This window comes from Impatiens glandulifera, chromosome 8 (assembly GCF_907164915.1).
Source record: "Impatiens glandulifera chromosome 8, dImpGla2.1, whole genome shotgun sequence".
NCBI lineage: Eukaryota > Viridiplantae > Streptophyta > Magnoliopsida > Ericales > Balsaminaceae > Impatiens > Impatiens glandulifera.
In genome coordinates, this window is record NC_061869.1 from 1,924,419 (window position 1) to 1,995,324 (window position 70,906).

Below are 70,906 nucleotides of genomic sequence, written 5' to 3' on the forward strand. Positions count from 1 at the left end.
AGGAGAACACAAACATGTTCGTCTTTGCTTGGATGACGAAAAAGATGACATGATTTCTTCAAGATCAAGAAATCGTGAAGTGGTTGAGGAAACCAACTTAAGATCGTTGTGGATTGGCTAGTATATATTTATATATTGAGGGGAAAAAATCTTATTTAATTGTTGATTCTTCTCATTAAGTAGCCTAGGTTATTGTTATTACATTTGAACCATAGTAGGACTTTGTTGAAGCCTTACATGATAGAATTATATTACCCATAAACTATTTAATTAAATTTCATTTAAAAAAAATATGATAATAGTATTATGTCTCCCCTTCTATGTATATCAGAAAAGACTATAATATTAATAATTATGATGATAATAATAACTATAATATATATTATTTAAATTTTGTGTTATGTCATTGCTGGAATTATTAATTGGGATTTAAAATTATTAAAATGTAACAGTTGATGTTGGTTGCTTGTTTTTAAATTATGTGAGATATTTTTAAAGAATATATTGATTTGCAGGAAAATGTATTGCTGGAAAATGTTTGCCCCACACGTCTTCTTTAATTAGCCAAATGATTTAATTGTTGTGCATAAACTATTTGAGATTAAAGAGTAAAATTAATTATAAATTGGTGTAAATAAGGTGGTTTTATTATTAGTATATAACAAAATCTGATTATTATTTTTTTTTTTAATTTAAAAAGTTTGAATTAGGGTCGACATTGAAATAAGCTCAGCAAACTCCCGAGTTAGAACAACCCATTAAATAAATAAAATATTTAATTAAATTTATTGATTTTAAAATATAAAAAGTTTAACGTAGTTGTTCAAAATAAAAATTGAAAATTATTTCAGACAAAAAAAAAATACATTTTTCTATTTAGTTTGGGGCAGCTCAAAACTTGGTGTTTATGCTTGGGTAGGAATCGAACTCAAATTTTTTTTATCTCTTAGTCATCACTCTTGTTATTTTAAATCTGAATAAGTTATTCCTAAATAAATGAAGTTATAAATATTGAATTGATTAATAGTTACTAATTTAGGTATTGATAAGTAACTCTTTTTGAAGGACCTCATGTAGACTTTATTTGGGCTTTTACTAATATATATCAATTGAACTATTTTTTAAGGACTTACGAATTTCATAATCAAATTGGAATTTATTTGGGCTTAGTCTTGTAGACTTTATTAATTTAAGCCCAACAAATTACAGCTAGTCCGAATCTGCCGAAGAAGAAAGAAAAATGCAAGATTTTTGTAAGTGTTAAGAAAAAAAAGGAAGATTTCATATGAATTATGATGGTATTCAATATTTAAGACTCTTTAAATTAAATTCTCTTTAAATTAAATTGTATTTATGTTATTTTAATTATATTATGCAATTAAGATTATGACATTCAATATTATTAAATTCTTAAATAAGACACCGGGCCCTAAGGTAAGTCGACAAATCCATGGATTATGATAGCCTATTTAATAAACAAAATTAAGTTTTTTTTTATAAATTTATTATATTTTTTAACATAAAAATGTGTAGCTTAATAGTTTAGGATGAAAATTACAATTTTATATGGTTATGTGTTCTAATCTCACTAAAAATATATTTTTTTTACTGAAAATAGGACAAACAAAATTTATTTTATGTTTTTCTACATGGAATTTGGCTGAAATTAGGGTAGACAAAATTTATTTTCATGTTTTTCGACGTGGAGATGGGGCAGCCCAATTCTTGAGGTCGTGGTTGCAAGATTACAAATTTTTAACTATTCGGCTTTGGGACAAAATGTTCTATACTATATCAAGTTTGAAGAGTTCTTATCGTATTTCAAAAATATGTTTTATAAATCTCTCAACTAAAAAGATGATTTTTTTTTTTAAATAATATGTAGTCATCATAGTTAGATATGCTTCAAATACAATTTGAAGTTGAAAACAAGATTGTGAAATATTTATATTATATTTTTTAAACCCGGTAAACTTGCAAATGTTGAAATTCACCGAACAAAATGATAAAAGTGTATTGACTATCTACTCGAGTGAAATAACAATAAAAAAACTCTGAAGTTACTTATGAGTTTGTAATTCATTCAACAACTGGATCATAATGTGTTCACTAAATAAACTAGGGAAAAATGTAGAATATCTCATAACATTGACTACAAGGTGAAACAACAATTGAATATAAAATCTCAAAAATTATAATAATTGAAGAAAATAAAATATCAATCGGAACTTACTAAAATTTTACATATTCAATAACGGAAAAATAACTATCTAACATGTTAGAATCTAAAGAGATTGAATTGAAAATATATAAAATTACATACTTTATTTCAAATATATACACATTACATTTATAAGAAAACTAATACAATAATAATGATATATTATCACAATATTAGTAAAAATATCTTACAAATATCCTTACTAAATATGACACACACCGATTATGAATTCTCTGATGCATTACGAGGAAATGTTTGAATGGACAAAAAGACATTTCGAAACATTTCCGATATCTTGGTTAGATTAACGGGATTACTATGAATCCTCAGTACTAAATTTTGGTACTGGTTTTGAAAAAACAATTTATTAGCTTCTACATTGAATATGAACATTTGTAACAAGGCCAAATTCAAGAATTCTCCTTTTAGTTCTCAGGTTATTCTTATCAAATGGGTTCAACATGTCATTGTTATATTTAATACTTAACAGACAAAAGATGTAAAGGTTCCTCGACTTCTCCAACAATATATTTTACTTGTACCAGATTTATATTATATAAAAAAAAAAACATTAAAAAAAAGATGAATAAGAGAGATGACCTAAATTAATTAATAAAAAATGACATATATAAAATATAAAAGAGGCAAGTAGAAACTAAATATATTGTACATAGCCATAACTTGGAATTGGGAATCACGTGATACCATTAAGACAAAGCCCCCGACCAAACAATTAAACTAACACCAAAATCTCAGAGCTCTAGAGAGAGTATTAGTTGAATGATAAATCAGTCAAAGGGGGATCATCATCAGTAAGTTTAAAAAAAATAAAGTTGAAATTCAAGTTGGTAACTGGTAAGGACAAATTGAAAATAATATTTTTTTTTTAAATTATAACTAAAAATTTAGTTTAACACAAAGGTGATCTATGAGGGATTCCTTTCCTTCTCCCACTTATGTTTGTAGACATCATCATGTCTTGATTATGAACATGATGATTCTCAGACGAGTTCATTTTCCTTGTCAACCTCCCACAAACGTTGTACAAACCGCTCCTTTTCTTCCTCGGAAACTCCGGACAGACCATGCTCGTGTTTTCAGACTCCGATGATGTTGTTGTGGACCAACTCATCGCTTCCTGATCACTGTCCACAATCGTCGATCGACCTGTCTCATCGTTATAATATTCTCCAATATGATCTTGTGGAACGAAGAAATCGGGACCTAGTTGAAGTGTTTTGCATGGTCTTAGGTATGGAGTTAGATCCTTATAGTGCTTTAGAATAAATTCCACCTGCATTAATCAAAATTGTATCCAATAATCAATAATTTAGTCATTCGTCATCCCCTTTACATTTTTATACTTTGTTCGAGCTAGGATAATCTCGTTTCATATATAATAATAAAATTCGACTCAAATTGTCAATTAGGGTTACCATGAAATGTGTAAGTACCACTATTAAAATACTTTTGTGACACACTAATTTGATTGATCTTTAAAATTACACATAGAATTGAGTAATTGAGAAGTGAAATAATTATTTACCTTGCATCCAAGTGAGCAATGGATAAAAGGTTCTTGAAGGCTTCTATCACAAGAAGTGCAATAATTACCAGAGCCTTTGAATTGTCTATTCTGAGGTCTCTTCTTGATGAACATCACTTTGGAACTGTTAATTGTATAAGCCTATAATCATTTGAAAATAAAACCTAATTAAACTAGCTCAATTAAATAAAAATAAATTATAAGAAGCATAATTCTGATTTATTATATAAAAACCTGAACGTTGGAACAATCCACAAGTTTCTCGAGATCTTCCATTCTAACGACATCATGATATACGTATCGACGAACTTGAAGAAGTCGATGTACACGATGTAAAGGGATACAATGAGGGCATAAACTCGTACAACAATCTAAACACAACACGTTTTTCTCGTTCTTCTTCGCAAACTCGTGATTCGAACATGGCACGAAGAATTTCTCCAAGTGAATTAGGGCTTCCAACCAAGCTGGTCTTTGAATTCCCTATAACCATACACAACAATTCATTAATAATATACATATGATCTTAACAAACACAATCAAAACTGTTCATGTTATGATAATTAAAGTTGAATTGAGTGTTCTACGTACCATGATGATGATGATGAAAAGTAGGTCGGTTTGGGAAGATGAAGATCAACGGCCGCCGGAGGAGCAAAGAAAAGAAAGGAGAGAGAGAGAGAGAATAAGGGTTATGAATTAGAAATAGTATGTATTTATGGAGGGTCACAAGAGGGGTATGAATTAATTCCATTTGTTTAAATATGGGAAAAAAGCTTGTTTATAATTCTTATATATGTGGACAAATAAATACCACTGTCACCAATACATATACAAGGCTTAATTAGGAGATTTAGAGAGTTTTTTAGCAAAATAAAATATATAATAATTATTTTATTTTTTGTTACAGTTGTATATATACCCATTTGGTAATGAATGTAAATTTTATAGATTGCAAATTCAATTTAGGTATAAATGGTAATGATTTTCTTTAAATAAACTTTATCATTTTTGGTAACGGATCGAAATCTAATTTATTTTCTTAATTTTCACGCTCTCTTCAAATATTATATTTTTCTTAATAGGTAAAAGTCTTGTCTTTTATAAAAAAATAAATATAATATTATCAACCAAAACAAGAATTTTTGAAGTCTAATGTTTTCTTCTTGATATCTTTATCAATATTTATAGGTCCTGCAAATAAATGAATATTGTAATATATTTTATGTTAATTATGTGAATTATTCTGTAATTTTTTTTTTGTGAGTTTCCAATATATTATTTTATAAAATTTATGTAATTTAAATACTAATAATAGTATTTGTAACATGGGAACATCAATAATAATAAATAAAATATATATATATATAGTATAATTGATTTTAACATTTATTAGTTTATATTAATAAAAAAAATTAACTCTCTAATTCATTTTTTTTTATTGTAGAAGCGAGAAACGTTTTTACATTAGAGATCAAGTTAATTATATATCACTAGTAATCGGATCTTTAAAATGAAACCAAAATGAATGAAGTAATAGGAAGTAAGAAAATTTATTTTATTACAATGATGTAAGGTTTAATATAATCATATTAATAGTAAAAAAAATGAAAATTATATTAATAAAAATAAATTAAAAATGTTAGGAACATTGATATGTACATATTAAAGGATGGGAGAACGTGGGTGATGTTGCCGTGTCTCCCAATACTCAAAGTGTGACATTTTAAAAAAAAAAATGTTAATTTATAATAATCTCCTTGGCTTAAGAGCTCTTCTTGAAGGGGCTGCAATATTGAATAATTTCATCAATTTTATTATTTTCTACCCATATATATATTTTTTAATTATTACCTTAAACCATATATATATATAACCAAGAAATAGCCATCTTTAGTTGTCCTTAATTAGCTACATATTTCAAGGTAATTAATTCTAGGTAAGCTCACCAAATTGCCCGGTGATTATGTATATCATTTTTTTTTTATATATAAATATATAAAAATTTAATTTTTTTTTGTACATGAGATCCTATTATTATCATGAGTTAAATTAGTAAAGTAAGTTGATTAGTACATTCTCGAAAGACAAATGGACCATATGCAGTTAACTTATACAAGAGATTATGTGTAAGAGGATGCTAGAGAAAGAAAAAAAAATTATTATTATTTTTTAATTGAAGTAAATAGAATAATTGGGTTAGTTAGATCCATTTTAATACATTATTTATATCATATTATTGGTTTTATAAATACTTGTTTTTTAAAAAGTCAATTGAACTAGGGTTAAAATTCAATTAGCAATATGTTAGAAAAAGATTTAAGGTGGAGATTTAAAATGTAATAATAAAGAAGAGCATACAATATAAATATAGCTTAGCTAGTAATTCAATTATTAGGCACCTAATTAATTAATAAAAGCTATATATCTCAGTCTCTGATAATAGGTATGCTTTGGGAAGAAAAAGAAAGACATGGAAGAGTGAAATCAGTTTTAGGATAAGCTAAAATGGCAACATTAATCACCAACTCCACTATATAATTTTATTTAATTTACCCACTTTTCTTGCATTAATAATTAATTAAATCATATTTTAGCAATAATATTATAAAATATAAATTAAATACATACAACTCATTAAGCACTCCTTGCTTCACTCCCTTATTTTTTGGCCTAATTTCATTCCTCAAAAGCCTTTCAACAATATTAATCAATGCATGCTATATTGTAAACAAATATGTTTGGTTCAAAACATTTTGAATGTTAACAATAAAACATTTAAAAAATAAACACTATAACGAAAAACCCGTAACTAAGTTGGGTGTTTTAATTTAACTAGAATCGAATTATACAAGACTATTATAAGCAAATCTTAATCGCCTAGTAGACCAATCTAATTCATAGGAATAAAGACAATGGTAAAGTTACTTTCTTTATTTATTAGAACTAAACTAAATTATTTATTTTTCAACTTTATTTAATATTAAATAGGAACTATATTTATTTCATGATTGAAAGCTTATGTTATTTCAATATATTTGCCCAAAAAAATCTTTTTAATTAATTGATTTTATTATAGAATTAATTATTTAAAAAATATTCACATACTTCAATCTCTCCAAAATATAATTATTAATTAATTAATGTTTAAGAATGATAAAATTTTGTAATATAGTGTTAGTTTGTTTCATCTGATTAGATTCTAAATAAGTTGTAACTACATATATTTTAATACAATAATTTTGGAAGAATATATTAATTTTAACAAATAATTTAAAACAATTATATGTAACAATTAAAATGATTTTTGTGATTTATAAAAAAGAAAACATTAAATAATCCTATCATCCTTAACCACGAAGTAGTTGAACTAGATGATAAACACGTCATCATTATTCAAATGAATAAGGTCCTGTTTGATTTGGAAGATTCTATTCTCAATTGAGTAGGATTTTAATTTATTTAATAGAGAGAAAATTATACATTGCTATATGTTTGTACTAATATATTTTTTCCAATATACAAGAATTCAGGACCAAAAATAGGGTAAGACAATTAATAGAGTTTAAGGCCCAAAAAAAATATTAAAAAAATACCTTAAAAAAGTTTTAATAAAAGACCTCTTAAAAAAAATTATATCATTTAATCAATTAAACTAAACTATTTATATTAAATATAATATAAAAATTCTTAATGTATACACTATACCATAAAAAAAATTAACATAACAAATTTTTTTCGCAAATGTCCCCCAAATTTTGGGAGTGGGCTATAGGAATTGTGTCAAGTTTTTTATTAAAAAAGTTTTAAATGAAAACGGAGAACTATGACTTGATATCATATTAATTCTCTACAATTTAAAAAATAAATTGTGTCGAATATCTATTAAGCTTCAAATTAATTTATTGAGAATGAGATTACGGACAAATTTCAAACGAAGCCTTAAGATTAATGATAATATTTTAGCAAGAAAAAATAAATAAAAATATTGTCACACTCGTGTGCACACAAATAAAAAAGAAAAGAAAAAAAAGATTGAAGTAATAGTATATGAAAAGTTACAGTCAGTGTTATGGACAGAGAGGCACGTGAGGTAGTGTCAGGAAATAATATTTACCATTGTTAAATCTTCATGTAAAGTGATGAGTCTCACGTGCAAGAGGGAATCCAATGGTTTTATTTCAAAATAAATTATCCTTATTTTGATCTCAAACTTTAAACTATTATAAAAAATATATATACCGACCATGGATAGTTCAACTTGCAAAATATTTTGACTATGAAATTTATAAGTTTTAAATTACATTCATACGGAAAATTTCTTTACCCATGTTACCATCCATGTATGTAAAAAGATATAATAGTTCGTGACATTTAGTCTTTTAAGAATCACTCACTCTTGTCATTTGAATTATGACGAGTGAATTCATAATATATTATTTTTTAAAAAAAATTATAATAATTTTATAAATTATCTATCTAGAACAAACAATTTTTTATTCTTAAAAAGGTTGTAACTATATTTGAACAATCTCTTTTAATTAATTAATTTAATGAATGAAGGTAAGAGGTGGGCATGATTTTGTTTTGTTTTGTTTTTGTAAATATTCTTATAAGTTGGCAGTCAATGGTCAAAACTCCACACTTGCACGAGGCCTAGTGAGAGAAATATATAATAATTAGTTGATTAAAGTTTTGGTTATTGGAGAAATAAACGTTGTCGTTATAAATTTATTTATTTAAAAAAAACAACAACAAGGTGGCCTTTTGGAAAGAAGAAAAAAAAGTTGACCTAAAACCTAAAACATTTGATTTGGAGTGTCATGCTATGTTAGGGTGGAATTTGAGGAAATGACCCTCAAAAAGGGCCTTATTACATATGGTCCGGGCCCATAATTTTAATAGCGCTGGTGACCCTTTTTTATTTTAATGACAATTATACCTTTGCGTAACGCAACTCCAGTTGCGTGACGCAACCGATTTTTTTTTTTTTTTTCAATTTTTTTTTTCCGTCTCGCGGTTGCGTGACGCACCTAGGGTTGCGTGACGCGATTGTGTAACGCAACGGGGGTTGCGTGACGCAACTGAGACATTTTCGTCTAAAAAATTTCATAATTAAAATTTTTTGAAAAATAAAAAAATAAAAAATTGCGTCACGCAACCTGAGGATGCGTGACGCAATAAGAACATTTTCGTCAGAAAAAAAAAAGGGTCACCAGCGCTATTAAAATTATGGGCCCGCACCATATATAATAAGGCCCCTCTTGAGGGTCATTTCCTCAAATTCCCTATGTTAGGCTATATACTAGTTTTCTTTATTTAAAAATATATATTTTAAAATTTTATAATAAAATAATGATATTAATCTTATTTAAGAGAATAAATACTATATATTTATTTTTTATTTAAAACAATTTAAATTTAGTTGAAGCGTGATTAATATTTAGAGTCTTTTGTAGAGTATTAGTGAAATTAATTAGATGATGTCTGAGTCTTTAGGTAGTTGCTGAAAAATTTAAATTACTGTAACTAATATGACAAACCTACATATTTGGGTTATCATCTCAATTATTCTTTTGTGAACTATCTGGTTGAAGAGAAATCATCGAACTTTTAATGATCGTAGTCGTCCGATGCGTAACATTTATAATACTATTATTATGATGCTTTATGAGATTCGTTTAGAAAAGCTAGTTGAGTCTGTCAGAGAGTTAATCGTTATTCTCGATGATTTACGAGTTTGATAACTTTAAGTATTATTTTTTATTTATTTATTTATTTTCATATAATGTTTTATTATTTTACTTAAATATATATTTTTTTATTTTTAATGTATTTCAGTTGAGGACTCATGACTTTCGTATACATGTTACTTCTTAAAAAATTAAATTATTTAAAAAAATGGGCTAATCATGAATCAAAATTATAAGTTTTATTGTAGTTTATAGTTTATTTATTTCTTTAGAGTAAGTGTATCTAAAATAATTCTTAGAATCACAATTAAGACCTTCTAAATTTTTAATGGAGAAGAATGCTCTACTTTTATATATGTTTAATCTTAAATAATTGATAATTTAATTACTTGTATTATCTAAATAATTAATTAAAATATTTATTATATTGTATAATTAATTTTTTTATTATATATTTATACATATCAAAATATTTTACTCAAAAAATCAACTTTCTAATTTATTTATAAAAAAAATATTTAAAACTAATTATATTATTTGAAATAACCCATTTATCAAACAAGTTAACCTACCAAAAGAATGAATAGGGTTGGAGTTGGGCCCAGCTGACCCAGCAAACATATATTTAAGAGTGTTTCCAAATCAACCCAAATTAGGGTTTTTCTTTACTCTTTATATGGACAGTATATTTGTTCCATTGGGCCCAGCTGCGCACATGTAATTGGGCCTCATTTATATGATTATCCAAATTCAAATCGTTTGCATTTTCAAAATTTATTTATGATAATTATGGAGAGTTTATAACCTTGTAAATATAAAAATATTTTTAGCATGAAAGAAACATAAAGATTAAAAGTGTTTTTCATCACTTAAGGTGGCCCAGCTAACCCCAGATTAGGGCAGCCCATAAAGTTTTTAAAATTGACAATATATTATTATTTATCTTAGCATGTGGAAAACTTATAAAATGGTTTTTATTATTCTTGGGGCAGCCCAAAAGCAGGAGCTGATGTACTACTCACTTTATGCTACATGTTTCAATGGATAATGCATTCACCTCATTTAAGGTCTAAGAGAGATTTTATAAAAGAAATAAAACAATTTAAGAATCAATAGTTAATGTGATTTGTATTCATTAAATTCATACATTCCTCCTAAAATGAATATTCCAAAAATAAAATAAGTATTGTACTGGTGAAAAATTATGTCGCCAAATTGTCGTCCCTCATTTGAATTAGTAGATTTAAAGTGAATTTTTTCATGTTTAGTTGACCGAAAATAAGGAGAGGATAATATTTCTTTCTCTACCCAAAACACTAAGAAGAAATCAATATTTTTAATCAAACCAATAAAACTTTAGGGCATAAATTAGAATAAATAATTTTAAAATACTTAATTATCAAACTATATCAATATTTGAAATAATTGTTTTTTGTTTATAATTTATTATAATGATATACTCTTTTATTTTTATTTTAAACATATATATATTTACTTAATTTATGCATAAATAATAATTTATTATGAGGACTTTTTAATTAACAAATTAAATAATAGTTAACTAATTACAAACATAAATATTTTATTAGTGTGTTTTATTAGGTCTCATGGTGTATCTCAAAGTGATTTAAACACATATTTGTTCCAATAATACATATCTTAATCGAAAATACACTCCATTTTTTTTTATAATGTATATGGTGAACTTGATTATTGATCTATTAAGATTTTTCACAGTGGTATAGATGATATGCGAACGAAAAAATGTTATATTCTGGTAAGTCATATGTGTCACGAGAATGTTGAATTAATATTGTCGAGGGATGACTAAAATTTGAAGTCTTTCGTGGAGTATTACTAGGATTTACTATGTGATGTTCTAGTCTTTGGCTAATCCATGAAAAGTTTGGATTGATGCGGCTCATACGAGAGACCTACATATTTGAGTTATCATCCCAATTATTTTTGGTGGACTATCTGGTTAAAGAAAAATTGTTGAACTTTCAATGATCGTAATAATCCGATTCATATAATTAATAATGCTATTATTTTAACGCCTTTTAAGATTCATTATGGAAAATCGGTCGGGAAGTTAATCGGTTTTTTTTAGGACCTACGAGCTCGATAACATATTGGGTAACGTGGTTGTATTATATTCTTTTTATTTTTGTTTGTTTTTCTATTGTGTTTTATTATTATGTTTAAACTATTATTTTTTTACGTATTTTTATTATTTTTAATATAAATGAACAATTTAAAAAAAAAAAACTAATTTAACAAGAAAAAATATAGAAGTTGAAAATAATAAACATAATATATAAGAGAATTGGTCAACAAATGCTTAAATCTTTGCAAAGTCATCAAATTAATCGTATGAGTAAATATTAAAAACAACTTAAAAATTAAACTATTACTCTTAAAAATCCCAAAACAAATGTAAAAGCATATTAAAATATAAACTTAAACAAAATATTAGTTCATCACTCAATCCTTGTTTCAAGAATTTCTCAAATTAAAATCATTTCCACTTATTTTATTTTATTTTGTAAGATAACATTTTATCCTTGTTTAATTGTTGTTACATTCTTCTAGACCTCTTTTCAATTTTCTTTCTTACCTTAAATTGACAAGAATTACTTAATTAATTTGTGAAAGAAATAGTTAACTTGATCTATCATTGGTGTTACACTTCTCTTTTGTAAGATGGATTTAAAATTTATTTTCTAAGTAGTAAATGAAAAAGAATTAATGACTTGTTTGGTAGTGAGTTATTTAAAAAATCAAGAGTGAAAAAATTGAATGATAGATAATGATTTTGAGGAAGTAATGATTTTTTTAGTAAAAATATTTAAAATGTATTGATATATATAAATAAAATAAAATGTGGCACCAATCTCTTTGTGAGGTCCTAGGTTTGAGCCCGTCAGACGACAAGTTCTGTGTCTGATTAAATGGTTAAGTGTGTTTGCGCGCTATGTACTTAACCTTTGTGGCCACATTATTTGACGAGAGTAGAGTGAAATGATGTTTAATTTGTTTAGGGTTATTTCAATAAACCAAACAAGGCCTAAGTAAGAATGTCTAAATTCATTAATGTAGGGTTCTTGAAGGCCTCCAATATACTGTCATTTTTTGTGACCACAACCACCATTGCAGAGGAAAAGTCAGTGGTCTCAACAAGGTTTATTATGATCTCCTTAAAGAATTCAAAATTACAATGTAAGATCTCATGATGATCAAGTCTTTCCTACCCGGCATCTCTTAATTTGTGCTATAAAGATTAAAAAGTCAAACCTATTATAATCCTTTGCACAAAATTAAAGCTGCGCTAAGGTCCAAACATTAATGTTGCATTTTGAAAAAAGCAAAACCCTTTACTAATAATGTACTGATCAGAGAAGAAAAAGGTCATGATTAAAACAGTTAATACTAATCGGGCCCACATACTGCATATATAAGAAGGTTAACTCCGGGACCTCGTTGTATGGAATTTACTCTGGTTGATATTCATCATAAGCTTAAGAATATTAAGATGAGGTCTTCATTGTTGATCAATCTTCTGCTTCTTCTTCTGTCAACCAATCTAGTATTTGAGGCTCAAGCTGGTATTATTTAATCCATTCTTATATGTATTTTCTTCATTTGTAATTCATTGTATGTTTTTGATTATCACTAAAAAAAAAAGTTATAATCGAGTTTGTTTCAAATTGGTTACTTGAGAAGGTTTTGGATTTCTAATTTGTTAAATTATTATACTTTTTTATTTAACTTAAATGTATTTTAATTGATGAAATGAGTGATTTGATGGTTAAAATGATAGTGATGTGATCAAGAGCGAGTTTATAAAAAACGAGTAAAATTAAAAAAACCCATATCAAACAAGCTCAAAGACATAATTTTTTATATGAAAATTAATGAGTACTATGATTAAAAAAAAATGAATATTATTGATGTTCTTGTACATGCAACGTAGGTTAGAACCTTTTGAGACTAGTTAGCTTGTCATATGTTGTTTGTTGTAGTACTAAAGGGATTTTTTAAATTTAAGTTATTTGAAAAATGAATGAGAGAAAAAATAACGATGGGTGATAAATTTTTTGTTTATAAAAGTATTTAAAATATTTATATATAAAAAAATAAAAATAATAAGAATTTAAAATAAAAATATTTTAATATTTTGATTAATTAATTGAGCAATATAATTAATAAAAAAAGAAAATAAATAATATTTGAGTTATTAACTGAATTTAATGTTAATGGTAATTTGTTTATAGTGTAAAAATAAATATACATATGAATATTTAATTATTATTTTGTTGTTATTGCAGGAAATAATAGAAAATTGATGAGTACTGCTTCTTTTGTCTCTATTCCTACTGCCATCACAATGTCACAGGTTGGTAAATATAATGTCATTCCTTTGGAAGTATCAATCATAGCTTAGAGTTCTAAATTCAAAGGTTTAGAATTATTTTAATAACTTAAATAAAATTAAATAATATTTTTTTTATTGTTATATTATTTAATTTATTAATTAAAATACTAAAATCAATATCTTTTAAGTTTTTTTTAAAAAAAAATAATCACCGTATCTTCAAAATCATCGATAATCATTATTTTTTTCTTCAAAATAAATTAAAATATGAAATAATAATTTAAAATAAAAAAAATAAATTATGATCCGAATTTTGCATGCCAATTTTTCTTCAAAATATGAATCTATATTTGTGCTGCAAATAATTATTTACTGCAGGAGAAGAACACCCATGGAAAGAGGAGAATGGTGAAAGTGGTTATTTATGGAAAAGAGAACATTTCGGTTAAATCATTACCGGAGCACTATCCTGATATATCTGACATGTCTGAAATGGATTACAGCACTGTTGAGAGGAATGTCCCAATTCACAACTAATCTTGATGTCAAAGCCAAAACCTTTTAGGGCTTTAGAAAGACTTTGGGCATCAACCTTTTGTTATTTTGTTTGTTAGTTATGTTATCAATTTCGAATAATTTGTCTAACTTAAAATAAGCAGTTTCACTTAAAAACGTCATCACTTTGATCCAGCATGTTATCCTATTAATTTCTTTTTATGACCATGTTTAAGAATAAATGGTCTTGAATATGATCATGTTCTGGAATATTTTCCTCGAACATGATCATATTCGGAAAAAAAATTTCAAAACATAATTATGTTCGGGACCATTTATTTCACATTAGTTTATCAGACTAATACATTTCAATTTTACAAATAATATTAAAATTTAGACAATACAATTTAGTTCATCAGACATTACACTTCAATTTTAAAAATAACGTTAAAGTTTAAACATTACACTTCATTTTAAAAACAACATTCCAGTTCATACATTACACTTCAGTTTTAAAAATAACATTACAATTTAGACAATACAGTTTAGTTTATTAGATATTACATTTCAGTTTTAAAAATAACATTAAAGTTTTTACATTATAGTTTAATTTAAAAATAGCATTACAGTTCATGCATTACAATTTAGTTTAAAAATAATACTTAACGTCTTTTTCGCGGTGTTGTCTTCTTCGCGGTCGTTTTGCTCACTTTAGTCGTCTTTTTCGTAGTGGTTTTCTTCTAGGTGATCTTTTTCGCGCTCGTAGTATTCACAATAGTCATCTTCTAAATCGTTGTCTTCTTCAATTTGGGTTTCTCATTGAGAGAGAAATCTAAAACTTGTCGATAGAAGAATACTATGATTTGATAATTTAATCAAAGAATAATAGCGCGCTATATTTTTTATCCTCTCTCATCCATTGTGGCTTTTTTTTTCCACGGTGGCTTCTAGGTGGGAGGTCACTGGGGAGTCGTTGCTCCAATGTCGCTCTCTTTATTATTCCTCTTAGTTTATTTTGTTACCTAGTTACTTGTGTCAACTTTTTTTAAAAATGATTGGAGAGGAAATTTGAGAGAGAAAATTTAAAAGAATTACGTTGTTCAATCTGATTGCTAAAAAATTAACAAAATTTGTTCCTCTTCTCAATCTTTTATATTTTTTCAGCCAGTGATATAATGATATATCATTTCTTTCCTCGTCTCCTATCACTTTTGAACTTTTTATATATCACACTATATGTTTGATTTCTTATATTTAGTGACATTTTTTTTTGTCATTAAATACAAACAAACATGTGAATTAAAAAATGAAAGAAAAGAAAAATTAAGCTAACAAAATTAAATATTTGATTTACACAACATTTTTCTATTTTTCATTTCCAATTTTCTAACAAATATAATGGTGCAAAAGATGCTAAGATATTATAATTACATAAAAATGTCTTTGTTTATATAAATAAATATTTTATAAACAAGTTAAATTTGTTTATAATAATATATATATATATATATATAAAGTTTTCAAAAGACATTGTTACTATATATTAGTTAAAATAATTTGATATGATTTTTGTTTTAAAAAGTTTTTGAAGTAAAAAATTCTTTCAAATATCTCGTTCTTTAAATTGAGCGTTATTCACAGTGTAATTTTTACAAATGATATATACACACAAAAAAAAATATATTATTGTAAATCATACGTATCTCGATAACGTTAAATTGATTACTCACTTTTTTTTGAATGGTCAAAGTGACTAATATTTAGAGTTCGTTGAATGGTCAAAGTGACTAATATTTAGAGTTCGTGTGTAGTGCTAGAGTATTTGAATAGTTACCGAAAATTTTGGATTGATACAGTTAATATGACATACCTACATATTTTGTTAACATTCCAATTATTTTATAGTAGACTATATCGTTGAAGGTAAATCGTCGAATTTTCAATGATTTTAGTCATACAATACATATTATTCATAATGCTATTATAATAACATTTTATAAGATTCCCTACTGAAAGTCGATTTAATTTATGGAATAGTTAATCATTCTTTTCGAGATCTACAAACTCAATAATTTATTATGTTTACATATTATCTTCTCTTTTTTATTTTCTAACTTTATAAGTATTTTTTTATTATTATTTATTTGTTATTTTCATGTAATGTTTTGTCATTATATTTAAACGAATTTTTTCATTTTTAATATATATATATAAATAGATGTAGAATTTTTAAAAATAAAATAGTATATATATAAATTATAAAACTAATATTTTTTAAAAATAATCTATAAAATTGTGCTCCTTTCAAATTATTCATATCAAATATAACGGGAAGAAATGTTTGATGGTAATTACTTAAATAAAATGGTGAATAAAAAATATATATATAAATCGGCTTGAAGAAAGTGTGGCCCAATATTCTAGCCCATATAGAAGATAATTTGGGCTTTCTCTTAATTAGGGTATCATACTAGGGTTTTACTATATACTCGACAAAGACTCGCGTTTTCACGTCCTTCTTCGCCCTTTCCTTGGATTTTGAGATTCATTCGAGCTCCCCTTTCCTCAAGTCATGGCGGAACAGGTTAACTCTCTCTTCCTCTATTCTTTTTCTTTATAAAAATACACTATTTTTTCATCGATCTAACTTTTATTCCATTCTATTGAAGACTGAGAAGGCTTTCCTGAAGCAACCCAAAGTCTTTCTATGGTACTTACAGTAAACCATGCTCAATTTCATTCTTATGGTTTCAATTTGTTATTTGTTCTTTTTGTTAATCGTATTATTCTTCCATTGCCTTTAGCTCGAAGAAAACAGGGAAAGGAAATAGACCAGGAAAGGGTGGAAATCGCTACTGGAAGAGCGTTGGCCTAGGGTTTAAAACCCCCAGAGAAGCCTCCGAAGGTTCGTAATTCCAATCTTCTATAGAAATTTATCTAAAGACTTGTCCTTTGCTTGTGGGTTATTCTTTTATTAGTCTTATGATCAATTTAATGACTGATTAGATTTAAGCTTCATAATCAATGCTTTAGGCTAAATTACTAAACAATGATTGTATTTTATTCACTAGGAACATATATTGATAAGAAATGTCCCTTCACTGGAACTGTTTCAATCCGTGGGCGTATTCTGGCTGGAACATGTCACAGTGCTAAGATGACAAGAACCATAATTGTTCGTCGAAACTATCTTCACTATGTGAAGAAATACCAAAGGTGAGGATAATGATGATGGTTAAATGTTTTGATACTATTCTTCAATAATGGTTTCTTGGCATTGGGTTTGATTTCTTCTATTAAGGTATGAGAAGAGGCATTCGAATATTCCTGCCCATATATCCCCATGTTTCCGTATTAAGGAAGGAGATCATGTTACCATTGGCCAGTGCAGGTGAGAATGAGATCATTAATTGATTGATTTGTTAAGAAAGTAGATTTGTTTGATTAGATAAGTTAACCTTTTCAAATGTTGTTATGAATATTCAGGCCTATTTCAAAGACAGTTAGGTTTAATGTGTTGAAAGTTATTCCTGCTGGGTCATCTGGAATCAGTGGTGGCAAGAAGGCTTTTACAGCTATTTGAGCTAATTTAACTTCCAATAATTCTTTCTGTTATAAAACTCCTGACATTGGAGGAATTTTGAATATTTCAGTGGGGGATTTATTTGTGATGCTTTTTGTCATATCAACCTGGTACTACTTGTGTGTATTTTTTAAATATCAAATAGGTATGGTATCTTGTTCAGTGAATCTATGTTATGAGTAGGGGGTAAATTGTTGTTTGTGAGTGGTTTGGTCAAATTCGATTTGAGTTAGGTTAAAGTGGAGCTCGGGCTAACTTGTTAAGATTTGAGCTGAATTCGAGCTTTGATAAGACTAAATGGAAGTTTTTTTGAGTCTAATTATATAATATATTTTTTTTATTATATTTAACTTTTTAATTAAAATTTATATTTATGGGGTTGTGTTTTCTAAGAATTACTTATAAATTAATTTTTTTGAATAATATATAGAAATTTTAATATATTATATTTTATAAATATAAAATTATTTTATAGTTATATTAAAATAATATTTATAAATTAAAATTATATATTATATAATACTTATAAGTTATTAAAAAATAAATAAATTTATATTAAATTAATTACATAATCATTAAAATATAATTATATTATAATATTATTTAATATATGTATTTTTTAAAATAAAAATGCAATAGTAGAGTTTAATGTTTTCAAAATTATCTCGAATATAATACATGACTTGAGCGTAATCTTTTCAATTTTTTTTTACATGACTAATTTCTTTAAGTATTCTAAGTGTATTTTATGTGAACTAATACATTCTTACGTGAATCAAATGTTACGGGGCGTAAAATAAAACAAAAAATACGCGGGGTTGTACGGTCCGATGAATAGACTTTCGACTTTCTTTATGTTTTATTTAATATAAGAAATTAATATATAAAAATATTCAAATTCGAGCTTTTCGAACCGAACTCGAGCATATGGTTATATAACCGAGTTCGAGCTTAATATTGAAAACTTAATCGAATTTGAGTTTGAACTAAGTCAATAAAAAACGAGTCGAGCTGAACTCGAGTCAAAGTTAGTTCAAACTCGGCTAGTTCGTTTACTCCTAGTTATGAGTTTAGGTATGTATCTACTTGAGTATACCCTAAAGATGCATTATGAAACTTTTAAGGCTTGTTTAAGTTAGTTATTTGGATTAGACATGTATTTTGGTTTATTAATTCTTAATATATATATTTTAATTTTTTTTAGATATTTTAGTTGGTCTTAAGACAGATAATGTAATTTTTCAATCATTTTAGAATTATAATTCTAATTAAAATTAGAATTAGAAATAGAATTAGAATTAAAATTAGATGGTGAGTTGTTTGAGACTAAAATTCACAACTTAATAAGAGTTTTGATTTAACTTAAATAGATTTTTATTTTATATTAATAAATAATGTTCTAAATATATATATTTAGTTACTCTAAAATATTAATTTTAATTCAAATTTAAATAATAGTTGTTTTGGATCTTAAAACTAAAATTTATTAATATAAGATATAAAGTGAATTATGGTAAATGTTTTATAAAGAGATAGGGTAGAGAATTTGGGAGAGAATGATTGTGTCAAATATAAAGTAATTTTTATTTATATTTTTTCAGCCTTTGTGTCGCACGATTATTACTCTCCCAATCATTTCTCATTTTTATATTAAACTTTTATTATTTTATAAATTATTTTGATTATAAATATAATTAATTTATATTTTTAAATTAAATTATTCATTCAATAAATAAAATTTTACACTTACTTTTTTTTAATGTATTTTTGTTTATTATTATGGTAATTATTATATATATATATAATTAATATTCTTTTAAACTAAATTCTTCTATTTGAATTAATTTTTTAATTTTACAAGTATATAAATGTTCAAATTATTTGAGAATAATGAAGTAATTTCTTCAAAATAATTATATATATATATTTCTTTCAAACTAGGCCTTTTGAAAATCAGATGATTAAAAATAAAACTATATGAAACAAGCTCTAATTTATTAATCTGAAACCTCTGTTCATTTGTCAGTCTTGTCTTAAAATTGAAAACTGAATTAATTTTCTCCAAATTTATTGATACTCAAAAGAAGGTGACAATAAATCTGACTGATAACAAGAACCATTAATAATTCAAAGCAATAAATAAATGGTCCAACAAGTTTGATTTATTATCCATCAACAACACAAAAAGTCAGATCTTCAATTAATTACTTCCAGGCTGCAGTTTGCATGATCGATCACAGACGGTGATGAAGAATCCTTCTTGGAGGCGGCAAGTCCATAGGAGACATGTAATTATAAGGCCGCCCATGAAGCTGCTGCACAGGCGGCAGCGGCTGTGGCGGCCTAACTGGGAAATGACTTATGCCTGTTGTCGAAAAATATGGTCTTTGATGATGAAGATGATGATCCATAAGTTTATAAGCAATTGGATTAGGATCAGATGAACCTCCATGGTGATCCACCGGTGGTGGTGCTGGACCTGGTGGTGGTGGCGGAGGCGGCGGCGGTGGATTCTCCATCTTCTTTGGCTGCTTCAATGGAAATTAATCTGGTATATATGCTTAGAGCAGAAATACCTATAAATAAACAAGACACATTTTTTCAAACCGAATTTCAAAGGGGTTCAAAGAACATCTGTTGGTCAATCAAACAATATTGTTGTCACCTAATTTTTAAATTTTATAAGCTAGCAGGACCCTACCATAATAAACAATTAGACCAAATCTCACTTTAAACAAAAGAAAAGAAAATAACACCTATTTTAAAACATATCAATTCAATTGATACTTACAATCCATAAAAAGATCTGAATAATTCTTGAATGCAGCTTAGAAAGAAAACCATAAACCTCACTGCATTATATAATGCCAATTGTTTACATATATTAATAACTAATTGATCATGGAAGAACCATGAGATCTTGGAGGAGGAGTCCAGAAAGGATTATGATCATGGAGATGACTTTCTTTTTCTTCATGATGATCATCATAATCTTGTAAGAATGGATTGTTGTTGTTGTTACTGTTCTTGAAGAAACATCTTTTATCTAATTTTCTGTTATTATTATAACTTGGAGCAGCAGCAGCAATATTCGGGTGACTGTTTTCTTCATTCCCTTCAAAAGTTGTCCATTTCTTGAATCCGCCATTGTTATCCTTCTCCTTCTTCTTCTTCTTCTCTATGTTGGTGTTGCCACTGTTTTGCAGATTACCCATTTCGCTAACATGATTCTTGAATTCCTTCTTCACTACATCCAGCACCACTTCCCCATATTGATCACACCAAGACCTATATTAACAACAAACAAAACATAACAATTCAATCAAGTCTTTTGTTTATTCATTGTCTTCCTTAAATTGAATTGAACCAATATCTTACTTAGGAAAGAATTTCTTCAGATCGGTCTTGTCAACTGGAAGTTGCGTGGAGATAGCCTCTAGTTGATCATTTCTAATAAGTAATATTGATCATACAAAAGCATAGATTAGCTATAATGTAATTAAAAAATTGAAAATTTTCAGAAAAATTGTTTCTTTCTTACGAGAAATGGAGATTGGCATTTGTAGCACTGAGTTCTGCTTGGATTCTTCTAAGTTCCTTCTTCACATTGTCTCCTAGAACCTATAGACAACAGACAGAGACATAATGAGGAAACTGTTTATTTTGTTGGGCATGGATGGAGAAAATTCAACAACCTTATCAACAAAGAAGTCAGACGATGAGCCATTGGAATGCAGTTTCATTTTGATTTGCTTCGTGTCCGGTCCTACAAAAAGAGGACCAAGCTTGTTTGTATGAGAAAATGCTGGACTGTCTGATTTCTCACTTAACGGGAGTGGGGCTGTTTCATCTTCTGAATCACTCATCTTCCATTTCTGAAACATAGTCTTAAAAGATTTCTGCTTTCCCTTCTGCCTTTCACTCATCTTCTCCGGCGGCGGCGAGCTTTGGGCCATGAGAATTGATCCATTCTTACTTTCTTTCTCACTAATGTCTATGTTCCAAAAAGGGTTTTCTTTTGAAAGACCCAATTCGTTTTTGGAAACTGCATCCTTAGATTTGAACCCAAACAAAGAAGCAGCTGACTTGGGATTTGAATTTGAATTTGATTTGTTCGAATTCAAAAGACAACTCTCATCTTTCAAATCAATAATGGACCATTCTCCATCCGAACTCTCTACGTTTCCTGTCTCGATCTGTGCTCCCTGAACTGCAATCCTCTGCAACAATGGCTTCTTGAAAGAGTGATACTCATCCTCACTTATGCATTTGGCATAAAGAAGATCCTGTAAACAAGCAATTGAATAAAGATTACACATTTTACCAAGCTAGTGAGTTTCAAAAAACAAAAGATCACAGATAACCCCACCTGTAAGAAAAGTAGTTTGTCTTTCAAGATGGCTGGAATTTCAAACTCCGGCGGAGATTTGACAAGGGTATCAAGGAGATAGGTTCGGAAGACAGACACTTCTGTTTCAGGAACAATGCCTTCTTTAGCTAGACCCATCAGTTTGAAGATCTGATGGAATGAATCCTGCTGCCATTTTAGATTATCAGATTGCTGCTTCGATAACTTCTGTTCGGCGGCTAAGATTGCAGGAATCCTTCGTTTCTTGAAGGAGAAAGGAAGGATTGATTTGCAGATAGAGGCGATGGAATCATGTAGAGAGGTGTAATACGTCGGAGTGTACGATGATGATGAGTACATTTTTTTTTTCAGAGAGAAAAAATCTGAAGATTTCTCGACAGATAGATCTCTTATGTTTATGGGTTTTTGTTTTTTGAGATGAAATGGGGAATTATTATTAAAAAGAAAAGATTTTGAATTGTTTGTTTGTCAGTTGTTGGAAAGTCTTAGTCGGGGTTTTGAATTTTCTTGGGGGTGTTCGAAACGGTCACTTAAAACTAGCCGTTGATGACAAATATGTGCTAATCATGATTTTTTTTTTAAATTTTTTTTTATATATATATATTAAAATATTATCAATTAGTGGTTATTGCTGTCCTAAGAAGTAAGAAAAACAAGTGTTATAAAAAAGATAACTAAAAATAAACAAATATTTGATTGTGTATATTAGATTTTGATAATCTTGAATGTTTAAATGTGGATTATAAAGTGAAAAGTCTAAAACAAAAGCATAATAATAATAAATATAAATAATTAAATGCTTAATTATTAAGATAATATAAATATAATATTTCTCTCTTTTTTTCATGTATATTTTTATAATTTTGAATATATATGAATGAGTTGTTGTTGGGTTAGGATTTAGGAAGCAAATATATTTGAAGTAATGTGGAATGTAATAGAACCCATGTTTAAATAAAGTATTATTTTTTAAAATGATTAATTTATTAGGAAATAAAAGACATTTAAACATAAGGAATGATATCTGAAATAAATAAATAAAATTAAGAAGATCTTCAATAAATAACATGAGATCTTGATACGATTTCTAATAATAGAATCTTAAAAAGCTTTCTAATAAATGAATATTAAGCAAGAGTAGAATATGTTTTTCAGTATTGATTTTCAGTAAAATAATTTTTTAATATAATAGGAGTGTAATTCAATAATTCTTTTCATTTAAAAATTTTTTCTTTTTAATTTTTTAATTTTTTTTATTAATTCAAAAAAGAGTTAAATATCATAAATTAAATTGTAAAATAATGTTAAAAAAATCAAAACAACTAAATAAAAATATAAATGTTAAATAATATGACATATTTATAATAATTTAAATTCTAATTATGAAAATTGAACAATTTTATAATTTCTTGAGGTGAATCAAAAAATCTGTAACGATAAGTGATGAAATATAACAAGCCGAACGGATGAACAGAACGCCGACATACTTACGAAGGCTTTGTCAGCATCAAAATTGGTGATGATGCGACACTTAATCGGTATTCGTGATCTCGAACCACGCTAGAACTAAGGGGGAGAATGTTTCGATCAACATTTAATTTTATAAAAATCTCTATAAAATATTTCGATCGACATTTAATTTTGTCAATGATCGAAGGTGGGTAAACAACGCTGAAAAATGTCACGTCAAATGATAACTGACCATTTACATATATGATCAAAAAATTGAGAAACCCGTAGAAATAATGAGAGGATACATATAAGAGGGGGTCCGACTGAAAAGTCTTATTCGGTAAATCTTTATTGGAAAAATAAAAATAATTTCATATCCGATAATTTCATTTCATTTGCTATTAAAATGAGGACAAACACGGACTCGAGAAATCATCACCAATACAGTCGGAGGATATGAGAAACAAACAATCCACCAAAAATTGGGATCACAAAAATTCGGGATAAAAAATTTAATCAGACTAAATAAGATAATGTATCAAACAAAATATAACATTAACTCAAATCTGAGTAATGAAAAAAAAGACACACTTCCGATAATAAAATAGTTATCAAGTGTCCAATAAGGAATGTGTTTTTAATTTTTTTGAATTTTTATTATAAATAAAAGGGAAAAGACATTATTCTTATTTTTCATTTTAAATGGAACAATTTTATTCCATTCATATATATATATATATATATATAAAAGAGTGAGGGGAGAAAAATATTATTATTTGGTAAGAATTTTTTTTTAAGAACATAACCTTTTTGCATATATGAACAAAAACATTGTAGTCAAAACAAGAAATCTCGCCAAATCAGAAGAATGAACGGATTTAAAGATTCTGTATTTTCCATTTCAATTTGCAATGATATACAAGAACTGAATGGAAAAACAAGGGATAAAATTGCAACTCCCCTCAGATTGAATATATAAACTAATCTTAATTTTAGGTCTAAATACTAAAAAAATATTACAACTTTTTTATGTCCCTTAAAATGGGAGATAAATCGACAGGACAAAAAGAAGATCTACGATATGATTTGGACGACGATGATCCCACGGTGGTCAGTAAACGGTTATCTTCGCCGGCGGCAGGTTGTTTTTTATTACGAAAAGAAATAGTCTTATAATGAAAACAGAGATTTGATGATGCACCTTTTAAGTTATGAAGTGCACAACCACAATTCTTATGATAAGGTCTTCTCTCGATCTCTGTATCGAACACCGATAAGATTCCATCCGACATAAAACGAACCATCATTTCAGCTGCTGCTCTCGAAGCCATAGTTTTCGATTTCCACTCTTTTTTTTCTTTTCTCCTCCCTACCGAGTTCTTCTTTCGAAATGATTCGAAAGAAGATTGGAAGGAAGGCGAGAGTGAAAATGTAGACTGGCTGGCTTCAAGGTGAACAACTGAAATGGATGGAATTGACATGTTTATTGGAGAAGGGGGTTTTATTTATATGTTGGAGAATCTATGTTTTAGTGGTCAAAGGTTTTAATAAGATGGCAAAAACATGCTTGGATTACAAGGGTTTTCTTGATAATGCAAAAAAAACAATGATTTCTAAGTTTGGATTTAATTAAGATGAATGTACGTGTTAACCTAGGAATTGGAATTATTCTGTTTTCTTGGCTAGAAACTCGGAGAAGTGATTCTTGGATACATTTCATTATCTGTTTGGAGTTATTGAACTTAACAAAGTTTTTGCCTTGTTTATTTCACATTACTAATGAACTTTTTTTTGCAAGTGACTTCATCTTTGAAATCAACATAAGATTATGGATTCTTGGTGGGTTTGAAAATTTGGGACTATTCTTGTGCAAAATCAATTGTTTTTTCTTCTTTTGTTGCAAATATTTAAAGTATTATAGCAAGTTAGCAAAATAAAATAAAAGTGAAAAAATGGCATTAACCATTAAATTCTAAAAAAACACAATAATACCAAGCCTGGTTAGTTTTGAAGCACTTATATTTAAGACATTGGGGGTTGGGTTATTCAAATAATTCAAAAAAATTAACGCTTTATTTCTCTCTCATCCATCAAATGAATTAATTCATTAACCAAAATATTAAAATACTTTATATTTTAAATTATTATTATTATTATTTTTATTTATATATATCTATACGTTTTAAATCTTTTTATCATAAAAATATATCACTTTTCAAAATCATCACTAATTATCATTTTTAATCTCTAGGTTAATTTAATAATTTCTACCGAACAAGGTCTCAGATTATAAGTAGTTAATGTAATTGAGATTTTTTTATTTTCCCCCTTTTGAAGCGATTTCACATGGTTTTACTTAATTAAATCGTGATCATAAATATACTCAAATGAAAATAATTTTATTTCAAATATTATTATTTACTAAAAAGATTTAAATAAAAACGATGATTATAACATTAAAAGAATGTGTGAAATTTCAAAATTACTCAACTCACTCAATTAAAAAAACATGCATTGCATGTATAATTGTTAAAAGTCAAATCATTGATTGTACTTCAAACTCAAATCGCCCAACTTCTCAATTCTCAACCATTCTCAAACTCCCAAACATCAAATATCATATAATTGAGCACATGTTAGATTTATGAATATAGTAATAATGAGTTTTTCAAAAGATTATGTTCACTCAAATTCTCATAAAAAAAATTAAGACAATTCCTATGACCTCTCACTTTTAATACAAGGAAATGATAACTTAAATATGAATATTGGATTCATATATGTTTGATCAATTTTTTTTCTTATTCTTGTATGGCTCTTATTCTTGTATGGCTCTTTATTTGTTATATTCTTTAATTAATGGCAGTAGGGGGTTGATTATTAAATGAAGTCAAACAATTAGTAATATACAATAACTATAAGAAAAAGTCAGCATGCATGCCTTTAATTATAATTGCCACCCTCTTTTATTCAACTTTATTTTTATTAGTTGGTAGATTTTATAGTTTGTCAGCGCATTAACTTTGCAGTTGAGACTTAAAAATATCTTATTCCGGTTTAAACAGAAAACAATGGAATTGTCCATTGAACTGTAACTTTATGGTTTCTTAAGTCGATTTTTACCACTAAATTACCTTAATAGAGTAAATTTTTTAATATTTATGAACACTACTAGTGATGATTGAAAAAACAATTTATACATAAATTAAGTTTATAAACCTTATAAAAGTGACTATATATATGATAGATTCAATTTAATAAATTTGGTAAGATTTGAAAAAAGAAAAATATTTCATGAAAGTTAATTAGACGGTAAAAGTGAGCTAATTAAAGAGTAATTTCACCTTATTATATATAAAAAAATGTGGACTTGAGTTAACCTCAACTCTAGTGTAAATTGCCCAATAAATCTATTATGGTAGCCGAAATGTAAATTGTCTTGTATTAAAAGATTATAAATATTTTTTTTAAATGTTCAATGAATTTTTTCTTTTAAAATGGTTCATTTATATTAAAAATAATAAAAACCGTTTAAACAAAACAACAAAACATTACATAAAAAATAATAATAAAAGAATACAAACACGTTACCCAATAAGTTATCAAACTCATAGATCTTTAAAAAGAATAAATAACTTTTTGACTTACTCCACCCACTTTTCAAAACGAATATCAGAAAATGTTATAATAATAATATTATGAATGATACAAATCAGATGACTACGGTCATTAAATGTTTAACGATTTTTTTCAATTAGATAGTCAATCAGAAAATTATCGAGATGGTAATCCAAGTATATATTAATGTTATATTAATCGTTTCAATCCAAATTTCACAGCAACTACTAAAAGACTTGAGCATCACCTAGTGAATCTCAATCATTCTCTACAAAAACTATTTTTATTAGATGTGTAAACAAAATAAAAAAAACCGAACCGTCAAAAACCAACCGAATTGAGTTTGATCAGTTTATAATTTTTTATACCGCCCATGTCGGCTCAGTTAGCGGTTTAGATATTAAAAAACAGACCATAAACCAATTGACCTTATATACGTGATTTGATATTCATTAAGTATGTCTTTCTAGTTTAGCGGTAAAAGATAAAGATGTTAATTAAGGGTTTGAATCTTGGCATACAAATATTTTTATATATTTGTTTTTTTTTTAATATCTTAAACTAATCTTGATTTTATTAATATTATAATATATTTTCTCTTAATTTAAATAGTTGTTTTTGTTATTAATTTGTTAAAATTTTATTAATAAATTTTTTATTTGTTTTTTAACTACACAACTGTCAATCACATATTCCATTAATTTTTTCTAAGGTTTAAAGATTAAATTTTTTATTAGATTTTTATTTGTGGTAACTTCTGTAAGAGAAAAAATAAAAGATATTAGTTTATTCACCCTAATCACTTTTAATATTTTGTTAATTAATTGTCTTTTTATGAAATGAATTTTATATTTCTTTGTTTATCATGAGAGAGAGAGAGAGGTTAATAAAGGTGATGGGCCTTAAATTCAGCTTAATAACTTGGTTTAAACGTAGGGTGCGTTTGATTCACCTTTTTTAATCACAAGGGGATCATCAAACACTGATCGGAATCATCAAAAAGTGATCGGAATCATCAAACAAAAATGATTCATAATGATAATATATAGATGTGAATCCTAAACCAAATCATTGTCTTCTTGTTTTTCTTTCTATACAAGATCGATTTTGAATCTCAACACCAAATTAAACCAAAGAAGACGACCTAAATCAGACCTGATTTCATTCATCGATCCCATCCTATTCTTCATTATAAGGAAATAGATACGCCTTTGCAGCGGCTTTAGAGACAGGACTGTTCGTCGCCGTCGCCGTCGCCGTCGCCAATGCCGGAGATGATCCAGGAGAAACATACGTAGCCGCCGAAGCAATCAATCTCGTGAATGAACCTTCGCTCCAAGTCCGGCGAATCGGATAGGAGACGTTATTGCAACCGGTGGTACTAGTATGAGAACATTGGGTTCGCGATTTGTGAAGAGCGCAGGTGCAATTCTTGTGGTAGGGACGGCGATTAATACCGGAATCGGGATCGGAGATGCATCCATCGAAGAACCCACGGATGAATCCGTCGCCGGAAGCCCCTGTAGCAGCCATATGGATCTTGATTTCTCAAACCCTAATAATAATAATAATAAAACTGAAAAACTCGATCGGTTCCAATTTAGTGGGGTGGAGAAGAGATAGAGAATCTCGTGGGATTTGTTAACACTTATAAGTAGTAGTAGAGTACTATAAGGTTGGCCTATTTATTATAATAATATATTTATGTCTCTTTTATTTTTTTTTAATTAATTTGTTTGGTATAAATTATATAAAATATCTTTAATAGAATAATATAATTCGAATAAAACAAAATCTAGATTATTTTTAAATAACTTTGTTAAATGGAGATTTAAATAAAAACATTTAATTTAATCGAAAGTATGATAATTGGCATGCGAGAAAATAAAAACGATACAAAATCTATTGAGTTCTTGATTCTCGATAAAGATAATTAGCACTTTTCAAAAAAATTCAATCAAAACGTCATTATAATAACATTATAAGTGATATAAATCAAACTACTATTATTGTTTAAAGTTCGGCAAATTATTTAAGTTAGTTACTAAAAAATCTAGACTTGTCATGTTAATTAATGGACTCAATTAAAACTTTCAAATAATTAATCAAAGACTTAAATGTTACACAATGATTTTTTTTAAACGGTTGACACTATTTTATTAAAAATAAAAATAAAAATAGAAGGATCAAGAATAAAAAACTTACAAACTCTAGTTTTGATTATAAGATGACAAATAAACGACTTTAGAGTTTCTAAATAATAGTAATCAAACAACAGTACAAACAAATATTACAATTAACATTCTCAATCTTTCATGTTATTTCCATATCTGCCTTATAGTTAAACTACACAAGAGACTCGAGCTACTGGTCATCCAGATAATCTAAAATTAGGCGAGTCAGCCTCTATAACATATTTTCATTTTGTGTGAGTCATTATTATATAAGAATTTCACTTAAATAAAGTTCTACTAAAATGACGAGATCTAATATAAAAATTTAGACTCGTAAAACTTGTTTACACGTTGAATTAGTTTAGTGAACAAATTATAACAAAATAAAAATATGATTAAAAAAAAAAAAAAAAATAAAAAAAAAAATAAGAAACTACTATTACTTAGGAATCAGGTTAGGCAGAGTAGTATTAACGCATAAAAAATCACGATTTTTAATATTTTTTAATTTTTAATATTTGTTTTTTAATTTAGAAATTAACACAATTAGTTCAGTGCATTCATTTCAATTTGGAACGTGTTGTAAGTAAAAATTTATGATTTTTTAATGTTAAAAAATATGTATTAAATACTTTAATGATACTTCTTATTCAATAATTGTTTTTTTCCTCGCTAAATTTTTTTAGAAAAATATTAAAAATGGAACAACGAATTAAGTATGTAGCCCGCAAATACACTTAATCATTTAACCAGACGCAGAATTTACCGTCTGACGGACTCGAACCCATGAACTTAGGGGTAGTATCCACCTCTTATTTCCGCTAGGTTCGAAATTTTTGATAAGATATTTCATATAATTTTTTTGGGAGAAATTTTTAGAGTAAAAAATTTCATCAAATATCTCGTTCTTTAGATAGAACGTTAGTCATAGTGAAATTCTTACGAATGATATGTGCATTAAAAATAGTGTATTATGATTAGTCGTTATCGTATGTATCACGATAATATTTAATCGACAGCTCACTTATTTTTGCATTATTAAGAGATGACTAATATTCACAGTGAAATTTTTACGAATGATATGTGTATTAAAAATAGTGTATTATGATTAGTCGTTATCGTATGTGTCACGAGAATATTTAATCGGCAACTCGCTTATTTTTGCATTATCGAGGGGTGACTAGTATCTAAAGTTTTTTTTGTGGAGTACCACTTTGATTCATTATGTAATGCCCGAATATCTAATTAATTGTTAGAAAATTTGGATTGATATGATTAATATGACATGCCTACATAATTGGGTTCCCATCCAAATTATTCTTTGATGTACTATCTAGTTGGAAAAAAATCGTCGAATTTTCAATGATCGTAGTCGTTCGATGCGTATCATTTATAGTACTATAATTATGATATTTACTAAGATTTATTCCGGAAAGCCGATCAATCGAGTAGTTAATTGTTCTTCACGAGTACTTACGAGCTCAATAAATAGAGTATTATTTTTTTAGTTTTTAATTTTATATTTTTTTCTATTCATCAAAAGCAAAAAAAAAAAAAAAAAAAAAAAAAAAAAAAAAAAAAAAAAAAAAAAAAAAGTATATTTTTCTTATCAAACATCAAAAGCAAAACACTGTTGAACTAGAAAACAATGCAAATCTTAAGTTTTTTCTTTACAATTATTGTATGCGATCAAGAGATGGTCCATTTTTTTTAGGTTTGGAGTTTACCTTAATTAATTTATAGAGACTGTTTTCACAAAATCTGAAGATGGTGATCTTCCACTTAATTAAAATGGTCTTCATTTAGAATCAAATTTTAGACCTCATAATATTGTGATAAATAAAATATACCAAAATGGGTCTATTAAACACTAAAAATTAAAATTGAGATTCAATTTTTTTTATTTGATTTGGTTGAGAGTCACACAATCTATAACCATTAAATAATTATAAAGAAGATTGTGATAATGGTTTTGGAAACTTGTTTGCTATAAATTGGACAAACACAATTCACCAAAATTCCAGTGCATTAGACATTATTGCAAATTTTCTAATCTAATTGGTTACGTGTCTATATATGATATTATTTTAATATTAATTAATAATAAAATCATTTCCAAACAAGCTCTTATTTTGAACTAATATTCACCATTTTCCTTTAAAAAAAATATATTAAAATCCCGGATATGATGTGAAGTGTCTCGTATTAATCAGAAGGCAAAGTTTATCTCCTAATATTGTTATTGAGTTACATTCTTATGTTAGAAAATATTTTAATCCCTAAACACATCTAAATAAATACACGGATTTATTTGTATAAACTAACTTATTTAAATGCATGAATTATTAAAAAATTATCTATTTAAAATTATTACATTAACTCTCGACCTATTAGAGTTATTAATGGGTTTTATTATTTTTTATTTGATCGTAAACAAATATCATATCTCTCTTGTCTTATACTCTTAGGTATAATAAAATTCACACATTAATTATTAAATTTAAATTTGTTTTATTATTATTATTATTATTATTATTATTATTATCTTTTATTAGTTAATTTTAATTAATTTATTTTTAATTATATTAATCATTTAAATTTATAATTATATATACAAATTATAGTTATTAATATATTTAACTTAATTATATATATATATATATACCTAACTTATCTATGCCAAAAATTTAAATATATTATATAAGTTGTTTTTAGGAAAATATATATTATATAAGTGAAGTATATATAAAAAAAATCAATAAGAAATATAATGTTTTAGGAAGAAAACTAGCATTTGCACGGATAACAATATATATATACAAAATATAATTTAAAATTTGTTTTAATTTATACAAATTAAGTTTAGTCTTCAACTTAATGCTAACATATATTTTATTTTCTCGGCACCACTTTAATCACTCAACTAACCCCACTCATCTTGTGACTCACACTTTTTTTATATGTTTATTTTATTCCCTCGGTAAACCACTCACCAATCTTTGCCGACATCAATTGATGACACATTTTTTATCTCTCGTCAAACTCAATCACTAACACGAAAATGACCTTCATCTTGTGACTCTATGTCTCTTTATCCTCACGGCAAATCACTCACTGGCCATAATTTTGTAATTCACATTTTTTCATATGTTCTTTTATCCCCAACAAACCACACATCAATTTTAGTCGACCTCTTTTTTTAATTATATATATGAAAAAAATAACTCGACGTGAATAATTCTGATAAACTTAAATTTCAAGTATATTCAATTTTCATTATTTTTTGTAAAGTCCATAGATTGAAAAAGTCAATATCTGTAATGGAATATTCTGAATTATTTTGTTTCAATAATGAGAATGAAGATAGCAATTGTGATCAAATTTATATATAATTAATGGGGATAAAAATTGTTGCACATTTTTTTAACCAAATGGGATAAACTATTTTTTACCCTAGTAAAAACAAAAATGCAAAATAAATCTACAAAGATTACACCAACTGAAAATAAAAATAAGTTGGATTGTTCGGATCAGTTAATAAGAAATAAAAATATTGAAATAAAGAGTTAAAATCATATAAATCACTTGAATGAAAAAAATAACTCCATATAAGGTACAATTGACAATATTTCAGTTAATTTGCCCAAAGGAAGGTTGAGAGAGATGAGTTTACTATCCCACTCCGAAAATATCTGAATGAATAACTCATCCTCATCCATACACTTCCATTGCATTAATGCCCTCCATCCAAAATAACGCGAATTAAAATGATCATACAAGTCAGGTAACTTGAAATCCTCTTCGAAAAGAGTATATTGCTTTGTCCACGACTCTTTGAGACCATATTCAGTCATCATCCATATATCCTTATAAATTTTTCTATCACGATTTTCTGCAAACAGGGCTACAGATCTCCCAAGAACAAATAAGCACTTAACTTCCATTTACAAAAAAAAAAAAACATACTTAAGCACATAACCTTTCACACAGTGACTTAAACATCCAAACAACATTTACTTCCTTTTTTTCATTCAAGATTTATATGTTATAAATCACTTGAATGAAAAAAAAGACTCGACATAAGGTACAATTGACAATAAATTCCGATCGCGACAAATATAAATATCATTTATTTCACCGAAAAAAGGTTAAAAGAGACGACTACAGATTCCTCCCGCGATACTTGGCAGTTAACGAATAACTCATCTTCGTCCATGCACTTCCATTGCGCTAAAAGCCCCCAGCCATAAAAACACGTTCCAGAAGGATCAAAAAAATTGAAACCATCTTCGAGAAAAGTGTATTGCTCTTGTCCACGACTCCTTGACACCATATTCAGTCATTATCCATATATCCTGACAAAAGTCTCTATCACTATCACGATTTTCTGCAATCAAGGCTAGAGATCTCCCAAGAACAAATAGGTCATCTAAACACAAATGTTTAAAGTCCCGAAATGTAAATTCTGAAGGAAGTGGAAGGAGTCCAAACTTTTCTAATCTTGCATCCAATGTGACCACAGAATCGCCCTCAACATACACGTAAAAAATTCCATTGAATAACAAGCACTTTTCACGAAAGTATTGTTTTGGCCTGTTGCGAATTGTCTTGATTTCACTCCAACTACCCTCAGCAGAATCATATTTCTCAATCACATAAGTATTGCATCCAAAACCATGATTTAGATTAACAAGTCCGAAAACTTTGTAATGATTTATGGTTCCTGGCTGCTGCTGATTGGACTCGAACCACATACCCAAAATAATATGATCAACATTATCTAGGTATGGAGTAGATCCTACTGGAAAAGGTAACCTTTGAGATTCTCTAGTGTAAGGGTTATACAAAACGACACCAACATAAGTTCCCAGACATATAATGCCATCATAAACATTTGCGAAGCAAACATGATCACCGTGAATTCGATCCCGGGTGGATAACGACTCCAATGATGGTGAAGTGAGGATGTCAAATTTTTCCACTTTGTCAACTGTTGTTGTGATTAGCTCATTGCCCATTTTCTTTAGGGTAAGAAACGATAGTAAGACATGAGCAGGGTCATACTCTGAAGCATTTTTGACGTATTCAAGGACAATGAAAGAGGAAATACCATCCTTTGCTAATCTCTCTTGTATAGATGACTGGTGTTTATAATAGAAAGAAAAGAAATCAGGACTTCGTAGCATAGAGTTCCATTTCTTGCAGACTGATCTCGATCGCAGAACATATTTGATTGGCAACCTCGATAGGATATTGCTAAACAAATCTCCAGGAAATAAAGAAATGTCTGCCATTTGAAACCTAAACCAATCAATGAAGCAAGCTTGAGTTAAAAGTAAAGTCATAATCATCTTCATCAAATCTGAAGTTAAACATAAAAGCATCTGCTGTTGCCTAATATCTCAATATATTCATTTTCTTCAGTAAAAGCAACATAAATGTCCTTTTCTCTTCTCTTCTCTTATCTCATGAACTAACATCAACTATACATACACAAATCAAGATCTAACCTTGGCATAGATAGATCTAAGCCAAGGATCATTCATATAGATAGATAGATCAAGGAACATGGGGAATGATTCTTCAAAACAAAAACTAAGTTTGACAGGATCCAGATCCCCTATGAAAGAAATCCGTTCATATGTGGCTATCATAAACACAATCGTAATTGTAAAATTGAAAGCACATAAAGAGATTACTTACTCTCCAGATAAGAATCCGAATTAAGCAAGGAGGAAGTGATGAGAGTAATGGCCAAGCGGCGACAATGATTATGATGATGAGAGAGAAAACTCGATTATTCTTTATATATATATATTTGTCTCTTAATTAAATTCTCGCAAGTTTGGGCCAAATATTTAAATATTAAATCCATACAAGTCCAAGGGAAATATGATGAAATGGCCCTCATAAGAGGTCTAATTCTAAAAAAGGCCCACGGTTGATAAAGTTGGTAAAAAGGGCCTTTTTGCCCTGTGAAAAGTCTGTAATACCCCTTGCGCGCCTGTTTTATCGCTCAATTACGAGAAATGTATTTCTCGCATTTGGTATTTCTCGCATTTGGTGCTCAATTACGAGAAATGTATTTCTCGCATTTGGTATTTCTCGCATTTGGTGCTCAATCACGAGAAATGTATTTCTCGCATTTGGTATTTCTCGCATTTGGTATTTCTCGTCTTTGGTATTTCTCGCCTTTGGTATTTCTCGCATTTGGTATATCTGAGTATATATATTGAGATTCGGACATTTCTCGCTAGGGTTTCGAATCGATCTACAATAAACTACGAAAGAACAATCTCCAATGGAGGACGCGATCGCGATGCATTCATCTCTGGATATCAGATTAACACACATACATGACGATGTCGTGACCTTACTATCAATCACGATAAAAATCTCACAATAATAGTTTCGTAGAATAGATAAAGAAGAACAGAATGAGTAAAAGAATAGAATAAGAACAGAATAGATGGAAGAACAGATTGAATAGAAGGACATAATAAATAGAAGAATAGACTGAATAGAAATTGGGAGTTTATTAGGGTTAGGGTTACCAGGAGCGACGGCTCTGGTAATTAGAAAGAGAAAGTATAACAATTAGAATATCGAAAACATATCCCTCTCCTTACAATTCTATCCTTATTTATAGACTAACAAATTATAAAATAACCCTTAAAAGATATAACTACGTCTATTTCAACCCTCAATAATTTTGGAAATAGAATCCTCCTGTTTGGAAATAGCATCCTCATCTTTGGAAATAGAATCCTCCTGTTTGGAAATAGCATCCTCATCTTTGGAAATAGAATCATCATTGTTGTGAATATTAGATTCACAACATCCCCTTCCCCTTAAGAACTTCCTTGCCCTTTTCGAACGTGGCTTCTGCATCGGAAACTGTTTACAGAATTTAGGAATTTGGGCTGATAACAGAGTTGTAGACTCAGCATCCATAAAAAATAGTTGACCCCCAAAACATTCGTCACCCTTCTTCACATTACGAGCTACGTCGTCCCTTGTCATTAAATAAAAGGAACTACCCTCTTTATCACCCGACAGTCGAATCTTTTCACCCGATAACCTAGCTTTCATAACTCTCGCCTCGAAATCAAGGCTCACTAGTCCATATTTAGTCATCCAATCAACTCCCAAAACCATATCATAACCTCCCAATTTGATCGTTCGGAAGTCTAGTAGAAAATCATGACTCTGCATTTTCCAAGCCAAATTTGTGCATAAGAATCGACTAAATATTTTGCCTCCGCCTGCAATAGTCACCCCCATAGGTATTGTTTCCTTTAGAACACAACCCAACTGAGATGCAGTACCCTCATCAATAAACGAATGCGTACTGCCACTATCAATTAATATAGTGATTTTCCTTTTCTTGAGCTGTCCAAGAATCTTGAGCGTAGCATTATTAGCACTCCCATTAAGAGCGTGCATTGAAATCGAACCCCCGTCGTTAACTCTTTCGACTCTAGCCCCCTCTTTAGCCTTAAGACAGTCATCATAGATATATTCGGCTTTGGACTCCTCTTTAGCTTTAAACCAGTTATCTATCTCGTCTTCCATTACTTCAATATTGAATAACTGATGACGATTGGGGCAAACGTAATCTTTGGAATATTTTCCGTCACACTTGAAACAAATACCTTTAGCACGTTTTTCTCTCATTTCTGCAAACGTGAGATCTCTAACTGGTATTTCAGTAGTATTTTCGTTAATAGTTGGTTTAAACGTACCTTGTTGGTTATTACTCCATGGAGGTTTTGGTTGTGTTTCATTTGAGGTCTGAGTTGACAATTTGGTGAACAATTTCTTTTCCTTACCAAGAGGTTCGAGGAATTCGTCCTTCACCTTAACTAGTTTTATTGCCTGATCTAATGTCACTAGTCCTGCCATCTTTAAAACCTCTCTCAATTCAGGTCGTAAGCCTCCCATGAAACTCTTCACATAGCATTCGTCGTTCTGTGGAAAACATTTAGTTGCAACCAATGCTCTTAGCTCTCGCCATTGATAGATATAGTCTTTCAAAGTCTCTGTCTGTCTCAACTGATTAAATTCTATTATCACATCTTGGTGTCCCTCTTCTTGAAATGCTAATAACACCTCTTCAGAGAATTCTTCCCAATTTGGCAATGGATGATCTCCCGCGGTCCGTATCGAATTAGGACTTGTAGTGTGTTTCCGATTACTGATAGGAGTCTCAGTTGTTCCAAAACTTTGTTCGACTGGCTGTTTGTCTGGCCTTCTGTAAATACCATCTCTCTCGTAAGGGGTTGCTCCAGAACTAAATCTCGACTGTAGTGGAGGTGTATTTGAACCTCCTCCTTTGTCTTCGGTTGATTTATTATTTGTGTTCGAATTCTTGGATTCCAACAGCCTTATTATAGAATCAAATTTTTCAGCGTTAGCTTTCTGCATAATCTTGAAGTTACGAGCAGTTTCTTCCTTCTTCGCTTCAATATTCTAATTAATTTTGAGATTCTCCAACTGCAGTAACTGGAACTTATCATTAATCTGTGATTCCATCGTCTCGATGCGTTCAGTCAGATTCTGGATCATCTCTTCATTACTTTTGTTACGTGAATTCACCATTCTCAGCGGAAGTCCGAGGATCGTAAGCTCTGATACCACTTGTCGTGACCTTACTATCAATCACGATAAAAATCTCACAATAATAGTTTCGTAGAATAGATAAAGAAGAACAGAATGAGTAAAAGAATAGAATAAGAACAGAATAGATGGAAGAACAGATTGAATAGAAGGACAGAATAAATAGAAGAATAGACTGAATAGAAATTGGGAGTTTATTAGGGTTAGGGTTACCAGGAGCGACGGCTCTGGTAATTAGAAAGAGAAAGTATAACAATTAGAATATCGAAAACATATCCCTCTCCTTACAATTCTATCCTTATTTATAGACTAACAAATTATAAAATAACCCTTAAAAGATATAACTACGTCTATTTCAACCCTCAATAATTTTGGAAATAGAATCCTCCTGTTTGGAAATAGCATCCTCATCTTTGGAAATAGAATCCTCCTGTTTGGAAATAGCATCCTCATCTTTGGAAATAGAATCATCATTGTTGTGAATATTAGATTCACAACAGACGACGACTCAAGACAAGAACGCCTTATTATCGGAGGCTCCACTTGCCCCCGTCACCGTCGAACGCAATGTTCGCTCCGACCTCGACACCACACTTCTAAAGCCTTGTATGTATTCTCTAGCTAGATCTTGTTCTTTCAAATTATTAATCTTTGAGATTGGGTCTTTCATCAAATATGCAGACTTGGCTAGATAGGTCAACTGAGTTTGAAGGAAATGGTTGGTATTATATGAGATTAGAAATTTGAATCCCTAAAGTTGGATCATTCCTCTCTGTGATTAATTGAGTTTTTTTCGTTTCTTCTTTAGTTCTAAGGGTTTTCGTCTTATGTATACAGGATAAAATGAATCACCAAAGATGCTATAACAGCAGACAAGGAACGAATCCGGGAGATACACTACCGGAAAAGGTGGATGTAAGTATCGAGATGTTTCTTAGGTTGCTGGTTGTTGGATTTCTACAAATGTAAATTTGATTGTCTTACATATACTTCAGAAATTCATACTCTTGTGTTTTATCTGCCAATTAATCACATGCCTACTGAAAATATTGATCTTGATAATGTAGAACAAGCTTCATTGAATACACAAATATCATCTTCTAATATTGGATTTAGGTTTCTCCAAAAGATGGGTTGGAAAGGAAAAGGTCTTGGGAAGGATGAACAAGGTAAATAAACATCAATTCTCCTATTTAAGTAGATTGATTATAATATGTTATAGCAAGGTTTTATGGGTGAACTGGCTCTCAATATAGACACGAGAATTGAACATTTGTTCAGGAACTTCATTGTTTGTGCATCTGTTATGTTTTCTCTATCAAATAATTGGGTAGTAAATTATTTTTTCGGTTTATATTAAGGAATAATTGAGCCAATAAGGTCTGGTATGCGGGATGCAAAATTGGGAGTTGGAAAACAGGAAGAGGATGATTTTTATACTGCTGAAGAAAATATCCAAAGGAAGAAACTTTACGTGGAGTTAGAGGAGACAGGGGAGATTGCTAAGAAACGAGAGGTATGCTTTTTGCAGTTTGTATGTGTGCATACCCGAATAATTGGAGCTTGATGCTTGCTTCTTCTTTTTTTACAAAACCAACATTTATTAGCAGAAGGCATCACATAGTTCTTTTATATGTGTGTCTTTTGAGGGGAATTGATATCATCAAGTTTGGAAGGTCTTGAGAATTTCGTACAGTTTTTATTACCTGATTGTTTGCTTCTACTGCCAAAGTTCAAGAATCTGCAAAACAAGCTAAGCCAAAAAGGGAGGCAATTGTTTTTCCTTGTTACTTCTGTTGGGACTCTTGTCATTGTTGTTTCCTAATTAGGCAGTTTCTTATGTTGACCAGATTTCAAACAGTAGCTCGACAAAGAAGAAGGCAAAGATTCCAATAGCTTCAGTTTTCGGGAATGATAGTGACGAAGATTAGTGAAATATGTTTGTTGGGTTGAACCAGAATCTATTTAAGTTTGTAAACTATTACTGTCTTTATGTCTCTCTTGTGCATCATTTTTAAGCAAACACTATGTCAATTACAGTTTATTTATGGAGTTTTTACAGTCAGATTGTTGAGTGAAAATTACAGTTTATTTGTGGAGTTTTACAGTCAGTTTCTATCCAAATGTTTATTATTTTTTTGCTAAACTCATTATGTTATTAAGACCGCAGAATGAAAAATACATGTTTTGAAATACTTTTATGAATATGAAAACCGAAATCAGATGATAATTGACAAATCGTTGTCTGGTTTCATTTTACGAGTACAAATTTATAAGCATTTTTCATCATAAAACATGCACAATCTCTTAAAGTGATAGCTAAAATATCCTTTATAAAAGATACAGATTTTTCTTTATTTCATGTCAATCCGACAGACTCATGCTTCAACAACTATAATCTTAATGGAATCATGTCAATAAGAGGCTAACTATGGAGAAATTAAGAGGCTAACTATGTGCTTTGATAAGAACACAAAAACTCCTTGCGACTTTTGCTTTGTCCTGTAAGAATTGTTGACATTATATATGTTGGTATTAGATATAAACCTTTTAACCATCTGCTTTATTTATTTCACATTTTTTTGACTAGATGTTTTACATATTTGAATAGCATGTTTGGTATGACCCAAAATTAAAAATACTCACATACATCAACATTCATAAATATGTTATGCGTATCACAAGAATTGAAAGGGTATATGATTCTAATCTCAATTGTGAATCAAAAACAAAATTGAAAAGTTTTTTAAAAGCAAAAGAGTCTCCCGATTTTACCAGACAATAGCATTGGCAGCACTTGCAATTCTGGGTCATAAATCAGCACATTCCTTCCAATTGGACCAGTAATGGCAGAACCTGTTTTTTTTTACCATCAAACAAATAATGGTGAGTGAATGAATGAGGCATAAAGATGATATAGTAATTTAACACATTTTGAGACATTTTTTACCTTTCATTTCTCCCTTAGGATTCACTATCACACCAGCATTATCTGCATAGTAACAACATATTTATCAACCAAGATATTTACATATTACAATCAACAAATTTCACATATAAAAAAATTTGTGTTGTGATTGTTCAAAATTGAGAAGACCAAGAAATAGGTAAGACTTTGAACGCAAATAAGTGAGTATAGTGTTTCTAAATACATCATTCATCATACCATAAACTCTATTCATTATCCCTAATACTCTTTCTTTAATATCTTAGTGGGTATATACAATACCCAAATATCCTTGAAAACCAATACTAAAGAAAAACTATTTCTAAATCCTCAACATTGAGAGTTTGTCATACAAAAGTGAATTGCAGTGAAGAAGGGGGTTAAAGACATTGTGATGATGAAGTGAGACATGACAATCAATCAAAAAGTCAAATTGTACACTAACAAAATGACACTTTGATTGTCAAAACAGATATCTGATTATGATGAACTTTGTTTGGTTAAGTTGTTTACTTGTAGAAATGTGCATGCTTTTCAAATTGTTTGATTTGCCCTAGTTGTAATCAAATAAGGGATTGTATCAATCAGATCGTGAAAAAAGTGGGTTCTTCAGTCTAACTGTTCTAGTAAAGAATAACAAAGAATTGGTTAAACAAGTAACAAGTTATAACACAAAACAAAATCAGAATCTACTAAATCAACTTCAAAATACACCTTTAAAATACATGAACACTCCATCCTTTTGACGTCAGGGCTTGCGTTGTCTAACAATGACAGCAGGCATGACCTTCTTTCTCAAATCAGGTTTCCCTTTCTTCACCGTCGCCATAACCATATCTCCCACACAAGCAGACGACAATCGATTAAAACGACCCTTAATCCCCTTCACTGATATGATGTAGAGATTCTTCGCGCCGGTATTGTCGGCACAGTTGACCGTAGCCGCCACAGGAAGACCTGAAACACGTTGTTTTTCAACATTGAATTACTATCAAGTATCAAACATGTAGTTAACAGAGAATTGTATAGAAGATGAAAACACTAACCTCGCTTCGACATTTTGGAAGCTTCAGAATACAAGGATAATATGAAATTAGGGTTTTAGAGTATTTATATGAGAACCCTAAATTTAGGGTTCGTGACGGAGAATATTACCAAATGCGAGAAATACCAAAGGCGAGGAATACCAAATGCGAGAAATACCAAATGCGAGAAATACATTTCTCGTAATTGACCACCAAATGCGAGAAATACCAAATGCGAGAAATACATTTCTCGTAATTGAGCACCAAATGCGAGAAATACCAAATGCGAGAAATACATTTCTCGTAGTTGAGCAGTAAAACAGGCGCGCAAAAGGTATTACAGACTTTTCACAGGGCAAAAAGGCCCTTTTTGCCAACTTTATCAACCGTGGGCCTTTTTTGGAATTAAACTACTTATTAGGGTCATTTCATCAAATTTCCCATGATAAATATCTTTTTATTTCATTTATTTTTGATAAAAAAAATTAATTATAATTAAATTTAATTGAGAGTTATGAATAAAAAAGTAATTAGTAAATAATATTAAATAATAAAATTAAAATAAACAATTAATGATTTAAGTATCAAATTGTATAAATAATTTACATAAATAAAATTTTCAATGGAGAAAATTCAATAATCTAACAATTTGTCAAGAGTTATTTCAAAAACGAATTTATTTGAGTTCATTAACAAAAATTATTGAAATATAACAAGTTGAACGAAACAATAAACGATGTGGAAAAAATCTATACCAAGTATTATGAACGACATTTAAAATTATCATTAACCGATGGTTAGTAAACGCCGTTGAAAAATATTCGGCCAAATGATAATGAACAATCTACCCACAATGCCAAAATAATGAAATCATACACCAACTTAAAAAGAGATTATCAACACAATCAGGTGATATGAAGAACAAATGAACTAATAATGATTATGAGTTTTATTCAGATTATAAAAATTCGAGAAAAAAAAACTAATATGACTAAATATGGTGCAAATCCAAACAAAATGCAAATAAGAACTCAAATCTAGATGATACAAAGAAAACTATAAACATCCTATACTACTATACTAGAAAAGTCGTTAAATTGTTTAAGAAAAAATGACTTCAACTTTTGTAAGATTTATTTTTCTAGATAAGAGAAATTATAAATTTGTATTATCTAATTCTTTCTCTTATATATAAATTGTAAATTAATATAAAAGTTAAAAAAACAATATTAATATTTAATATATAAAATTATAAAATTCAATATATTAAATTTATTAATTAATATAATTAATATATAAAGATATTTTAAAAAATGGTCAAATAATATAAATTAAAAATAATAAGAATAATTTAAACACAAAATAAATCATGAAACGAGAAAATAAAAAAGAAGAAAAATAAAATACAATTATTCTTTGAAAATGTCATAATAATAGCTTTATGAATTAATTGAATAATATTAATTCTAAATATTATTAAACTAATTTAAATATTAAATATTTAAAAAATATATATTTCTATAGTTATATTTGATTAATTCAATTTTTTATATTCCTAAGGTATTTTTATTTAATACTGTTTTGTACCTTCTAATTTTTTCCTTATGGTTTCTTCTACAAAAGGGCTATATATACATGATAATTTAATGAAAAAAAATGAACTAGTTATGCTAATAAATATTTATTATTGATCAAATAAATTTGTGTAGAACTAATACTTTTGCAATCATAGTAAAGATTAAAAATAAATAAAGAATATATATATATATATATTAAAATGCTATTTTAATTTTAAATTAAAGAGAACTACCATTACTCTTTATAAATTAATGTAACTCATGAATATTTTAATTTTTCTTTGAATCATTCTGAAACACACAAAAAAAAAACTACAGTTTTGAGATATCTTCAAACCAGTCAAAAGAGAATCAATGGCGTCGGTTCGTTGATCTCTCTGATTCATTCTCCGGCCACTGGTTTCTGCTGAGAAAATGCTGCAGTTTCACTCCACTGTCGCACCAAAACGTGCCAATCTCTCATCCATTTCACCCCCATATGCTGTTTCTTGTCTATCATCATCATCATCATCATCTCAATCCTCCTCCTCGCTCTCATTCGCATTGTCTCCTTCCCTGCATCACCTTTCTCTATCTCGTGTTTCCAAATCCCCACTATCTTCCCCTAAACAGAAGGTTAGTTTTACATACTTAATCTCCAATCATCTATAAGTTACGATTCAGTGAGAAATTGAATGTCTTGTAATCTGGGTTTTGTCAGAAGAGGATAAATGTGATTAATGGACAAACTCAGCCACTAAAGGTCATGATATCTGGCGCACCTGCTTCAGGGAAAGGAACTCAATGTGAAATGATAGTCAAGAAGGTAAAAAAAAAACTTCATTTTTTCCTCATTAAAATCCTATGAATTGTTAGTTTTTGAGTCTCTTGATTTTTGTAAAGATGTGGGGATTAGGTCTTTCAACCCTATATCAATTGTCTCTTGAGTGTTCTTGAGAATTTTTCCTTACTAATGTCTAAAATTGTATACTTTAATAGATGGTACTTATTCTGAATTAATTCCAACATTCAATTCTTATGGATGATTCGGCTACTTTTGTTTTCAGTTTGGGCTGGTGCATATATCAACTGGAGATCTTTTGAGAGCTGAAGTTTCAGCTGGGACGGATATTGGGAATAAAGCAAAAGAATACATGAATGCAGGGCGTTTGGTTCCTGATGAGATCGTGAATGCTGTATGATCATACATTTTTCTTCTTCTTTCTCAATCGCTTGTTGTATCAGAGATTATTTTTCATTTTTGCAGATGGTGACAACACGGCTATCTCTAAAAGATGTTAAAGAGAAAGGGTGGCTTCTAGATGGGTACCCAAGGAGTTTTGTGCAAGCGCAAAGTCTTGAAACCCTCAATGTCAAACCAGATATTTATATTGTGTTGAATGTATGTTTTCTCATCTTGATTTGGTTTTCTGATGATTCTAATATTGCGTTTAATTGTTACAAAGATGTCAATTTTTCTTGTCATCATCAGGTTCCTGATGAAATTCTGATTGACAGATGCGTTGGCAGAAGGCTTGATCCGTTAACTGGAAAGATTTATCACATAAAGAATTTCCTCCCCGAGAATGAGGAAATCAAAGAAAGGCTTATAACTCGTGCAGACGACACTGAGGAGAAAGTATGCATGTGGGTTGGTTGATTGGTTGTTTATATATATATATTGGATTGATTGATTTTTTTTTTCATTTCAGGTGAAATCGCGTTTAGAAATCTATAAGCAAAATGCTGAATCAATACTAGCGACGTACAAGGACATTATGAAAAAGGTTGATGGAAACCGATCAAAGGAAGTTGTTTTCAATGAGGTAGACTCTTTGCTGTCTCAATTCTTGAAAGAAAAAGCCATTGCGAGTGAGAAGCAGCTAAAGAAGTCGTTACCAAGACAGGTATAACTTTCCCACTTATCTTTTTGTTGGTTTCTTCCACGAAAAGCAATTAATTGAATAGAGCAGCATTGTGCAGGATAATTGGAGAGGTATCCCAACTAGACTCAACAATATACCACATACAAGAGAAATAAGGGAATATTTCTATGCTGATGTTCTTCAAGCCACACAAAGGGCAATAAGTGCTGGAAAAACACGATTAAGGGTATAAGTATTTTTGATTATTTTGACGTGTTAGAAATAATGTTTTCTTTAAATTAGTCAACTGCCAATTTCATATAGTATTATGTGTGATTTGATTGGGTTGGGACTATTTTATCTGCAAAATCTTGGTTAAGTTCATGCTGGTTCTCATACACTTCAGAATCATATAAAACGTGTTCTAATCAATCAGAAGACTTCAATTTTATAATTGTGGATGTGCACGCCAACATAACATTTTTTGGAAATCAAAAGTAGTAAAGACACAATTTTCTTCATCTTTTAATTTATGAATATTGATCTGGGATTCAAAATCAATATGAACAGGTGGATATCACCATTCCTGAGCTGAACCCAGAAATGGTAAGAAAATTTATATATATTTTTCTAAATTTGTATTTCCTCACAACAGCTAATTGGTCATAAGTTTGTACACAGGATGTATATAGGATAGGTACTCTGATGGAACTTATTCGAGTTATAGCTCTATCATATGCTGATGATGGAAAGCGTGTCAAGGTGATCATATTATTATTATTTCAGTTAAAAATCTTTCAAGAATTACTCTTGGAAGTTGGTTTTTTATTTGTAGGTCTGCGTTCAAGGGTCAATGGGAGAAGGAGCACTTGTAGGGATGCCATTACAGCTTGCAGGAACAAGAAAAATATTGGAATTTATGGATTGGGGTGATTATGGAGCCATTGGAAATTTTATCAATATAGGTTCCATAGGTGCGAATGATGTTGGTGAGGAAGATGATATTTTTATTCTTGTCGCCCCACAAAATGCCATGGGAAATTGCATTATTGATGTGAGGATATGAATTTGGTTTTTGTTTTTGTTTTTGTTTTCGTTTTGTCCTATAATTGTTAATGTTTATGTTGGTTTTATTATTATGTAGGATCTAAGAGCCATGACTGATTCTGCTGGTAGTCGTCCTGTTATTCTTATAAATCCTAGGCTAAAGGTCTCTATCTCTTTTCTATACAATCTGTGAATCTAGTTAACTTATCTGTTTTTTTTATCTTTTCTTTTCAATTGTAGGATTTACCAGGTTCGAGCGGGGTCATGCAGACAATGGGCAGAGACAAGAGACTGGAGTATGCAGCGTCTTTTGAAAACTGTTATCATTTTCGATTACTTTATTATGCAGGTACACAGTATCCTATCATGGGTGCCCTCAGGTAAATTTATACTTGTATTATCATTTGGACTCCAAATTACTTGGAAAATCTCTGTAATTCTTCTTCTTCTCTTCAGAATGGCATATCCAAATGAATACCAATTATACAAAAGAGTAGACGAGGAAGAAGAAGCAGCAGGAAAGGAGAAGTACATCCTCTTGTCAACATTCGAACAACGACCCGATGTTAATGAAATAAATGATGCGTTTGATGGAAAGAAACGGTACAAACAGTTTTTTTTATTATTAAATTTAAAGAGAGGCAAGTAAGTGTATTTATCTAGTTTTGTTTGTTGTTGTTGATGTTGTTGGAATGCAGAAATCGTGATAAGGATGCGTCTGGATTTTGGTAAGGAATAATGAATGAATACATTCTTATGATCTTAGCTTATTTTCTCTTGAATTCTTGACAGGGCATTCTTCAACAGTGTTTTTGGATGAAATACACACCAGATTCTTCTATCATTAATTTTTTCATGGTACATAGATCCACATTTAAGTCATTAATAAATAATAATAATAATAAAATGTTTGTAATTTTATATTGTTTGTAATATTGTTGTAAAATATATATATTTTTATTTAATGAAGGATAATATTTAACTTTTTTTTTTAAGTAACTAAATTTGATAGACAAATTTTTTTTACAAGAATAATTTATTATTATTAATTAGTAACAACTATTTTTTTTAATACTATATACTACTAACTTATTAGTCATTCCTTTTATCACATAATATTTTTTTACAATTCACAATTTTATATTAGTTAAAAAATAAACTTAACAATAATATAAATTATAATACTAATAATTAATATAAACATTAACTTTATAAAATACAATAATAAAAGATTATTAAACATATACTAAAATACAATTTTATTCAGTAATATAATTTCATTGTTAATAAACTACATATACAATTATTAATATAAAATAGTGATATCATCCTAATTAATTATTAATAAATTAGAAATTAATTATTAATAAATTAGAAATATTTTTTATTAAATTATTAATGTTTTATTTTATTCACATTTAAAATAAATTTATATTTAAAATATGTGAAAATATATATTATAAAAAAGTTATATAATATATAATAATGAAAATAATTTTTTTATTTAATTTTAGCATTAATATTATTAAAATAAATAAGATATATTTTTAAAAGAAAAATATTAAATTATAATTTATTAATATAATAATTTAAATTATTTATAAAATATAAACTTGTAATTATCAAAAAACAATCATAAACAAATATTATTTTATATAAGAATAATATTTATATAATAATATTTTTTATTACCTTAAAATTAAAAAAATAATTATAAAAATATAATCAGATTTCAAATTATAATTATTTTTTTGAAATATAATGTTAATAACTATTATAATGTTTTATCCTTAAATCTAATGTTTTTATATAATAATATATAAAATATTATAATTATAAATTTAAATTAAAAATATTTATAAATGATTATAATTTTATAATTATAATTTAATTTAAATATAAAAAATATTTTAAAAAAACTATAGAATCAGTTTATATATATTTATTAATTTTTTTTAAATTATATTTTTTTTGTCATTTTTTTTTTCAATTCATAATACCTTTTTAAAAATTAAATATAGAATTTTGAAATATATTTTATTTTAACATAATTTATTTGTTTTTTTTAATATATATATTAAATTTAAATATAAAAATAATAGAAAATAAATTATTATATATATAATAAATAAAATTAAGAATAAATATATTATTATTTTGTTTAATAATTATTCAATTTAAATATATTTATATAATTACAATTTAATTTAAATATAAAACATATTAGTTTATATATATTTACTAAAAACAATTAATTATAAAAAAAAATAAACTTTCCTAAAATATTTTTTCTTCTATTATAAACTTGATTAAATTTAAATATATTTATTAAATTTTAATATAAAATATTAGAAAATAAAATTAGTTTATTTATATTTATTAAAAATTATTATTTTTTAAAATTATATTTACTTGTAATTATTAAGTTTTAAAATGTAAATATATTTATATAATTAATATTTAATTTTAATATAAAATATTATAAAATATTATAAAATAAATATAAAGATTAATAGATAAAATGAATTAATATATTAAATACACTCCAAATAAATTCGTCTTTTAAATAATCCATATCTTAAACAAAAATACCATCAATAATATTTTTATTTTAAAATTTATTATATTTAAATATTTAAATTTTGTAAATTACTTTTAAAATCATTTTAATTTTATTAATGTACTAAAATTAACTATACATATAAAATTATTATTTAATTTTGAAATAATTTAAATAAATATATATATATATTAAATATTAATAATAAAATTTTAAATATATAATTTTATTTATTTTGTACAATATATTAAATTTAAATATATTTATATAATTGATATTTAATTAGAAAATAAAAATATTAGAAGATATTATTATTTTATATATTTATTAAAATTTAAATGTATATTTTCATTAAATTGTTATTTAGGATATTTGTCGTTATTTTTATCAATTTGCGAAATTTAAATATACTTATATAAAATTTAAAACATATATTTTTAAAAGAATTCATTTTTAATATAATTAAATATAAATTTTAAATAATTTTTAAGATAATTATTATTCTAAAATTTATTAAATTTAAATATACATAAATAATTAATATTTAAAAACTAATTTAATTATTTTTTAAATTTACTAGAAAATAATTAAGAATAAAATTTTAGTAATTAAAATATTTTTTTAATATAGTTTAAGTTATTTTTATAAAATTTAAATCTATTTATATAATTTATATTTAATTTAAATATGAAAAATAATTTTAGTTCATATACTTAAAATAAATATATTATATATATATATATATATATATATATATACTACCTAATTTTTACTTTTAAATAATTGTCGTTATTTTTTTGAAAAAAATATTTAATTCAAATATACATAATTAATAATTAATTTAAATATTCATTTTTTTTAAAGAAATTATATTAATTTATAATTAATTAATAAAAAATATGTATAAATTCAAAATATGTATATATTTTTTTAATTTTAGTTAAAGATTTAATTAAAAACTAAAATATGAAATATACATTTATAAATAAAAAAATAAGAAAGAATATGTAATGAATCTTTTATTTTTAATATATTTCAAATTTTTTTTTTTGTTTCTAAACTAAGATTTTTATAAATAAATTTTAAATGACCTAATTGTCACATTAGGACAAGACTGGTTAAAGTTATATATAAAAAAAGAGATCAATGTCTACTCCATAGTGTAGATACGAAATCTCAATTTATTCGACCTAATTTACACTTTTCCTAATTTTAAATATATAAACTTTAATTTTTATTTTTCTAGTAATAAATTATTTCATGTTTAAAAAATAAAAGTTCTAAATCATATCTTTAAATATACAAATTAGTTCAAAAAATATAATTTAAGAACGAAAGAAGTTATTCATTTTCTCTAATTATTAAATCTTCATTTTATGAAACTTTCAAATTAAATTTGAATATTATAATCACACATACAAATTTACTAAGAACACAACTTAAAAGAAGTGAACTAATTAAAAATAACATAAACAATATACAAACCCACATCTATCCAAATATGTTTGTTTTTAAAATTACTCGATCGATTTTATATTTGAGAAAGTTGGGAAATGAAAGAGTGCACAAGTATTTCTTTGAAAGTGAGCAAACTTAATAAAAATAACCTCTGAAATATGTACAGATGAAGGAAAATATGGCTAAAAAAATACACACAACAATTAACTTATGTTCTCTCAACTAATTCCCATTCTCATTTTTTCGGAAATCTCAAGCATTTGTTGTGTTTGAAACCAGGCATACTAGGAGCAGCTGGGGTAAGCTTCGGTTTCGATTCGTTAGTAAAAGATAGTTTCTCCATCGAGTTTACAAACTTACGAAGATGTTTAATAAATTCTGGATATGTTTCGAGATTGCAATGCCCTCCTCCCTTCACCCATAAGGGATCATACTTTTCCTTTGAAAGTTCCCATAGTCGTTTCCCATGCGACCAATCCACAATATCATCGTTCGTTCCCTGCAAATAACCAACCAACCAAACCACCGTTTAATGAAACAAAAGAACACAAAACAACAAAAACAACGAAAGAACTTGACTTACATGTATGACTAGTACATGACAGCTGACATTTCGGATCTTGTCTATATTCTGAAAAATGTAAAAGTTGTTTGTTTATATAATAATTTGTTAAAACAGTATGAATGATATACCAAAAAAAAAGAAAACTTACTTTAAAGATATCAAACCAGAATGTGACTCTAACATTTGATATAACTCGAATGCCAGAAAGAATGGCACTATGAAGAACAACCCCTCTCAATTTTTCCATTCTAGATGCTAAATGTAAAGTCGGTCCACTTCCGACAGATTGCCCATATAAAATCAGATCTTCCTGTTTAATTCCATAACTGTTCTTCAGACATTCATACACGGCCTCGATGTCATAGTAAGTGTTCATCTCCGATGGCTTCATGATATAACAAAAGTCAGGATATCAATCAACAAACAAACAAACAAACATTTCAAAAGATGAATTTCCAATTCTACATATTTTCTTTTGTCTTTACCTTACCGCTAGAGGCTCCATAACCCGAATAGTCATAACTGTATCATAATAAAAACATTTCAAATCAGTAAAAGAAACAAATTCAATGTTCCTGAAAAAACCCAAAATTGCAGGGAGATGATCAAAGAAGGTTATGTTAGAGAAAGGAGGAGAGACATGCCTCATGATGTTGACACGAAGGTGAGCTCTGAGCTCAATGAAAAGCTCCTGCATCTGCCCTAAATCTGCAGCGTTGCCATGGGAGTACAAAATTGTGAACCTGGCAAAAGGGTGTTTCCAGAACGTGGCTACAACCTTATTACCAGCTTTAGTTTCAACCATATGAACGTCGGCGTTCTTATCAGGTGGTAAACCAGAGAAGATAAGCTTCCCTTCGTTGTCTGGGTAAACATCGTACGTAGGTGGGTCTGGCGGGAAGAAGGCAAATTTCGCCGCTACGTTAGACGTGACATTTCCCATTTAACTAAATGAAACAGGACGATGAAATTGATTCAATTTTAGACCATAGAAGGATTCAAAAAATCTGATTTTTCTTCTCAATTTAAAGAGGAGATTTTGGATAAATTTGTTTCTTTTATCCTACTTTTCTCCCGCCCTTAAATTTCAGAAGGGTTTTGAAGAAATTGAGCATGAGAAAGAGAATCAAGAGAACGGGAAACTTAGGAAAGGAGGTTGTGAGTGGTGGCGGAGGGAGGTGGTGGTGGTTGTTGTTGTTGGGGAATAGGAAAGAAGAAAGAAGAGAGAGAGGAGAGAGAGAGAGAAAGATCCTATCTAAGCGGGATGAGCTAATGTACAGAGTCTCCCAAGACGAAGAAAAGACGAGAAGACCAATGAAGAAAGTGATGACGACGGACGTTTACATTGATATGTACGCTTTCCATCTCCGGCTGGCGGTCTACTGTATACAGCCTTTTTTTGAAAAGACATCTTTACCCATTGATACATGCATTTCATTTCTAAGCTCTTAATACTAACCTCACCCACTCTTCTTACAAACCTACTAATTAATTAATGCTATTTATTTGGTTAATGATCATCTTTATCAAATATTACATTATGTGAGCAATAACCCAATAAATCATTAGCTAGGATTAAACATATGCGTCTTCCTAAAATTATTTTATCAAGTCAAATAGTTCACCTATAAGAATGCCCATTGACATTACCCAGATTTCAAAAGGGATCATCTTTTACGGGATTCCCTGTTCCGCATATTTCCCTCGCAGGGAGGAACAAAATAGTCATATTAAAAAAAAATATTTTTTTTACCGTTTTACCCCTCCCTGTTGGGACGGAGGAATTCCGTAACAAAGATCCTTTCTGCCCAGATTTGGCTAAACCAGGGGTTCTAAGGCTCCAACACTGAGTTTATCAGCTTGGGAGGACACTAAACTAAGTTTATACAGTTATATTCTTATACTCTAACCCTACCAAACCAATGTGGCCCATTAAAAAAAGCCGACCTAAGAGACTAATATGTCACAATTTCAATTCTTACTGAAATCGTTTTAAATGAAAGCGGGTATCATGGCGATGAAATGTCATGCTAGTTCTCACTAACTTAAAAAAAAAAATAAAGTGAGTAATTGGGTATAAAATAGTAATAATATTACACATAACCATGAGGGTAGAACTGGACTAAAAGAAAATCAAGATGGAATAAAGAAAGTGTGATGACATTATTAACTTGTTAAATCTTAACTATGATCTAGAATATAAATGGTAATATAAGATTCTATCTTGAAACAAATAAACAATAAATTTGCATGTAAAGGAGTAGAAAAAAAAAGAAGACACAATGGACGGTTAGGATCTGGTCAAAGGCTGCAGCAAGGATCTACTGAGAAAGAGAGAGAACTGAACAGGAGTCAGACATTCTTTTCATTTTTCCTTTGTTCAGTCAACAACTAAACAAATGGCTTGACACGCATCCTTAACCTCAAAGTAGATCAAAGAGAACGACTACATTTGACCAAACTACCCCTCCACCTTTTTTAGACTTTTGACTAAACTGACTCTTCTAAAAATAGCCAAAACTTTACATAATTTCAATCTTTCTACAAGTTGATTTATCTATATAAAGTATTTAGATCTGAAGGATTTACTTTATACAGCACCTTACTTAATACCCTCTAGCACAATAATAAATGGACTATGACCTCTAATTAATACTGAAATACTGTTTCAAAATTCAGTTTTCAATAAGAAAGTCTTGAATAAATTGCAAAAATGAAGAACAAATTTAGATGTTTTTAATAGAAATCGAACGCACCTGGTTCATGGCAGTGGTCGGGTGGGTTGTTGTGCAAGCATATTTCAAAATTGGTCAAGGTGCACCTATGTCGACCTCAACCTTGTTTGATGCAAGTTATTTGAGATTAATTTAAATAATCCACTATCCAATGAAGAATATACTAATCATTTATGTCATTCAAATTATCAACTAAAAAAATATCATCTATTTCTTTTACACATTTACCCCTAATGTCACTTTTACACAAATAATCTAATTCTCAATAACTTACTGTAAGCAAGGTTATTTAAAAATAACCACTTGGTTATTCAAATAACCCTAGATCTTGATTGATCTTGATTAATACATGGCATTTTCTTTAACCTAAATATAAAAAAAAGGAATTGGATGAAATCACATTAAATTAGCACATGAATAGGGCAGCCTAGCTGTTGGGACCATCAGCTTTAAGTAACAATAATTGAAAGGTAGAAGGTTAAAAGAGTCCATTAACTTGAGTATATGTTTAATGCTCCTCCATTGCTCTGAAGAAGAATAGGCATAGATTTGCTTTGCTCTGCCACAACACAGAAACATGTTGCTCCCATAGTTTCAATGTTTTTGGTGTATTCTTTGGGGCCACTAAAGGGCCCTACTATGTTAGCTAGCTGCTGCTTTCTCTATTTTAAATACTACCACTAACTATTCTATACTGGTACCACTTGTAAACAAACTAGCAAAACAAAAAAATGAACATATTTTAGGAAGATTTGTGCTTACTAGTGTGGTGGTTATGGATCACAAATCTGTACTTTGACAAAGTCATGCAGATCTTACATTATTCCTTGAGCAACCTGTTCATATACAGAAACAGCAGAATTTCGAAACCAAAACAGCATTTGACAGATATGAGGGAAAGCCTAATTATTCACAAGAAACAGTATATGCTTACATCAAAAGTGACCAATTTGTCATCTCAAATAGGATGGCCTTTAATTAGGTTAACCTAACAAAAGCAAGAAAAAACAATGGTAGAATTTTTATTGTCAGCCTGTTTAGCATGCCATCATTTTCAGGAATATGATGGATGTCCATAAACAAACAACCAACAAAGCTGAGGTGTCAAAAAATTGTGCTTTTCCTGTTTCCAAGAGGAAGAAAGCTTAAGCTCAAAGGCATGGATTTGGGTCAAAAAGCCCATAGGATATGCTTTGGACTTGGTGCACTAACAAAAAGCCAAGTCTCAAAGGAAATGAAAAAAAAAGCAAAAGAGAGCGAATCAATATGTTATAAAAGAAGAGTCAACATCAAAATTCTACAACTAAACTTTTCTCACAAAAAAAATCCACAGCTAATATAGCATTTTTTTTTAATTGTAAGATGTCAGTGAACATAATAAACAACAAAAAATACAAGAAGAAGATAGGAAAACAAAAACAAACAACAAAACCGATAAAACAACGAGCTCTGAGGTCCTTCAAGAGGTCAAGACTTTCCTGGCTTTCTGTTTTCCGGTTTTGTTGTTTGTTTTCCTCGATTTTTCTTGTATTTCTGTATTTTGCTTAGTAGTTGTTGATTAAACAACCTTTTCTATGCACTGACCTCTTTAAAAGTAAATATTAGTTGTGGAATGTGCAATCTGCCTCCAACTAAAATATTACACTATTTTAAGAAATCTAGGTCATGGATCATGGCATTCATGTGAAGTTGTATTTTCTAGTAATATTCTATTTACTGCTCAATTAGTCAGAGAAAAAAGTACAAGCATTTTCCAATTAAATAACAAACAAATCATACACCATCAAAAGATCCACATGCTAATTTGACAAGGCATAAATATTGCATCAAAAGCTCAAGCTAATAATACAGGCAGAAAAAGATGACAGTTAATTCTTTAAATCAATAATTCATAAGGTGATAAATCTAAAGCTTTATTTTAGTTGAGCACAAATGCACTGTTATACAAATATACATCTCATCATATGTGGTGAGAATGTTAGCAGAAGACAATAAGCTAATTACTGGACCATACTATACGAGACACCATTATAAATTCGCAGTGCCCATAGGATCAGCACTATACAACACGTTTTCTTCCTCTAATTTGGTGTTGCTTCCAACAACTGAAACCCATGTTTCAGTTATTTTCTTTAACTTCCCATCCAAAATCTCTACAAGAGTAAATGCTCGAAGTGTACCTGCTGAATTTGGAGAAAGAATTCCGACTACATTGTTTACATTGTTCGTGCTTCCATTGCTTGTACATTGGTCACCATCCATTTTTTTAACTCTGGGAACAATGGCCCCATTCAGGTATATAGTGTTGTCAGAACCATGGACAATCATCTTTCGAAGGCCATTTCCATATAACAGCTCTTTATGCATGTGGCCAAACACAACCAATGGGATAGACAATTTTGTTGTTTCTTTCAAATGGGTTATGGCATGCGTTAAATCTGCATCATGAATTGCTCAACTAAATACCATAAATTGTTGAATGAAAAATTACTTTACGCGTAGACTATGATTTTAATGATTTTCAGGAAGAAAAATTATCCAGTGTAATTTAAGAAACGGAGGTCCTAGTGAAAGAAATCAACACTAATGGAAGTGGACACAAAAAGGTTGGATAAAATTAAAAAAAAAGGGTTTACCTAGATCACCATGGTCACCACCTCCAGAACCCCAATCCTTCCCACAAATGTCATCTACCTTTGAACCTAGCCCTGCAGTATATACAACATAAGTGGAACTACATAATCCATAAAATGAGCAGATAAGCTGAATTCAATATGTCAAGGTACTAACCTTTAGGACCATTATGAGCAAGAAAAATGACTGAATAGTCATCTGGTGCACCCAAAGCTGCTTGATAGATTTTCTTAGCACTTCCTTCCATGTCATTGACGCCATATCTAGAGAAGGGGATTAAAATCCAATCAATTACATACAAACAGGAAGCAGAAACAGTTTAATTTTTTGATATTTTTTATTAAAACCACGGTAGCACATGGAAGTCGTGTCTCCGGTGGAAGTGAAGCAGAAACAGTTGGAGAACTAGAATTCGTGATGAATGCTTTTTGGCTCACATCAAGGCTGATAAGTTTTTGTTAAAATACTTTAGCAATATTTATAGATTAAGAAAGAAAATTTGGTGATCAAAATGTAAATAAGAATATCAATCATGATGAGCAAGCACACACACACACACACATGAGTGATATTTAAAGAATGCCCTTCTACACAAAGGGGATTACTGAGGTACTTTTTGCAAACAAAATGTAACCAAGAAATTTTGAAAAGTATTGTTTTTGCATATAAATCAGTAATCGATATTACACAACAGGAAAACAATTCATGTCCTCTGTTTCACTTCTATTTTGCAGAGATTCTGTGGAAACAAAGACATGTATAACTATAAACTGACCTTGAAGCCAGAAGTCTTTTCCGAAATAACTGCTCACCTCCACAAGAAAATGGTCTCCCCCCAACAATGCTCAACTTTAATGCAGGGTAGTCCAAACGGCGATAACCTACATGCTCCTCTCCAAGGCTACAAGTTCCAAGAATGCAATATTATCATCCTAGTATATTAATTTCACTCAGACAAGGATCTCAATAGTTAAACCATAAACATTTATCTGCCTAGTACTGATACAAATTTCCAGATGGGAAACACAATCCTACTAGTTAAGAATACAAAGGGAGATAGAATTGCTTCCTTAGATTTCTCTCAGCACACTATTTCCATGAAACTTCTAGTAAGCTTTTTTCTCTTTACAACAGAGATTATGAAGAATATGATCAGTAAACAGAATAATAAAAAACAAGACTGATATATGTTTCACAGGCTTATTCTAAAATCCATCCATTATAGTTAACATATATATTATATGTATGTGTTTGTCAAAAACAAAGGGTTTCTCAGAAAAGTTCTCCTCATCAGTCATGGGTGGTTTGCAACATTCTTCAACTGATTTTTTGGATTGAGAATGCAAAATTACCAACTAGTTACATTTTGACATCCTAGAGTTCCTGAAGTCGATTCGAAAGGTGAGAATAAATGTCAAACAACTCTTCCATAGCCAACTTCACCGCCTAGCCTCCTCTGATTAGTTTATCAGTTAGATTTAACAAATACAATTCATGGTTTGAAGGTACCACTGTATTTGTAAATAAAACATTTTCAGGCTAATAAGAAAGAAGTACACGTGCTTACCACTCAAGTTGAAGCTGAACCTTGTCCTTCCTCCTGAAGATTTTGGGACATGAGAGAGACAAAGCAAGTAGAGTAGATTAGTGGTTGAAGGTTTTTCAAACGCATTTATCAAATAGACTCAGTATGCAGTATAATTTCCAGACAATATTTTGCACCTAAAGTACTATTGACAAGCATGAATGTCCACATTCCACAGTATCATGGCTTTGTTCATTTCAGAGTAGAATACCCAAGGTAGAGTGAACAAACAGAATTAGAGTTGAACTTGTTAAAAAGAAACTAAAACATCAGCAATAAAGGAGAAATATCTCAGTGCAATTAATACATAAAAGTTAAAGCTCATATTTATTACATGAGAACCAAAAGATGACTATGTGATGTTATGCAATCATTAGTTCATATGATTTCATATACTATCTATTCAAGAGAGCGAAACCTATGTCATCAGTCCACCATAACCTAGAGAAGTTCTAATTCATCCCAACAAAGAGCAAGTCTAAACGGTAACTTTCACAGAATGACATACTTTTCAGCAAATTGTTGAGTTCTCCAGGCATCATGGTTCCCCAGTATAACTGCTTTAGCAAATTGTAGGTCTGCAATACTTCTAACAAGTTCAACATTCTCATTTCCAAAATCACCTGGTCAAATCGCATAGAAATTATCAATCCAAATCAATAAAAAAAATTCTAACTAAACGGAAAATTTACATATCTGTTATAACAAGATTGATAAATTGATTTAGAGAGGCTCGCAAATGAATGATTAATGAATAGAATAAGAAGGGCTACCTGTGAACAGCACCAAATCTGGCTGCAATATTCCAGTAACCCACATTAGAATGATTAAAATCTAAAGATCTAAAGTTTGTAATATACATTAAAGGTAGTATAGAACCAAAACTCCAGATCATTTGAGTTAGGAAATTATACAAATTATTAATTAGCCTCTACAATTTCTAATTAAAAATCAGTAGCATACAGAAGATGTAGTATAATGAGATCAATTGCATCTAAAACAGCAGTTAAGCATTACAGGAACAGTTAATAATAGGATTGCATAGATTGAAGCTATTCCTAACCTCATATAAAAAAGAGACTAAATGTCCAAGGAAGAACTTGGTACCTGAAGAAGTTGTAGTGCCTTGGTATCTTCTGATAGATTCCAGTCATCATGCTTCAATTACAGACATTGTTGGACAAAACAAGTTAGATGTTAACGCAATTGCATTACTGTTTTTCATATATCATTCGGTTTTACAAAATAAGAGTTCATTACGCAGCTATAAACCTATAAAATAGCGATAACAGTCCAGACAATGCCGAAGTAAATCTCTAATACAATAGCCATCTGATGAAGCTGGAAATTAGAAGCAATAATCATAATTCGATGTCAGAGAAGGCGAATAACACTAAATATAAACACTGATCATCAAATTCAACATCATTTGAGAGAAAAAAGAAAGAAAAACTCCTACCTAATGAGACATTGAGCGTGAGGTCAAAAGACAGTAGAGAAACAGAGGAAGAACTTACAACGTCTCCGACGACGGCAATTCGAACGGAGCGCGCCATTGATGAGCGGTAAGCAAGCTTTGTAGAGGGAGAGGAGACTGGCGAGCCAAAGAGGGAATAAGCTGATGTCACCTGAAATAACGCGCCCTCCATGAATAGATTCATCATAATTCCACCAAATGTAAGTGTTGACTCATATAAATTACGTTACAACATTTTTTTAGTTTTACTAAAATATAACTTTCTCAATAAATTTATTATTGTCCGAGTTCTTGAATAGTTGCTAGAAAGAATGACATACATTATCGTGTATATTTGGGTAAATATATTGATTATTTGATTACATTTTTTTTTTTGAACTTTCAATGATCAGGGCCTACCCCGAGTTTTGGACTGTTTCAGTGTAGAAAAAACTGTCAATCTTTTTGTTGTCTTAGGTCTCGTTTAAAAAGTTGATAAAAAACTTATTTAGATAAGATTTGAACTGATAACCAAACACTCTAAATTGTTATCTTAAACCACTAAATTACACTTTTATGTTTAAAAATATAATAGATTTAACTTAAATATCTTACTATTTGAAATAAATGGGCTCCTCTAGCCCAAGGACTTGCTCCAGGTAGGGTTGTAAACGAATCGAATCGAAGCGAATATTACTGTATTCGATTCGTATTCGTGAAACTATTCAAATATTCGTATTCGTATTCGAAATTTTTTCGAATAATTAATGTGATTCGTATTCGATTTGAAATTGATATTCGTATTATTCGATTCGATTCGAGTATTCGATTCGATTTTGTTTAAAACATATTTTATACAATTTATTAAAAAATTTGAAATCACTGGAGTAGTGTCGAGTGGAGAAGACGAGCGGAGAAGAGAACTACATGGAGGCGGCGGCGGCGACCAAAGTAACGTCGACTGGAGAAGAGAAGAGATGAGATGGAGACGGTGGTAGGTTTTGAGTGATTAGCAGCAGAATGACTAGATGTGAGTTTCAAGTTTTCAACCGAATAAATATATATATATACTAGGTTTAGAATAATATAGGTTCAAAGTGTCAAAACCAAGGTTTTGTATGCTAAGCAAAAAGCGTTACGTGGGTATTTTGCATGGCATGTTGGTTCGGATTACAATTGGGAGCTTTCCAAAACGGGTAATTTTCTACACTTTTGTAAAAAAAGGTCTCCAAAAAAAATTTCTCGGCCTATCCGACAAACAAACAGGGTAGAATTTTCTTTACTTTTGTGAAAAAAATCTATAAAAAAGTTTCTCGTCTTACCTAGATAAATAGGGTAGAATGGAAATAGGGTAGAATGAGACTTATTTTTGTTGCATTTATTCCTTATAAAAAAATTGTTAGAAAGATTGATTTTGATTTCTCTTTATTGCAGCGAAACAAGCATGGCCGTGATGATCATAAGATGAGGCAAATTAATAAATTTAACAACTCACAAGCTCACCAATTCCAAATAAAAGTGGTTCGAAAACTATGTACCACATGAATAATATAGTAGGTGGAAATGTCGACTTTTATATATATTTTGTCTCTTCGTTCAATGTTTTTAATTTTCTTTAGGAAACTCATAAATAAGCTAAAATCTTGAATGAAAACTCGCACTGCCACGTACATAATTCAAAATCGAATAATCCACATTTTAATTCTCAATGCAACAATGAAGGCATCATTATGTGCCTAACATTGTACCTAATTAATAAAGGTTATGATCATATTACATTCATTGATTGACTTTTGGTTAACTTCTTTAGTTGGTTAATCTGCATCACCCTAATAATCAAAGGCAAGAGGCCTTTAGATTGTACTGTATACTATTATATTAATTTGATTGACTTAACCAGTCAAATTAATATTGGAAATATTAATAACGATGTAGAGCAACACGAGAAAGCGTCGCTGATTTAAACAAATTGTGTCACTAAAATATTACTGATTAGGTAAAACATCAATAAAAAAAAATCGAATTATTCCGATAAACCTTCGAAGTGACATAAATATCACCTAAAATGTTGAGGATATTGACTTTTTGATAATTAAAATTCTCTATCTCATACATCTTGCATCTTTCATCACCCTAATAATGAAGGGCCAGTAAACAAATAAATTAAAAAGACTATATAATATAATAACTCAATTATAGGGTATTTAATTAGTTGCTATTGAATTTTTCAAGTACTTCAATTTTTAGGTTTTTTTCTTCATGATTTTGTCTTTTGAAGTTACATTGTTTGTAATAATTTTAATTAGATCGATTAACTAAATAATATTTTTATGGGTCGCTGTCATCTTGTGGTAACGTGGATATAACTAAAAAAAAATCTCTCTATTTATTTAGAAAAAAAGAAAAATCTTCAAATTGTTATAGAAATAAAAAGTATTTAGATGATGCCAAACATGTACGTAGCAAATTAACAAATTAATTGATCACTTATTAATTTTTTTTCCCTACACAATTAAAATGTTATATTCGTGTTCTTATTTTCGTTCCCTATTTCGTTGTTGGCCTTAAACTTTAAAGAACATGAAATTATGAATAATAAGAGTACTCATTTTTAGAGTTTATTAAAAAATTAAAATGAATTAATTAATTAATGATGGTCTGTGCCTATTCATTTACAATCAACATCCACCCAAAGTCTATTTGTTTGTTAATTGTTTTTTTATAACAGTTTGTTTATGTTAATAATAAATTTGTTAATTTTGTTAATTTGAATTACTAGTGTGAAACTCTTATATAAAGAAGGATGTAATGGTTTGATTTACAAATTTAATAATAATTAAGTTTACTTTTTTTTATAATGAAATGAATTAATATCATATTTAAGTTTGAGAGATTTTGGAGAGTTTTTTTTGTCGGTGTCCGAGCATCCACTGTGAAGGATTTTATTCTATTCCTATTAAAAATGAAGAAAATTAATGATCAAAATTATGACAAGGATGATCAAGATTGAGAATATGATAAGATGATTAAAGAAGAAAAAGTTCAGCAAGCAGCCCGGTTCGTTCTTGAAGGAACGGCAAGAAAAGCATATATAATTCTCAAAATTGTCATATATATTATTTTTGACTGCTCTTCTACACAATTATGGATGGAGAAATGATTAAGAGAGAAAATTATTGATGGAGAAATGATTGAGAGAGAATTTTAAAGGAATGACATGGTGTAATTTGATTGGTCGAAAAAATAACAAAATTTTTCTCTCTTTATCGTTTTTTCAACTAGTGATATATGACACATCATTTCCTCCTCCAAATTCCCTCCCCTTTCACTGTGGTGGTGTGACTGAGATGATTCAAATCTTTTTAAATGATCTATACAATGATATAATGAAATTTACAGTCGTTTAAATACAACGACAAAAACATAATACTATGAAAAAAAATCACACAAATATTAATAAATTAACGTGTGCGGAGATTTTCAAAAGAGCAATGAACTCTACGACCGAATATGTCGGCTTCTCACACTGAATCTCATGTAATGTTAGGATGATAGTATTGTGAGGGATCCGCTACAGTTGTTTGAGATTGTTGAAAATTTTACGATTTCTCCCTAATCAAATTATCCACCAGAAAATAATAAGGATATACCCCCATTGTTTCAACCCGAATATCTAGCTACTTAAATCCACGATTTTCAACACGCACAAATAGTTCTCGACATAACACAATGAATACTAGTAATGTTCCAAAAAAGACTCAAAATATCATAGACAACTTTTCAATAGAAAAAAATGTTGAAATGAAAAACAAAAGCTCTTAGCTGCTGAAAATAAAATAACGCTTAATCTATTGGTTGTTGATTTGGGTTCGATATCGTTAACACTAATTCCATACATTTCAACCACATCTTTTACGGTTTTACCAAACTTGATCCCAACACCAACCTATTAGTTAATTATATCAATATAATTAAGTTGGAGTGTAATTATGACCTTAAAAAGCGTGTTAGTTTCTAAAATAAAAGAATCAAATAGACTCGTTAAATTCATTTTATTGGATTGATAACAATGTCTAACCTTAAGATTCTTATGATAGTCTAAATTTAGATAATTTGAACTTAATACAACTAGCTTGACAAGACACGAAAATTAATCGATTGACTTAATCAACTTCTAGGATTTAATGTTTTCTTTTTAAGATTATGAAACATTAAATTAAAAATGGACATCATATATATGTTACAACTATAAATATAGTCTTAAGATGCTTAATTTTAAGAGACAAAACTCTATATATCTCTAATATGCAAGTTTAAAAAAATGTTTATCGATCGATCAACACCGTGAGTTCAATATCTCTACATTTTTCAACCAAATTTTGCCAAACTTGATCCTAACACCAACCTAATAGTTATATTAAAATCATTAAGTTGAGTAGAGTTATGATCTTAAAAGGCGTTTTAGTTTCTAAATAATAAAATAAATCAAATAGACTCATTAAATTCATTTTTATTGGATTGATAATGATGTCAAATCTTAAGATTCTTAAAATGGTCTAAATTTAGATAATATGAACTTAATACAACTAGCTTGACAAAGCAAAAAAAATTAATCCATTGACTCAATCAACTTCTAAGATTTGATATTTTCTTTTAAGAATAATGGAACATTAAAAAATGGACATAATATTTAAGTTACTACTATAAATATAGTTTTAATATGCTTCATTTTAAAAGAACAAAGTCTATCTATCTCTAATATACAAGTTTTAAAAAACAAATAATAATAAAACAAATAATTGAATTCATTTTAATTGGGTTGATAATGATGTCTAACCATAAGGGTTTTAAGATGGTCTAAATTTAGATGATATCAAAAATACAACTAGCTTAACAAAACAAGCAAATTAATCCATTGACTCAATTATAAACTTGTATTATTTAATGACGTTTTCTTTTAAGACAAATGAAACATTAAACAATGGACATCATTATATAAGTTAGTACTATAAATATAGTCTTAAGATGCATAATTTTAAGAGAACAAAAATCAATCTATCACTAATATACAAGTTTTTCAATAAACAAATTGTCTAGATCTCTTCAACAAGATGGGGGATGTCAAAGCTATATATTGGTTTGCTGAAAGTGGATTCCCTATCGAAAGAATTGATTCAAAACTTTACACCCACATCTTTTGCGGTTTTGCCAAGCTTAATTCCGAAACCAACCAATTAGTTATATCCCCAAATCACCAACACTACTTCTCAAGTTTCACACCAACTGTCCAGCAAAAGAACCCTAATGTTAAAACCTTGATATCTATTGGGGGTGGAGGCATCAACACAACTGCTTATGCCAACATGGCTAGCCAACCCGGGACGCGTAGAACATTCATTGATTCATCGATCAAGTTGGCTAGGGCTTATGGATTTCACGGCCTTGATCTTGATTGGGAATTCCCATTAGATAACACTCAGATGGCCAACCTTGGCAAGCTTGTTGACGAGTGGCGGGTAGCTGTGGAAGCCGAGCATAGGAGCTCAGGTAAGGAGGTGTTGCTTTTGACGGCAGCGGTTTCCTTTGGACCGATATTATGGGGGGGAAGGAGCTATCCTTACCCGTCAATAGCCAGAAGCTTAGATTGGATTAATGTGATGTCTTATGACTTCTATTCCCCTGTCGACCGGGGGGATGATGAAAAAAGTCTCACACGTGCACCTGCGGCCCTATTTGACCGCACCTCTAATGTAAGTGGGAGCTACGGACTCAATGCTTGGATTCAAGCTGGTGTTCCCGCAAACAAGCTGGTTCTCGGGATTCCCTTCTATGGGATTGGTTGGAGGCTTGTAAATCCTAATGCTCACGGGCTTAACGCAAAGGCAAATGGTCCGGCTGGTCCTGGTGATAGCACGTTTGAGTACCACAAGATCCGAAATATGATCCAAAATGGAGCAGGTCATGATTTTAATGATATTGTTGTCACAAATTATTGTTATGCAGGTACGACATGGATCGGCTACGATGATACTGAAAGTGTCGAAACCAAGGTTATTTATGTTAGGAGTAATCGCTTTCGTGGTTACTTTGCATGGCACGTTGGGGCGGATTTGAATGACGAGCTTTCCAGGGCAGGTAGTTAATCGTTTCCTTTTATTTCATGCATTTGTTCATGCCTTCCTTTATCTAATATTATATATTTCAACAATCCAATTTTGAAAAATTGATATTATATTATTTAAGGTTATAAGAAGTTAATGTTCTTAAACCAAACTAATTAATTAACTTATAAGCTCATGTTTTTGTTCAAAATAAAAAAAGAAGTCGATTACATACATTTCTTACATTAAATACTTACCCAAATATATATTTATGATTTTTCTCTTTTTGTTGCAGCTTCGCAAGCTTGAGGAGGAGCATAATGGATATTTGAAGGTGAAAGTAAGAACACAAGAAACACAAGCTCTTCAATTTCAAATAAAATTGGTCCACTTAATATAGTAAAAGTGGTTATCCATGTGTGATATGATTTCCGGTTCCAGCATTGGAAGTGTTTACACTTTCTGTTGGAGTCATTCTCTTGTTATTTTCTTATTTCGGTTGTGTATTGAATTCCATTTGTTTGTGTGGAAATCGCTATTTTTGCGATGTTTATTTTAATACAGTACTTTATTAAAAAAAAAACTCATATTTCTTTTTTTTCAATTCCTCATCTTAGGTCTAGTTTTACCAAGTATCTCCAACTCATTATCAATGGACAAATATTACTAATGAATAGATAATTTATTTTTATGGATATGATTATCAGAAATAATCTAGAGAATTGATTATATATGGTTAAAATAATTTACTATCCACACCAAGGTATAAGGTATCAAATAAGTGTTAAAATAATATCAAATGGTACAACAAAGTATCAAAATTAAGTGTTAAAATATGAGTATCAAATTTTGATATGGGACCAAATTTGATGTGGCCCAATCACAGCGTGCCAAGTGGCAGCACTGGTGATTACTTTTTTGTTTTTTTTAAATACACTTTTGCATAATAATTGATCTATATATATATATATATATATATATATATATCATTATTTTTTATTTTTCGAGATCTATAAATAAAGACTTGGTTTGTGTCATTTGGACACCAAAAAATTTCTGAAAATTTCCACCATATTATCATCTTTGTTTGTATCACATTTCTTTTGAAATCTTCAAACTACTTAACAAATTACTAATGTTTAGAGTGTTTGTTTTCTTCTTCGTTTTAAATAATATTTGTATGTTTGATTTACCAAGTGATGAAACGGGTTTTAAACACACTTCATTTTCTTGAATATTCATATTACATATAACATCTGTAATTTATTTTATATTTGACACAATTTAACCATCTTATGTTCCAATACAGCTCTTCTTATATATCTTCCATACCTTCATGATTGATACCTTGAGATCATTATATTTGTCACACTCTAATAATTGATATTTTCTATTAACACTTTGAAGTCACTCATTTAGAGGAATCCCTTCTTCTAACCTAACGATAACAAGAGATGGATATTCTCACCCTTCCTGAATGCGATAAGTTTTGTCCTAGTTAAATAATTAAGTGTGTTTGCGGACTATGCGCTTAATCTGTTATTCATGATTCTCTAGATAATCCCATAATTTAGGTAAGTATACCTAGGTGAGGTCCTCAAGATACTAGAAGAATATATGACTTTATGTGATTACATAATTTCATATTATGTGATTTTTTTTCTTAGTCTCTCAATAATCAATTTATTTTGGTAACGTCGAAGTTGAGTTATATGATTTTATAAATTATGAAACATCTTAAAATTTAATGTTTAAGCTTAAATGAAGAAGACGAATATAAATATAAATATAAATATTAACGATGGAATAAGGTTTTAAACAAAAAAAACAGAAATAGGAAGCTTGTAAAAGGAAAAATAGTCATTGAAATAATTATTATAAGGTTTAATTTCTTAAGTATTATTCATTAAAAAGAAGCAAATTTTATAACATTTTATTTTGAACTATGCAAATAGTAGTTTACAATTTATTATATTAATATGTTTTATATAAATTATAAAAATCTTCTTATATATCAGGTATTACAATTATATATTTGATTTGTCTATATATTTCTTTTACAAGTTTATAATAAGTATAGTTGTTGTGATTTTATATTTGATGGATACGAGATCGATATTGAATTAATTATTAAATATCAATCCCTTAAATGATTTTGTGTACATGAATATCTTCTAAGATTTTTTTATAAAAAAAATATTATATAACGGATGGGGTTAAAATGAGTGTTTAATATATATAAAAGAGTAAATTCTAATCAACCAAGAACACTCAAACAAACGACGTCCCTCCCAACCAACAAAGTAGCAAATCTTGAATGGTGGAACAAATCCACCAAAAATCAAACAGAAAAAAGACACTTATACAAGGATAAGAAATAACTAACAAACAACAAACAAATTAAATAAATAAAATTAAACCCTTCAAATAGAGCTACCGAATTATCATGACCACGAAAAAATAGAAAACTTTCGGCACGATCGAAAGTCCACCAAATAATCACAACAATAATAACATAGAGCATAAAATAAAATACAGGTCAAGAATCGAAGGACAACAAACCTATTAGTTCAAATTTAAATGAATGAATTATTTTATATTGAGAATTATTAACATTTTTTTTTGTACCCAAAATTGAAAGAAGAAAAAGCATAAAGTCTTTGCTTGCAGATATAATGGGTTGCAACCTTTTGACAGTTATTCGGTTTGACAGTTATTCAGTTTGACAGTTGCGATTGTGTAAAAAATAGGAATCAAACTATGCCTTATACATAGATTTTGATCGCTTCTAAAATCTAAGAATGAATTAGTTAGGTTCCTTTAATTTAATTGTGTTACTTAAATATTATACCTAGACAATCTGGTGTTATAAAAACAAATATAGAAGACTCACTCGTTAGCATTGACATTTGATTAACTAGTTAATTCTTTAATTAGTCACCCTGTAGATAAGTATGTATATATAGTTTTAAAATAGTAATTATAATAAAAGGCAGTATGGTTAATTTAAAAAATTTGTATAACTGTACTGAACTTTGTTATAATAATTAAGAAGAATTCATAGACATATAATAAAATTAAATTTGATTGTAAATATATAGGTGATAAATGATGATGATGAAGTGGTGTATTAATTGATTAATACTTACAGTTAGCTAGCGTGACAAAACAAGCAAAGCATATTCATTGAGAAATCATCAAATTAATTTAATTCTTGTTTTTAATTTGAAGAAGATGAACCATTTATATATATAATAGCATTATCAATATAGTCACTAATCTTAAAAATAATCACTAATCTACATACCCTTAATAATAATAATAATAATAATGAATGGATAGAAGACAAATAAATTAAAGGGTATGCATGTTAATTTAATGGAATGAATTAATGAATGTAGATGACAAATACATGTATAATTAATTAATGTGTAATTAGTACTTGAGGGAGGTTGTACGTAAACATACACACATTAATTATACATGTATTCATCGATCTACAATATTAATTAATTAATTAATTAATTTGGGCGAAGCCGGTTGGGAGAATTTATTTAGGGTTTAATTAGTTTATAAAAAAAAAATGATTGATATATAATGAATAATAAGAACAAGTTGAAGTAATTAATTAATTAATTAAAATGAAGATGTATGAAATGTTACTAGCTAGCTAGTACTATATATATATATAAAATAGAGAGCTAGGTTAAGGGATCGATATAACTTATAGAAAGCAAAGCAAAGCAAATTAAGTAAATTTAAAATCAGATCGATGGCATATCCGGTTGTGAAAGGAGTGTATTGGTTGGGCGAGAGTGAATTCCCTCTCTATAAGATTGAATCAAATCTCTTCACCCACATCTTCTGGAGTTTTGCGAATCTCGATCCGAAAACCCACGAAGTCTCTGTTGATGTAACAGCCGACACATTCACGAATTTCACAACAACTGTCCGGCAGAAGAACCCTGATGTGAAAACATTGATCTCTATCGGAGGTCCAAAAGCGGACGTATCTGCTTTTGTTGCCATGGCTAGCAATGGCGACGCACGTAAAAAATTCATTGATTCCTCGATCAAGTTGGCTAGGGATTACGAGTTCGATGGCCTCGACCTCGATTGGGAATACCCAGCAAGTGAAATGGAGATGACAAACTTTGGGCTGCTTGTTCAAGAGTGGCGGGTAGCAGTGGCTGTGGATGCTGGGAATCCCACTCAAGAACATGCATTACTTCTCACAGCAACGGTTTCCTCCGCATCTTCTGTAAAAACATTAAACGACAAAGATGATCAGCCGTACTCCTATCCTTCCAAGATAATAAACCACGACTTAGATTGGATTAATCTCAAGGATTACGACTTCTATTCTTCCAAACTGGAGGGCGACAAAACACGCGCACCCGCGGCTCTCTACGACCACGCCGCTAACTCTAACGTGAGTGGGAGTAGCGGAATCCAAGACTGGATCCAAGCTGGGGTCAAACCACAAAAATTGGTTCTCGGGATCGCCTTTTATGGCTACGGTTGGAAGCTAAAGGATCCTAATACTCACGGCATTTTGGCCCCGGCAGATGGTCCCGCGCCTTGGACCGGCCTTAACGGCTCAATGGAGTACTACCATATCAAGGCTTTTATCAACAAAAACAACGCAACCACTGTTTTCGATACTAGTTTTGTCACCGATTATTGTTACAAGGGTAAGACCTGGTTCGCCTACGACGGCATTCAGAGTGTCAAGCATAAGGTCGCTTATCTTAAGGCCCAAGACTTGCGTGGTTACTTTGCATGGCACGCTGGAGCCGACGACCTAAATGGAGAGCTTTCCGCCGCGGGTACAACAATATTATTAATTACCATTCTCTTAATCTCATCCAATCATTACGTTTAATTAACAATTACAAACCTCTTTTCTTTTTATTTTCTTGCAGCTTCACAAGCATGGGGTACTGGAGCTTAAGGTCAAACTAACTAACAAACACAAGTACTTCGCCTCTTCGATTTCAAATAAAACTCCTCCACTTAATATAGTAATTAAGAGTGAATCGACGTTTCTCATGCCGCCGCGTGAATAATAAATAATATATATTGCACTGGTTCCAGCTTTTGGAGGTGTTTACACCTACCCATCACACCGGTGGAGTTATCAATTCTCTTGTCTTGTTGTTTCGAATTATTTCTTGTATGTGTGGAAAATTACAATCTATTAAAAATTGCATTTTATTTTATTAAA

The 70,906-nt window shown here is 29.1% G+C and overlaps 11 protein-coding genes across 12 annotated transcripts; 4 read left to right on the forward strand and 7 right to left on the reverse strand.

Annotated features, from left to right (window-relative positions):
- Window positions 1-2,973: 2,973 nt before the first annotated feature.
- LOC124911664 (protein RGF1 INDUCIBLE TRANSCRIPTION FACTOR 1-like) lies at window positions 2,974-8,110 on the reverse strand. The gene is made up of 4 exons (XM_047452172.1): window positions 8,072-8,110; window positions 4,002-4,250; window positions 3,768-3,908; window positions 2,974-3,515 (listed from the first exon to the last, which is right to left on the reverse strand). The coding sequence occupies exons 1-4, from the start codon at window positions 8,108-8,110 to the stop codon at window positions 3,132-3,134; spliced, it is 813 nt and encodes a 270-aa protein (XP_047308128.1). The 3' UTR covers window positions 2,974-3,131.
- An 8,684-nt stretch (window positions 8,111-16,794) lies between these two features.
- Window positions 16,795-18,074, forward strand: LOC124911785 (40S ribosomal protein S11). Its single transcript, XM_047452301.1, has 6 exons — window positions 16,795-16,914; window positions 17,000-17,040; window positions 17,135-17,235; window positions 17,402-17,546; window positions 17,632-17,721; window positions 17,817-18,074. Exons 1-6 carry the CDS (start codon window positions 16,903-16,905, stop codon window positions 17,911-17,913), a joined length of 486 nt encoding a protein of 161 aa, XP_047308257.1. The 5' UTR covers window positions 16,795-16,902; the 3' UTR covers window positions 17,914-18,074.
- A 2,598-nt stretch (window positions 18,075-20,672) lies between these two features.
- Window positions 20,673-22,247, reverse strand: LOC124912394 (MATH and LRR domain-containing protein PFE0570w-like). The gene is made up of 4 exons (XM_047453008.1): window positions 21,609-22,247; window positions 21,455-21,534; window positions 21,292-21,363; window positions 20,673-21,201 (listed from the first exon to the last, which is right to left on the reverse strand). The coding sequence occupies exons 1-4, from the start codon at window positions 22,230-22,232 to the stop codon at window positions 20,805-20,807; spliced, it is 1,173 nt and encodes a 390-aa protein (XP_047308964.1). The 5' UTR covers window positions 22,233-22,247; the 3' UTR covers window positions 20,673-20,804.
- Window positions 22,248-28,531: 6,284 nt separating this feature from the next.
- Window positions 28,532-28,885, reverse strand: LOC124911665. The gene has a single exon (XM_047452173.1). The coding sequence runs from the start codon at window positions 28,883-28,885 to the stop codon at window positions 28,532-28,534; it is 354 nt and encodes a 117-aa protein (XP_047308129.1).
- Window positions 28,886-33,794: 4,909 nt separating this feature from the next.
- LOC124911666 (F-box/kelch-repeat protein At3g06240-like) lies at window positions 33,795-34,820 on the reverse strand. The gene has a single exon (XM_047452174.1). The coding sequence runs from the start codon at window positions 34,818-34,820 to the stop codon at window positions 33,795-33,797; it is 1,026 nt and encodes a 341-aa protein (XP_047308130.1).
- A 6,071-nt stretch (window positions 34,821-40,891) lies between these two features.
- LOC124911667 (60S ribosomal protein L23-like) lies at window positions 40,892-42,151 on the reverse strand. The gene is made up of 4 exons (XM_047452176.1): window positions 42,139-42,151; window positions 41,852-42,049; window positions 41,096-41,137; window positions 40,892-41,001 (listed from the first exon to the last, which is right to left on the reverse strand). The coding sequence occupies exons 1-4, from the start codon at window positions 42,149-42,151 to the stop codon at window positions 40,892-40,894; spliced, it is 363 nt and encodes a 120-aa protein (XP_047308132.1).
- A 1,816-nt stretch (window positions 42,152-43,967) lies between these two features.
- On the forward strand, window positions 43,968-47,526 carry LOC124911790 (adenylate kinase 5, chloroplastic). Of its 2 annotated transcripts, none has more exons than XM_047452307.1 (15): window positions 43,968-44,309; window positions 44,398-44,499; window positions 44,741-44,869; window positions 44,941-45,075; window positions 45,166-45,312; window positions 45,386-45,580; window positions 45,657-45,785; window positions 46,109-46,144; window positions 46,220-46,300; window positions 46,374-46,592; window positions 46,683-46,748; window positions 46,826-46,965; window positions 47,042-47,188; window positions 47,284-47,313; window positions 47,378-47,526. In XM_047452307.1, the coding sequence occupies exons 1-15, from the start codon at window positions 44,109-44,111 to the stop codon at window positions 47,403-47,405; spliced, it is 1,785 nt and encodes a 594-aa protein (XP_047308263.1). In that variant the 5' UTR covers window positions 43,968-44,108; the 3' UTR covers window positions 47,406-47,526. The 2 variants fall into 2 exon arrangements, with proteins under 2 accessions (XP_047308263.1, XP_047308262.1); XM_047452306.1 differs by having other exon boundaries at window positions 44,395-44,499; window positions 47,378-47,525.
- A 3,191-nt stretch (window positions 47,527-50,717) lies between these two features.
- On the reverse strand, window positions 50,718-52,623 carry LOC124911370 (alpha/beta hydrolase domain-containing protein 17C-like). The gene is made up of 5 exons (XM_047451845.1): window positions 51,813-52,623; window positions 51,654-51,690; window positions 51,317-51,553; window positions 51,187-51,234; window positions 50,718-51,102 (listed from the first exon to the last, which is right to left on the reverse strand). The coding sequence occupies exons 1-5, from the start codon at window positions 52,109-52,111 to the stop codon at window positions 50,839-50,841; spliced, it is 885 nt and encodes a 294-aa protein (XP_047307801.1). The 5' UTR covers window positions 52,112-52,623; the 3' UTR covers window positions 50,718-50,838.
- A 3,126-nt stretch (window positions 52,624-55,749) lies between these two features.
- On the reverse strand, window positions 55,750-59,799 carry LOC124912435. Its single transcript, XM_047453055.1, has 9 exons — window positions 59,640-59,799; window positions 59,230-59,280; window positions 58,896-58,917; window positions 58,631-58,745; window positions 58,105-58,137; window positions 57,313-57,438; window positions 56,694-56,800; window positions 56,540-56,611; window positions 55,750-56,341 (listed from the first exon to the last, which is right to left on the reverse strand). Exons 1-9 carry the CDS (start codon window positions 59,784-59,786, stop codon window positions 55,932-55,934), a joined length of 1,083 nt encoding a protein of 360 aa, XP_047309011.1. The 5' UTR covers window positions 59,787-59,799; the 3' UTR covers window positions 55,750-55,931.
- A 4,890-nt stretch (window positions 59,800-64,689) lies between these two features.
- LOC124911668 (class V chitinase-like) lies at window positions 64,690-65,721 on the forward strand. Its single transcript, XM_047452177.1, has one exon. The coding sequence runs from the start codon at window positions 64,690-64,692 to the stop codon at window positions 65,719-65,721; it is 1,032 nt and encodes a 343-aa protein (XP_047308133.1).
- A 3,730-nt stretch (window positions 65,722-69,451) lies between these two features.
- LOC124911669 (class V chitinase-like) lies at window positions 69,452-70,633 on the forward strand. The gene is made up of 2 exons (XM_047452178.1): window positions 69,452-70,508; window positions 70,605-70,633. Exons 1-2 carry the CDS (start codon window positions 69,452-69,454, stop codon window positions 70,631-70,633), a joined length of 1,086 nt encoding a protein of 361 aa, XP_047308134.1.
- Window positions 70,634-70,906: the final 273 nt, after the last annotated feature.

What these genes read in the sequence shown, in the direction of transcription:
- LOC124911664 (XM_047452172.1), bottom strand. Translation starts at nt 8,110, where the DNA reads ATGGATGGTAACATGGGTAAAGAAATTTTCCGTATGAAT. An exon ending in AAGAAATTTTCCGTATGAAT is followed by an intron (nt 4,251 to 8,071) that starts GTAATTTAAAAC and finishes GTATGGTTATAG; the next exon opens with GGAATTCAAAGACCAGCTTG. An exon ending in TGGATTGTTCCAACGTTCAG is followed by an intron (nt 3,909 to 4,001) that starts GTTTTTATATAA and finishes AAATGATTATAG; the next exon opens with GCTTATACAATTAACAGTTC.
- LOC124911785 (XM_047452301.1), top strand. An exon ending in CAACCCAAAGTCTTTCTATG is followed by an intron (nt 17,041 to 17,134) that starts GTACTTACAGTA and finishes CATTGCCTTTAG; the next exon opens with CTCGAAGAAAACAGGGAAAG. An exon ending in GTTACCATTGGCCAGTGCAG is followed by an intron (nt 17,722 to 17,816) that starts GTGAGAATGAGA and finishes ATGAATATTCAG; the next exon opens with GCCTATTTCAAAGACAGTTA.
- LOC124912394 (XM_047453008.1), bottom strand. Translation starts at nt 22,232, where the DNA reads ATGTGTAATCTTTATTCAATTGCTTGTTTACAGGATCTTCTTTATGCC. An exon ending in AATGCCAATCTCCATTTCTC is followed by an intron (nt 21,364 to 21,454) that starts GTAAGAAAGAAA and finishes ATTACTTATTAG; the next exon opens with AAATGATCAACTAGAGGCTA. An exon ending in CTGAAGAAATTCTTTCCTAA is followed by an intron (nt 21,202 to 21,291) that starts GTAAGATATTGG and finishes TTGTTAATATAG; the next exon opens with GTCTTGGTGTGATCAATATG.
- LOC124911665 (XM_047452173.1), bottom strand. Translation starts at nt 28,885, where the DNA reads ATGGCTGCTACAGGGGCTTCCGGCGACGGATTCATCCGTGGGTTCTTC.
- LOC124911666 (XM_047452174.1), bottom strand. Translation starts at nt 34,820, where the DNA reads ATGGCAGACATTTCTTTATTTCCTGGAGATTTGTTTAGCAATATCCTA.
- LOC124911667 (XM_047452176.1), bottom strand. An exon ending in TGCTGTCATTGTTAGACAAC is followed by an intron (nt 41,138 to 41,851) that starts GCAAGCCCTGAC and finishes GTTACTATGCAG; the next exon opens with ATAATGCTGGTGTGATAGTG. An exon ending in TCCTAAGGGAGAAATGAAAG is followed by an intron (nt 41,002 to 41,095) that starts GTAAAAAATGTC and finishes AAAAAAAAACAG; the next exon opens with GTTCTGCCATTACTGGTCCA.
- LOC124911790 (XM_047452306.1), top strand. Translation starts at nt 44,109, where the DNA reads ATGCTGCAGTTTCACTCCACTGTCGCACCAAAACGTGCCAATCTCTCA. An exon ending in CTGATGAGATCGTGAATGCT is followed by an intron (nt 44,870 to 44,940) that starts GTATGATCATAC and finishes TCATTTTTGCAG; the next exon opens with ATGGTGACAACACGGCTATC. An exon ending in GCGTTTGATGGAAAGAAACG is followed by an intron (nt 47,189 to 47,283) that starts GTACAAACAGTT and finishes GTTGGAATGCAG; the next exon opens with AAATCGTGATAAGGATGCGT.
- LOC124911370 (XM_047451845.1), bottom strand. Translation starts at nt 52,111, where the DNA reads ATGGGAAATGTCACGTCTAACGTAGCGGCGAAATTTGCCTTCTTCCCG. An exon ending in ATGGAGCCTCTAGCGGTAAG is followed by an intron (nt 51,554 to 51,653) that starts GTAAAGACAAAA and finishes TATATCATGAAG; the next exon opens with CCATCGGAGATGAACACTTA. An exon ending in GTCATGTACTAGTCATACAT is followed by an intron (nt 51,103 to 51,186) that starts GTAAGTCAAGTT and finishes GGTTATTTGCAG; the next exon opens with GGAACGAACGATGATATTGT.
- LOC124912435 (XM_047453055.1), bottom strand. Translation starts at nt 59,786, where the DNA reads ATGATGAATCTATTCATGGAGGGCGCGTTATTTCAGGTGACATCAGCT. An exon ending in AAAAGACTTCTGGCTTCAAG is followed by an intron (nt 56,801 to 57,312) that starts GTCAGTTTATAG and finishes CCCCTTCTCTAG; the next exon opens with ATATGGCGTCAATGACATGG. An exon ending in TGCTCATAATGGTCCTAAAG is followed by an intron (nt 56,612 to 56,693) that starts GTTAGTACCTTG and finishes TATATACTGCAG; the next exon opens with GGCTAGGTTCAAAGGTAGAT.
- LOC124911668 (XM_047452177.1), top strand. Translation starts at nt 64,690, where the DNA reads ATGGGGGATGTCAAAGCTATATATTGGTTTGCTGAAAGTGGATTCCCT.
- LOC124911669 (XM_047452178.1), top strand. Translation starts at nt 69,452, where the DNA reads ATGGCATATCCGGTTGTGAAAGGAGTGTATTGGTTGGGCGAGAGTGAA. An exon ending in TGGAGAGCTTTCCGCCGCGG is followed by an intron (nt 70,509 to 70,604) that starts GTACAACAATAT and finishes ATTTTCTTGCAG; the next exon opens with CTTCACAAGCATGGGGTACT.